The sequence below is a fragment of the Pan paniscus genome, chromosome 1, assembly GCF_029289425.2.
Source record: "Pan paniscus chromosome 1, NHGRI_mPanPan1-v2.0_pri, whole genome shotgun sequence".
Classification (NCBI taxonomy): domain Eukaryota; kingdom Metazoa; phylum Chordata; class Mammalia; order Primates; family Hominidae; genus Pan; species Pan paniscus.
The window spans coordinates 57,412,852-57,484,940 of NC_073249.2; the positions used below are offsets into that span (position 1 = coordinate 57,412,852).

The 72,089-nt window shown below is 32.9% G+C and overlaps 1 protein-coding gene across 1 annotated transcript; it reads right to left on the reverse strand.

Moving 5' to 3' along the window:
- Nucleotides 1-4,210: 4,210 nt before the first annotated feature.
- RGS21 (regulator of G protein signaling 21) lies at nucleotides 4,211-54,396 on the reverse strand. Its single transcript, XM_057301869.2, has 5 exons — nucleotides 54,283-54,396; nucleotides 28,442-28,512; nucleotides 24,089-24,165; nucleotides 19,292-19,458; nucleotides 4,211-5,577 (listed from the first exon to the last, which is right to left on the reverse strand). Exons 2-5 carry the CDS (start codon nucleotides 28,450-28,452, stop codon nucleotides 5,374-5,376), a joined length of 459 nt encoding a protein of 152 aa, XP_057157852.1. The 5' UTR covers nucleotides 28,453-28,512; nucleotides 54,283-54,396; the 3' UTR covers nucleotides 4,211-5,373.
- Between the last annotated feature and the right edge of the window lie 17,693 nt (nucleotides 54,397-72,089).

Here is a 72,089-nt window from a genome sequence, read left to right on the forward strand (position 1 = left end):
GCTGTTATCCAAATACTGTCTTTTCAGCTTACTGTACACTTTTGAAAGACTTATAAAAATCTTTTTTTGTCTTTCCACATTGCCTACCTCAGAAGTGTTAATTCAATGAGAAATTCTTACAACTCAACTAGTCAGGCAGTAGTTATTAAATGCTTAGGCATTTATAGTCATAGTCCTTCAAACTTGAGTTAAGAAATGTCCATTCACATGTCAGGGCTAATGACTGCATTTTAATCGTGGAATAAGAGGTATGTTTTACTTATATTTAGCCTATTTTTTAAAGTTATTGATTTAGAAAATAGATCTTCTGATTTGATTAACACTGATTTCATTTTATGTTTTTCTGAGGCTTTAATCCTTTTTGAAATGGAGATATTATGAAATGTAACTTATATAGACTTAAAAATAGCCAGGTGATATATGCCATTAACACTTTCAAAAAACAGAAATTTAAATAGAAACAGAGTCCATTAAGTAAATATATGTGTATATTCATATATGCATGTAACCTTAGATTTTTCAACAAAGTTCTAAATTTACTTTAAGCTAGTATGTAATAATACTACTTAATTTCCACTGGCTTCTACCACTTAAAAGCCATTTTCCCAGATGTAGTTTCTATATTATTTAGTTTAAAACACAGTTAAGACTCATGGATTGAAATTTCAATCAATCTTTAACCTTCTAGTGTTAGGGTTTATTTACTCTTTTAAAAGACTGCTTCTAGGTTAAAAACAAACAAACGTGCAAAGGAATCTAGAGAATCACTGGACAGCAAACAATACTTTAAAAGAAAATTTTTAGCAGGTCAGTCATAACTCCAACAGTTTAAATCTCCCTCACAGTGTTCTTGGTCTTTCACATTGGATTATGGTATGTTGTCCTAAAAGATTCATATTCAGATATTAAACGTTACTTTGAGTGATTAATAATACATTTATTTTTTTTCTACCAAGTAATAGGCATTTTCTTTGTCTTTTCCTCATAATATGTAAGAAAAAACTGTTATAACTTTGAATTCATGATTATATCTTTGGGGTAAACATGATATATTTGGAAAGTGCAATAAAAACAACAATTTAAAGGTATCATGACCAAAATATTTACTTCTTTAAAGCTAAAACTGACACTATAAAAATAAGATATTTTAACTAAAATCTGTAAGAAGTAAACACAATAGTATTTAATATAATTTTAAAAATTTAACTTTTTTCTTATTAGTTTTTAAAAAGAGCCAGCTATTTATTATATTTTATCTCTAAGCCATCATCATTTATAACATTAATGATCTAAATATTACAGCTTATTTTCCTAAATGCACATAAGAAATAAAAGTATTAAAACAAATAACTCAAATCATATTCATAAGGAATTAATTGCTTTAAAATCCTTATTTGTGAAAACAAATAAATGAAATTATGTTTTAAGTGAAACTTCCAGGAATAATTAAACAATCATCACCTAAGAAAACAATGTGCATTGAATAAAGCAATTTTTTTCTTAGAAATACTCATAGCTGACTTTATTCTAGATATAACAAAAATCATAAATACTCAATGGCTACCTAATAATCTGATTAAACTTCATTGGACATATATATATATATAAATATTTTTTTTTCTTTTCCACATATCTAGCTCTGTTTTTGCTTCTTAAAAGAAAAAGAAAGGCTAATGTGATTTCTTAAAAAAAATGCATTTTTAAGTAAATGTTATTTTCCCCACTTTCTGTTATACTTGGAAACACACTAATATATGTTCATTTATTATTAGAATTAATCATACATATTTCAACACACTCTATAAGTAGTATTTATACAGAACATATAAAAATTTCTCCAAAATAGCATAGCCTAGGTAAATAAGTTATCACTTAATATTCATTCCTGTTCGTTGCCCATTAAAATGCAGTGGCAAATCTGACAAAACAATAAGAGGAAGCTAGCCTGTGTGACTCTTTATTCATATAATAATTGATTACTGCTGTGACAACATCCCACCTTTTTCACAGTTGTGAAATGAATTCACTTTAAATTAATTGGCATCACCATGAAATAAATTACCTGGCCATGTGGTTGGGAAGCAAATCAGACCCACATTTGATATAATTGGGGTGAAACTGTTATATAGGGATTGTGTGAGTGAAAACTAAAGATATAATTTTTACATAGGAAATAAATGTGCAGAGACTAGCGATACTGAGACCAACTTGTCTGGTTTTGTTTTTAAGGAGAATTTTCTGTTTTTAGAATAAATTTCTTAAGTTTTCCAATAATTATTTATTTATGTTAGGCATAGCCTACATGATTGGGAATATTGGCTAATTATCTTCCATATAGACAAAGAAAAGAAAGTTCAATCTAAATTTCAAGTCTAGGATAATGAACCTAAACTTTTCTTGAAATTGAAAACCTAGACCATTTTCCAAAATTATGGCCCAGAATGCTACTATGGTATAAAAGGCCAGGTTGATACTAAGCTTCGTTAGAAGGGATATTGGAAAAGAAACTGAAAACACTTTTTTTCTCTCCTTTTATTATATCAATATGTGCTTTCATCAACAATATCCTGAGTACACATAGTTGCTACACCACACAGAATTTTAAAAACTGTAGAGCAAAGTAACCAAAACAATGAAAGTGGGTAGAATGAGTTCTACATATAGACAGACTGAAGAAAAACCCAAGAAATAAAAGCAAATTTGGGAAGGTAAAGTTGGAGACGAGATTATGTTTGTAATGCCCTAAAGATTTTAGATTTTTACAATATAGTATTAGAAAAAAGTTTGATTATATCTTGAGGCAGAAATAGATCCTTTCTGGGCAAATATAAGAAACTACATATAAACTTAAAAGAATCATTATGGATGGAATTATTAATACTTGAAATACAAATAAATTCAAAAGGATTTTAGATAAATTCGTGGATTATAGCTCCATAATTCATTGTTAAAAAGGTAAGATTAACTTAGAAATATATCATTTTACTTCTTTAGGTCTGACTAGTGGAGGGCAAGCAGAAATTTCATTAAAACACATTCTGTGGAAACTATCAGAAAGCAGAAAGCACTGTGCTTGGAAAAATCTTACAATATGAAGGTCATTTCAATTTAAATATCTTGTAATTGTATTAATGTTTTACTGCTTACCTTAGTTTTTAATGTTAGCACCTCATTTCTTAAAGTTGATAGAAACATTTTTAGGAAATGGCATTAAACAATCATTGAATATTTAAACACATTTTCAGGAATGTTAATGTTGTTATTCATTTCTTGCAAATTAATTTTTTTTACTTAAAATTTCATCCATAAAATTACTCATCGATAACTGATGAAATAAAATAACATATGGCATGAAAGAGACCACGTGTGTAAGATGTACATCTGATATTTTATTAAAAATCCTGACTGGTAAGTGTTCAAAAACCTGCAATTGTTTTCTTTTCTTTTATTTAATCAGAATACCTAGAATTGTCACTTAGGGCGGGAGTGAGTTGAGGAGGTAGGTATTGTTATTGAGGGTCTTTGGCTGGGATCCTATTAGAGGTCATTTAACATCCAATTTTCAACAAGCCATTTTGACACCAGCCGTATTTTTTTAGGTACTATCAAGCACCTACTGTTTCTAGGTAGTGAAAGTTTAATTTGTGTCTTCTTTCACATCATTAGAGAAAACTTGAGAGGCAATCATTAAATATAAAGTCTTGCTCTATAGTAACGAGAAAGAAGTTGCAAACTGACTGTAAAGAGAAAATTGAAATACCTGATGAAAGGGATTGTGTCTGGGTATTTGAGGATTAGTTGGAATTTAGATTCCAGACCTCAGAACAGTTCTTAATTGGAGAGAGGACTACACTGTTCTGTCAGAGTAGGGAGCCCACGTGGGAAAAGCACTGCTCTGACCAGCTTGGTCACTTACTAGCCTTGTGATCTGAGGAAATAACTGAGATTTTTTTCTTTTCATATCTAAAAGTGGGAAGTGATTTTAATTTCTAAGATTCCTTTTATCTTTAAAAGTCTATTTCTTCTCCGAGAATAATTTGAAGTTTCCCATTTAAATAGAGACTAAATTAAGGTTGGAATCTCTACAATATATGTTAAAAAGTGTAGCTATTTTCCACTAAGTGCACCTTAAGGCACATTGAATGCTTCACAACCAATTTCTATTTATGCCTTCTTTTAAAGAATTTGCAAATGTACAGGGAATATTCCATTTGCATATGTTTAAATGTTTATTTTTCATGATGAAGGGAAGACAAAATTTTGTCTATCAAATGAGTAGTTTGTGAAAACATAAAATAAGCCATGCTATTTTTCCTCCATTTTTTAATGTTCAAACAATCTAAAAGTAGAAATATCAATGCAGATAAATAAATCTGTGCAAAGAAAATGGAAACGTGGGAGATCTGTTGAATCTTTACAGCTTCTCATATTGAAATGAAATTGTTCGTATTTATCACAGGATATTTACATATAGAATGAAACAATTTTAGGAACATCTCAAAATAAATGCATTTAAAAATTGTTTGGGTTTTATAAACAAGTATCAGTGCTGAAGGAGTGAATAGATACTTCCCCACAATTGAGTAGATAATGTTGCAAATTCTTAAATTTTATGACTTGCTATATACTTCATCTTATAAGGATTTATCCATGCTCCTTAGTCTTCCACTTTCTTTTATATTTCTGTTAACATAAGAAAATCAGTATTCCCCACCCTTGAGGCCTTTTCATACATAACTCATCACATTTTATATGTGATGCCATTGAATTGAGCCAAGTGATACATTTTGAAAAACTTTGGTCCATGGTGCATTCAAGACATACATATAAATGCGTATACATTCCTGTGATTTAAAAAAAATAATTTGAGAGGCGTAGCCGTTTTCATAACCACATTATTAGAAATAGTTGGAAAGAAATGGCAGAAAAATCAGTTAAATATATTAAATGAAGGCTTGTATTTTGGTTCAGAAATTCTCTTTTTACAAAAGTGAGATTTTTTTGAATAAAGCAATGGTATTTAAAATTGTGTATATGATGCTCAAAAGTGTTTCATTCTGCCACGTGAAGATATGTATAATTCCTTACATTATAATATAATAAGAATATTCAGTTTTGGTTTAAGACTATATTGTATCTCTATAAACTTTCTTTGTACTCCCCCAGTAGGAGATTAAATAGCTGGTAAAGCAAATACATTCTAAACAACTGAGTTAGAAATTCAGGCTTGATGTATAAAACGTTATTCATCTGTTTGGGTAAAAAATGTTTTCTAAATCCTAAAAACAAAACAAAAGACAATGCATCATGCTTGTATATTTAAAATTTTGTAGCCCTGAAGTATAGTGATTAATTAGTTAACTTTTACCTTCCTCACAAAAAAGGGAGCCATTTTTTATGATTTGGAACCTGTTGGCTATTTACCAGTTTTTTATAAATCTCTGACTTCAGAAATCGAGGGAAAGAATCCTTGGCCATGAGACAATAGATTAATTTCTGAGCCTCATCAAAGCATTTGAGTGTTGGTTCAGCAATATTCTTTGAGATGAGGTCTCTGGTACTGAAGTCAATGTTAATCTGTGGAAAATAAGGTTGCATATCATTGAATTAGTTTAATCAAAGAATGTATAGTTTATACATATATATTATTTAAAATTCTTTCTAAACACAAAGCAAATCTGATGCAAAACAGCAGAAAGTTCATGTATTCATTTTCTAGAATGAGAATACATGCTTGGTTTAATTATTTTTCTTCCATGCTTGAGAGGGGTAGCATTGACAGGAAACAGTGGTAAAACCTTATTTTGAGATTTATTTTAAAGAAGGCAAAGTGAAAAAGCAAGCAAGATATTTTATGACTTTACATTTTTTTCACCTACCTTTTCTTTTCTAACACTTTGAACTGAGTACATAAAATGTAATTTTCCTAGGCAGAACTGTTTCTAGAATTTATTAGGTTTGAATATACCAACTCATTCCCATTCTCCATATTTTCCTTTGTTCCTCACAACACTGCTTTTCTTTCTAATTTGTGTTTCTTTTTATTTGATAAATGGATCAAATAACATCCCCTCTTTAGTGATTCTCATCTCTCCCACAGAACATATATCTACATATAATCTCCCTGTTTCTTTATCATTACCACACATAGGCATTTCCAGCGAGTTCTAATGGAGATCTATTATATTGAAACACACCATTCACCTGCAAATATGTAAAATGCTCCAAACCTTCTTGTGGAGATACTAAGATCCTCACATATTCCAGGATGTATTTTGAGAAGCAGAAAAGTTTATATCCAAATTATCTAACTTAAACTGAAAATAGTTATGAAGTTCAAAGAGCTTTTTTTTTTTTTTTTTTTTTTTTTTGAGATGCACTTTTGCTCTTGTCGCCCAGGCTGGAGTGCAATGGCACAATCTAGGCTCACTGCAACCTTTGCCTTCCAAATTCAAGCGATTCTCCTGCCTTAGCCTCCCTAGTAGCTGGGATTACAGGTGTGCTCCACCATGCCTGGCTAATTTTTGTATTATTAGTAGTAGAGACGGGGTTTCACCATGTTGGCCAGGCTGGTCTTGAACTCCTGACCTCAGATGACCTGCCTGCCTCGGCCTCCCACAGTGCTGGGATTATAGGGATGAGCCACCGTACCTGGCCTCAAAAGAGATTTTAATCTTAAAATTAAAAGCTCACCATAGGCGGGTTCTGTATCTGTCTTATTCATCATTCTATTTTCTAGCACTTAGCAGAATACCTACCACATAATAGTCAATCAATAAATATTTGTTAAATGGAATTTAAATGTCCCTTGGAAAAATGCAGGAGATGGTAAAAATGTTAGAATTTTGGAGTCTGGAACTATAAATGACAATTTATGGTGCACTAAATTGAGGTTAAACAATAGGCACAGACACCTGCAATCAAATTCCTCCTCAGCTACTTACTTGCTGTTTGCATGAGTGAAGCAGTTTCTATAATTTCCTTTAATTTTCAATTTCCATAGTGTAAAAGAGAATAGTAGTAGCACCTATCTTAAAATGTTTTCAGGATTAAATGACACAAGAATACCAAACTATTTTAATATTATTATTCTAGGAAGAAAATAATAAAAAAAGTAATTTGAAAAGAATCATCAAAAGGCCACTACTTGCTCATAGATCTTTCCTTTCCTTTGGGACTTCAGCTACTCATGATCCCAGAATATACTTCCACTTTTCTTCCTTTGATTACCTTCTTGAGTCCCTCATCAAAGTTCCAGAACAAGTGCCAAAATAATCTTAAAGGCCTGAAAATCTGGAATCAGTTGTCCATTTATTATACCAGAAGATGGTGCAGGGCAGTGGAAACACTTGGGGATCCTTTTCAAGTCTGTCCTCTAACACTTACGGCTTTGGTGACCTTGGGTGAGTTAGCTTAATATTTCTGAGTTTCTGCTTCTTCAGTGTTAAGCTGCTGATAGTTTTTGACCCAGTGATATAAGAATTAAAGCAGGATGATCCATATATTTATTATTTCACAAAAAAATTTGAGTGTCTGTTATGTACAAGATGCTGCTGTATTTGGGGAAACAAAACCAACAACTAAATAAATGTTTTAGATTTAAAGTTGAAAGATAAGAAGAAGATGGTGCTCTAAGAATCTGGGGAAAAACACTTAGGGCAGAAAAAATAAACAAATAAACACAGAGTCCCTAATGCAAGAAAAAAATTATTAGATTCTAAAGAGCCACTACACCTTGAGAGCCAGAGTGTAGGGTGTAAGCAAGGAATTTTTGTTATAATATTGTAAAAGGAGATCCAGGCCAGGTCTTGTAGAGCTTATGTGCTGTGTTCAGGACTTATTTTCCTGCTAGAAGCAATAGAAAGATACTGAAAGGTTTTGTGCAGTTAAGTGGCACGATAACTTATATAATGAACATATACAGTGTCTGCCTCATAGTGGGAATCAATAGTGGCTATTATCAAGATCTTGTAGTGGTTTTTAAACATCTACTATAGTCTGTTTCATAAACTTATCTGGTGTTGTGGGAATATGAGAATATATGTAGCCTGTTTCTTCAATTAACTATATTGTTAAGTCTTTAACAGCATCATCTGTGATTTGTTTAACTTTATATTTCCCCTAGTGGTTAAGCAGAGGAACCTAACCTGTTTAGACACTCATCAAGGGAGTTTTTTGCTGACAGCATGGCCAAAGTGTGCCTGCCAAACAGTGCTAGCTTATTATTATTATTGTTGTTGTTGTAACTGAACACCTATAATAATTCCTCTTTTCCTACTTAAAAAGTCCAAAGCCATGATTTTGGCATTCATGGCCTTCACAATGTAATACCTACTTACACATTTCTTCTCTTTTATGTGTGCCCTGTATTCCCATCAAGCTAGACAATTCCACTTACATTTCTTGTATATTTTTAGTTTTAAACATTTCTCACAATATCTCAATCAAACTGAAAGTCACTCCTTTTATCCTAAGTCTTTCACAAGTCTTTTTGTCTTTAAATTTAACTAACACCTAGCATTGAAGTTTATGTGTGGATTTTTTTTTCTTTCTGATCTGTTAAGGGATTTTGCATTGCTAAGATGATATTTACATTTTGAACATCCTTTAGTATGCCTTGCACACTGTAAGAACTCAATAAATACATGTATAAGCAGTGAAAAAATGGTTCTATACTTGTTCAAAATCATGTTTAAATTTTAGAGAGAACTCTTCAATTTCAACATAATAATGCTGATTAATATTATTACTGAAATATATTAACCTTGTACTTCTGACTTATGCTCGTCATTTTTCTGATTTGCCTATTTTCCTACCAAGGAACTGCCAGCATCAGCAATTGGTAGCTAAGTGATGAGCAGGTTTACTGTTCTCAGGAGATCATCAGTAGTCTTTTAAAGCTGTGTCTTGGCAATTCAGCTTAATGTCAGTGACAAAACATCACACCTCCATGTTCGTGTAAATGTAATTATATTTCTTAAAGTTGTTCAAGCTAGAAACATAGGAATTGTCTCTGACACCTGTTTTTTCTCTGATCACTTATGTTGTGTGTTTGTGCGTGTGCACATGCACATATGCGTGTAAATTCTCTTTTTTATTTTCTAATTTCACAATGGTCTTTTTCATTCTCACTCTTATTTTTCCAGCTTAGGGCTTTATAACCAACATTTTCCCTAAGTTATGGAATTTATCATTTATCTGATACCTCTTTTTACAGTATCTTTCCCTTCTGAACACAATAAATAATATTACTAAATCAGTTTTACCACAATATAACTTTTATCATATAAAAATTCAGCTGAAAACCCATTATTTTCTAAAACATAAAAGTTAAACATCTCACTGTGGCATTTGAGATTCTTCACACCCTGACTTTAATATGTTATTTTGAAATCAACTTCTACTTTTTCCTATTGATATACATAAACTGGACTACTCTCTGTTCCCAAAGTGAATATTTTACCTAAAACTTTTGTTTACACTGTTCCACCACCTAAAATTCCTTTTGCCCTCATAATTATATCCTGTACAGATTGTCTTCCACCTTTATCATTTACCTTAAGTTGAATATCCTCTGAGAAGCCTTCCTTGTTCACAGAAAGAAAGTCACTATAATTTCCTTTTTATTATATTCAATTTTGGTTTAAAAATCTCCAGAAAATTGGCCGGGCATGGTGGCTCATGCCTGTAATCCCAGCTCTTTGGGAGGCTAAGGTGGGCGGATCACCTGAAGCCAGGAGTTAAAGACCAGCCAGATCCAACATGGTGGAACCCCATCTATACTAAAAATACAAAAATTAGCCAGGCGTGGTGGTGGGTATCTGTAATCCCAGCTACTCAGGAGGCTGAGGCAGGAGAATTGCTTGAACCCAGGAGTTGGAGGTTGCAGTCAGCCGTGATCATGTCACTGCACTCCAGCCTAGGCGACAGAGCGAGACTCCATCAAAAAAAAGGAAAATAAAATTCCGGAATTGATTTTTTAAACAGATTTGAATGCAAAAGCTTCTGATAATGTTAAATATTCAATGTGATTATCAGAGAAAGATTTGTCACTACAGATGGATTCAATAGTTCATGAAGTGGAATTAAGCTGTCTTTAATTTACTATCTTCTCTCTATTTCTTTTACTAATTTTTTATTCTCCACAGGTCTTTGAAAAATATAAGCAGAGCATATATATATTCTCCAAGTTCTGCCTCAAGTCTTTTCTTTCTAGACTTTTTCCTTAGTGATTTTGTCTTCTCCCATGGCAAAGTATTTTGAACAATAACATCAACTCTAAAATAATCATAAGGATATTTCAAGATGATTATTTTAACTGTAAATAATATGTTATTTTAATTAAACATTAGTACTGATGTGCTAAGTCTTCATATGTCTACTTTATGCTAAATATCACACACCCATATAAGATGGATAATATTATCCTCTTTTGGTGGCGGAGGGGAGAATCTTAACATATTTTGGAAAGCTATCTACTTTATTTTTAGTAATTTTTTCAATTTATTTATTTGGAGTATTTATGGAGTAGGTGCTTAGGAACTGTGCTAGGATTTGAAGATAAAAGATGATTAAGGTAAAAAGTCAATCAAGAAATCAGATTTTGAAAAAGTAACCCAAAAGAAAAAAATTGCTTCCCTAAGGAAAAGCTTTCTGAAGGAAATGAAATTTTAAGCTGGTTTTTCAAGTAGTATTATGACTATGAAATATTAAAAAGGAGACTTGCACATGCAATGGTAAACTGGAAGAAGCCCTGTGGGTTTTGAGAAGAAAGATAAATCACAAAAGGCATAAAGGTGCCAAACCATGTAGGACATTATAGATCTTGTTAAGGACTTCTTTACTTATTCTGAGGCCAATGAGGAGAATTTTAAGTCAGGGACTAATGTAACCACATGTTTGAAAAAGCATCGCTGGCTCCCATGTGGTGTAATAGCTGGCTGTGGGTGAAGGAAAGAAAAATTAGGATACCACACCAGGAGATCAGGAGGACAATTGATGGTGAATTAGGTTTGGCAACATCACAGAGAATAAAGGGAAGTGCATAGATTTCAAAGCTATTCAGAAAGTAGAATGAATGGGACTTGTGATTGAATAGTTATGAGCTAGGGCAAGGGAGAACATCTTTTTAAGAATAGCTGGATATTAGAAATAGTCTAAAGAAAGAGATGACAGAAAATGCTGATGGATTGAATATAGGGTATATGAGAAAGAGAAGAACCAAGGGATGACTACAAATTATTTAGCCAGAATAGTGGAAGAACAGAGTAGTTATTAACAGAGATAGAGAGAACTTGGGTTGGAGAAAGCTTTGGGCAGGAAATCAGAACTCAGATTTAAATTTGTTAAGTTTGAGATTCCCTTTAAAAGCCATAGAACTAGAAGAGATCATCAGGAGAGTGAGTGGAAGCAGAAAATAGATGAGGAGTGTCTCTTCTCATTATAATACATTTTGGATTATGAGTAGGAACAGGAAAAGAAATGGTGAAAGGGCAATCAGTAGGGGAGAAAGAAATCCAGTCCTAGAAGTCAATTTAAGATATTTCCATTAAGAGGGAGTCATATGTTTTGTTAAATGCCCCTAGAAGTCAATTCTGGTGATGTATGGAACTATGCTATCAAGAGTGCCTTATCTTTCCTTTTCAACTCCCTTGAAATTTTAGTAAGATAGATATATATATCTTACTAAATAATATATATAACTTACTATGTGTATATATATATATATAGAGAGAGAGAGTTACATATAGAGTTATATATAACTGTCTCTCTATATATAACTCTGAAATATTAAAGAGGAGACTTGCACATGGACTGGTAAACAGGAATATATATATATATACACACACACACATATAAACATATATATACATACACATAGATACATATTTCTTCCTTTAATAGAGTCACTCCTTGGGACATGTCTGTGAACTGCACTCCCAACTTGGCACTCCTCTCAAATGTGATTTTTGTTTGTATTCTACCAGAAGATACTTGGATACAGTTCTATCTCTAAAAGTAAGACAGATGAAATATTGAGTTCAAAGTATACTGAAGGTGGGACTCCATCAGGAGGTGACACTCTAGAAACTCATACTTGCCATTTGCATGTTGAAGGCACTCCTGAGTTGCTTGGAAGCTACAGAGAAGCTTAGACTTCGCTGAGCATCTCAAACTATGAACTGCAGAGTGTGGGCTGAACATTATATCAATTAACCAAAAAAAAACAGTGCCACATGTATTTTATTTACTGACATAAATAGCTACTTGTATTGTTTGTATGGATACCCTTTGGTTTCAATGACTTTCAATATTATGTTTGTGAAACATAATATTTTATTTGCTTATTTTTCAAAAGGTCATAAATTATCTTAGATTTCTGAAACCACTACACTGCCAATCTTGGAAAACAAGACACAGGATTGTGGTTCTTAGAAAATGACAGCTGAGATGTCATCACAACCATTTAGAGGCTTTTAAATCCTGTCAGTTTTGAAAAGGTCTTGACACAACTGACATTGACAACAATCCATTGCATTAAAATGACTGCTTTGTGAATGATGTTTCAGGTAGTTGTGTAAAACAATTTTATTATGAAGACCCAGGATATTTTAATACGCATGTGATTTTTGTTAACTGAAAGCAATGCAAACCAAATTTATTTTCTCTACACCAGCAGTCTTAAATTCTTTTGGCTTTCAATAAATTACTTTAGCAGAAAGAATACATTTTAAAGTGTACCTGTTGGCTCTCTTGTGACCGTAATCTGTGCTTTATGTATTTTTACATAATTTGAATGAAAAGTTTTCAACTGTGCTCTCACATTCAAATTAGATAGCCTTTCCTCATTTAGAATGTATAGTGTAGCAGGAGACTGTCATTATGCAAAGGGTGTGTGCATGCATAAGTAAAACGCCTTACAAAAATGGAGCCGGCAGCATCTTAGACCTCATTCACAGCCGAGCTTAAAAATTACTATTCAAATTAAGGCCATCTATAATCATATTTTTGGTTACCTAATTCTTTTAATCACCACTAACACCTCAAGTATTACTTCATTTTGGCATCATTAAAAGCAAATGAATATCCTAAAATATATTCTCAAAGGTGGCTATTAAAGTTGAATACAACAAAGTTTGTAACATCTAGAAGGAATTCATCCCTGCATAGACTGTATCCTTTTGTTGTCATTGGCTTTGGAGGCAGAAATAGATGATACAAGGTGGGAGGTAAGATTAACACCTTAAATTGGGAAAGAGAAATGAGAGAAATATAATTCAAAACCATCCTGATTAATTAGACAAGTAGTCAAAGCAAAGATAGAACTGAATAGAAACCAGATGCTTCTCCGATTTCTGTGGTGATAAAGGAGATGACACATATGAAATCATAACGTGTACGGATGGCTAAAAATAGATATACAAAAGCTACAGCTACACTGGAGCAGCTGAAATGGAATCAGATTGACCTGTTTCCATCACCAATCCCAACATGCTAAACTAAGATCATTTTAAGTGGCACAGAGACACAGAAGTGTAAAGAACACCTGAGCCTTTTGTTTTTGAGTTGAAATGCAGAAATTATTTTTTGAAGCACAGAATGATTCTGCAGATTATTAGAAGAAATACTTCTGACACTTTTTTCCTTCTAATGTCATATTTGAATCTAGGCTTCATAGTCTAAGAAATTACACAAATTAGAGAGAATATGAGAAGAGAAATAAAACTGTTGATAGGAAGATATATTGTATGTGACTAGATAATTTTATGCTTCTGCTTTTATCATAAACATCAAGTATCCCAGGCTATGTCATAAACACTTCAAATTAGTGGTAGATCTAGGGGAAGAAATTTGAAACTTAAAAGTATGGGCTGAAGACCTCCCTCTCCATGGATCTTAATGACTGCAGGGCTCATCATTTTATCTCTAAGCCTCAGTTTTTCACCTTAAAATGTGAATGAATGTAATACTTCCCTAAGAGAGTGAACGTGATGACCAAATGAGATAATCCATGTAAAATCTCTGTACAGATATTATAGTTTCTTTAGCTCTCCTTTTCTCTTTCTCTCTCCCTGCCTCTTTCTGTGTCTCCCTTTCTTCTTTTGAAGGAGAGCTCTTTAAGAAGGAATGAATAAAAATGTGGAAATCATTGGGATCCAGAAGGTGCAGTTAACCTCAATTTATACTTGAACACACACAATACTAGGCTTCTTTCACTGCTGGACCAGTCTTCTAGGCACTGGCTAGTCCTTTGCTTGGCTCTTCTTCCTCTTCCTCTCCTATCCTTCTCTCTTCCCATCTTGTCTTGTTTCCCTCTATAGTCAAATTTCTGGTCAAAGCTTACCAGTTACTTCTTCGAAATACATTCCCTGATCCTCTAGACTTGGATTTTCCTGTTGCAAACTACCATCTCACCTTATATTTCCTTGTTAGGACACTCATGGAAGTTTATTATAATTATTATTTTTTATGTGGTGTCTTTCTACCAGAGTATGGGGAAGGATCTACTCAGGGACCATGACTGTCTTTTTCTTAGTTGCACCAGCATAATGCTTAGCAGATAGTAAGTATTCAAGTATTGATTAATGAACAAAAACCTAGAAAATTAACAAATAAGCAAGCACATTATATCCAGAGATGATTCTGTAGTTGGGGGAGCACTGTTGGCTAACAGTCACTAGTAGGGCAGAAATAAGCTACTCAAAATAACATCAACATATAGAGGAAGTGGCATTTAAAAATGCAAAGAAAAAATACGAATATAAAATGCAGATTACAAATTGGCATCACAGTAATAGGATAAAATGCTTCTAGATGCCTATTTTCATGGGCTTTTCTCTGTCAACAACTCATATATCTGTTTCTTCCCCCAAGACTCAGTTTAAAACTATCCTTATTTATAATGAAGGTCTTATCTCAATATGCTGCTGTCTTACTGGTATTTAATCATCATATCCTTCCAGGTAGCATAAAAATAATTTCATCTTTGTTTTGCACTTAATCATTTGTTGCTTTGCCATTTTCTCTAGTTCTATACACTTTATTTTTTAACCCAACTATATTGAAAAGTTCTTTAGAGTCAAACTAAAGTTTCTATTTATTTTCTTACATTTCGTTATCGAGAGCTGCCTAACACAGCAACACATTGTGTTATACTTACGTGTTTATTATCTGTTTTCCTGCCTAAACTGAGCTGCTCTTCCATGGAAGGATTTTATCTTATAAGGATGTGACTAGGCACAGAATAAAAAACATTTATTGATGTGAAAGATAATGTGACTCAATAAGCAACATTGTGCTGCATCACAAATAAAAGTAAGAAGCCAAACACAAATATTAAAAAATGTCCTGCACAGACCCGTGAAGATGTACTCTCGTTTATGACTATAATTTCTTCTTTGTTTTATGAGATACAGTGTCCTCACATTTGGTAGATACATTAAAGAATTAAACATTTTCTGCTGTTTTTTGACTTAAAAAACTACCAATGTGTTTTTTCCTGGATTGTTGACAGTGTGAAATTGAATTTATATAATTTTTAAATGTTACACCATGATATGATTTGATACTATAATTCTAATTTCATAGAATGACAATCAACATTAAAAATTTCTCTTTAATGACATATTTTTCATCCTCTATGACTTTCTTTTCAATATAGAGGAATGATGACATAAATATAATATATATTTTAAATATGTTAATTTCTTAGCTGAATATGAAAATATTATTAATATTTTTCAAATATTATTTTCTCAAAGTTAAGTAATATTTTCTTGAAAATTCAATAATCTGAAATTAGCAATCCAAGCTGAAGCAAAAATAAGTACAAGTTTAAGAATTTTTTTCTTTGCCACTCCCACATTATTAGTATGTACAAAGTAGAGATACTTTAAAAATATCTATTTCTCTAATAATTTTCTTATTTTCAAGTCACTTAGTCAAAATACTTGGGTCATTTTTTTTTTCTGCTATATTTTCTCCTGAAGCCATCTAGGTAAAATTTACTCAATGAGCAACTGTTTTTATTTGGACCTGGCAATTTGCAAACCCATTTTTATAATAAGTGTTCACATTTCCACTTCTCTCAAGTCTTAACATTGTTTATCTACATATGTTCTTAGAAATAAGCTAAGGGTTGTTTCAATAGTTAGTTTCAATAGCACTTATCGTGACTTGTTTAAAGAAAGAAAGGAATTAACATTCCTTAAAAACCATTCTGCATGATGTAAACCCTAGACACACTATCTCATGTATCATTCTCGTTTTTCGTATGTAAATGTATCATTATACTTTTTCAGATGAGGAAACTGAGGCAGAGAGATAAATAGCTTATGACAGAATTACACAAGTGAGGGATCAGGATTTGAACCCAGGTCTAGATAGCTCCAAACTTTAGTTTTTCTGCTACATCATACTAACACCCTGTTAATTTGGGAACCAGAGAGAATGTAACACTTTAAAGGAGAGGACATAAAATCCAGCTGAAATTATCATCTCTCATAGAGACCTGAAAGTTCAATATATAGTCTTTCCTATTAGAGTAGGAAACTGATACCCATTAGTAATGTCAATTTATAGTCAGGGATAATTTAGTAAGTTTCATATAGTTTAATTGTAAATTGCCCAATTGCATCAGTAAATAATTATTAAGTCATGTTAGCAATGAAATAGGTGAAATAAAGATATAAAACTTTGAAAAGAAAGTAAATGGGATATAATAGGCATATGAGTAACATGACCTTGTTGTTCTTTATTTTACCAAGGAAACTGGTTATAATTTAGATTCTTTATAAGAGTCTGTTATATAACTACAGAGTAATATAGAATATAGAAAAACTGAGAATATCCTCATATACATCTCATTCTTGATTTAATTTTCCACTTGTGCAAATCATATTTTCCAACCATCTCAAATATGTCACCGAGTCTTGTCAAGTCTGCCTACTGAGTATATCTAGAATACATTCCATCATTTCTTTATCTCCACTGCTGCCTACCTATCCAACCTCATCCCCAAGTCCTCTACTCACATTAGCAATATCAATATGCCTGCAATTTCTGGAAAATGCTAGGGAGCTTTATGCAATGGTGCTCTCAGTGCTGGAATAGTGTTTCTTCATTCGTTCTTTTCATAAAATATGACTCATTTTTCATGTGTGAACCACACCGCAAATCTAACTTTAACTCTCCAGGTAGATTAAATCACTCTTTCCTACCGTGCTAATAGTGAACTTTAAATGAAGCTTTATTATTATATCACCTATTGTGTATTTGACTAGTTTTATTATGTGTCAGTCTCTTCTTTCACTCGGTAACTTCACTGTGGGAACAGATACTCAAAAAATCAGTTTAATGAATAAACATACTAATAGTATCACTATAACACATAACTGATGAACTATAGAGAAATACCTTGAAGATTGCAATTGGTGTAATATATAACAAGCAAACTTCCTTTAGTAATTTGAATAGGAAACAACTAATAGAAAATGATAGGAAACAGAATAAGTATTTCATATATATATGTATATATAAACATAGGGTATATATATTTATACTTGCATATTTTCAGTTAATTTGGTAATATCTAATAGCATTTTTAGAGACACTTCAAGGAAATACTATAATTTATTACTTGGAATGCAGCCATCAATTTAATTATATTTTGTTTTATCAAAATTAATTAGATGTACAATCTATAAAAAGCTGTGAAGTTTTATATCCCAAAATAATAGCTACACTATTTAGTTAAATTATTACAGTATAAATTAATTTTGGAAGAAAAGGTTAGGAAAATAAATAAAACTATTTTATCAAAATTGATGGTTTATTATGTATTATAACCTTAAATTCAGCTATAATTAAAAGATGACATTTTGTGTTACAAGATTTTTCACACACAATGTTTCAAAATATTATCCTAAAGCAACTACTATTAATTAGATGAATTCATAAAGGAGGAAAAATATGACTTTCAGACCAATATAACAATGAGTAGGATATCTTTAGGGTTAATTTCAAAGCAAAATGACACATCAATCAACCTTACAAATCTTACATGCAACATTTTCAATTTTCCAGAATTATTTATTGATTCTTAGATGATGACTTGGAAATAAATGTTGAAATAGCTCTACAGGAGTTAAAGTGCTTTTTCCATCCCCATGAATTCCAGGCCATGCTTCAGTGGTTCACGTGACTATTAATGTTATACTAGACTAATATATGCTGCAGTAATTAATGTCTATCTAAAACTTGAACTATTAGTAATATGGTAACTAACTTTATGTCTCATATTTTCTGAAAGTGTTTGCATTTCATCTAGTCTATCTTTTTTTCCTATAAGTACAACCATCCTCTCATACCATGAATCCTCGTTTTGGATCAGAATACATAGTAACTGTCACTTATAAAGATGTCAGCATTTCACCTCTGTATGAAAGATGATTGGTAATAGTAGTTGGTTTGGTACTAGTAGTTTAATGGAGCTTCCTGTTTGTAGGTTACTTATACATTAACGCTCTTTGTTTATGTAATATATTCAGCAAGAAATCCAAAGCAGTTTACAAATGTAAATTGCTTAAACTTTACAGTTAAAATTTTAAAATGATTTGAAGATGATTATGGTTTTGGCTCTGGAAATTAAATCAACTACAAATGAGATATTCCACATATAAAACACGTTTGGGGGGCTATTATCAGAGTCATTGCAGGTTTCTCCCCAAGGCTCTTTCTAGTTTCCTGATCTTTAAGCAGCACAGGTGAGTCCTGATCACTTGATACAGAGCCCCACATCTTTGGCTCAATTTTACCATCAAAGAAATAAAGGCAAGCAACATATTAATTTGTTTCAATTAATCCCCACACATTACTTTGTTTTTAAATATTCAAGAATGCTATCCATATTGACTTTGTCTAATTCCTAGTTTAGCAAAATAAAAACAAGAAACTACACTGGAAATTCAACAGCATTTTGAAGTAGGATTTATATTGGGTTGATTTTAGCGCCGTTTGAGATATTAGACGTTATTTTTCAAGGGCCTGAGTATTGTTCCAAAGAGACAGAAATATTAGTCATACCTAGCCCATAATAAGTGTTGAAAAATACTTACTGAATCATTGAAAAAAAAGAGAGTCATCTTAAGGAATTTCTCTTGGAATCTACTGACATTTTCTATTTAAACACATACTGAGAATTTGATTATCTTTTAGATGGATTTAAGGTCTTCTAATTGGGAGCAGATCTGCTACAGGATGACTCTTCACTGTTCTGAGGTAGTTCACTCACCTCTTTAGGTGCATCAGCTTCAATGAATTCAGAATAAATCATCTTGGCTTTGGAAGCAATTTTGTCTGCATTTTTCGTTTTCTTAAAGTCTTCACAGGCAAGCCAGAACTCAACATTTTCTTCACTAAACTCTGATTTTAGAAATATTCGAAAAGCATCTAGACCAGCTATGAAATATATGAGAAAAAGTTTTGTATAATAGCATACAGAGTAGTAATATGACCAAAATGAGTACATTGTATATTATGAGCATTTACTGGATATTCAGTGGCAAATATTGATCATTGCATCCAAATGTAATGTATGTTTTAGTTGCTAACTCTAGAAAACTTTATTTTCAATCAGTAATTGTTAACATATATATAGAGCATATATATAACACATATATAGCACATATATGTTATATATGCTATATATGTGTTATGTATATTATATATGTTATATATGTGTTATATATGCTATATAGCATATATATTATATGCATTATATATGCTATATATAGCATATATATTATATGTGTTATATATATGTTATATATATAGCATATATATTTCTACAATTAGCTTCATTAACAAAGAAAACCTGTACTTTTTTCTTTCTGTATTTGAGAAATCTAGAAATTATGTTTAGGAGATCTTGATGGTAGTTACTTCACAGGAAGCCCCACGGATTTTGCTTTTAAGATTTATTGCACTACGCTCAGGTCAAATTAATTATGTTATACTCAATTCAGGGTAAGAATATCTTTGTTGCTGTAAGTTGGTGCAGAAACAAAGTCTGATGCTAAAGTGTTAAATTGTATTGGTTTGGGCTTAAAGCAAAGAAGGAAGAGCTAGCATTTATTAGTTTTGGATAAATATATAGGCCAACTCGATCTCAAAACCAAGAAAGTAACTGGCAACATATTTGATGTGAATGCTTCTCCCCTTTATGTGGCGATAAGCAACTTTAATTCCATAAGGTAAATACAAATACATAGGGTTTTTCTCCGATGTTGCCTTAAGGAAAACATTGATGCTTCCCATTCTCCCTTGTAGTACCTGTTTACAGTGTTTTCCTCCTCCTCCCAGGTATTATCCTTAGCATGTACTTCTCCAGAAACTTTAGATCCGAAACTGCAATGGACTCACTTATTCACAGGCATGTTTACTTTCACTTCATCATGATATGCTCTTTTAAATGTAATAACAACACACAGGGCTTGCAGTCGGTGATTTCCATGAGTCTCACTTCTTTCCCTTATCTTACTTTCAGTCAAATTTACAGTTATATCCCTTGCTCCTAAAGATATTTGATATTGTGACCACTTGTTTAGACCTTTCCTTCTCTATTTTCCTCATCAAAATGGGCCAGGAAACATTTTTCTTTGGCATACCCAGAGCTTATGTGAGAAGGTAAGTGCCTCTAGTTAGACAACAGGTCAGAAAGATCATTATCACATTCCCACTGTGGACAAAACTAAACCAATACATTTAGGTCATGTTATTCAGTGTCACAGTTTGCACCCTTTTGCTGGCTGTCTCTATTTTTGAGAATGTATATCTCTGAGGAGTAAAACATGCCAGCACTTTTTCCACTCAGAGAAATTTGCCTTCCAAAACGTTGGTGGTTTTCTCCTCCACCTGCCAGGGAGGCCCCCTTTGCATGTGCTCCAAGCAGCTGCTCCTTTCCTGCAGGCGGAGAGAGTTAATCCTTCAAGTTCCAAAGTACAGGAGGAATAAGTTTATGGAAAAGCAGGGGATAGGCAAAATTGGCTACAGAAATAGAAAACAATAAGAGAAAAGTGAATGAAAAGAGGTTTAAGTCTGTTGTTTATGGGTTGCTGCCTGCAGAATGCAAAAGTGAAGTTTATAGAAATAAAATAGAAAAGGACTTCCTGGAGCAGAATTAAAGTGTCTAAAAACACTGGATTAAAATAGATTTAACAGATTTTTTTTAAAGTTATTTGAAATAAGTTTGCAATAACAAGTCATTGCAAAAGGTTATCAGGTACCAATTAAAATTCTTGGTTGAAATACTGGAGAGTGTGGATGCAGTTAATATATGAGCACTATATAAAAATTCAATTAACTTCACGTTCCTTGCATTTAAAAATACATTCAAGAAGTTTCTGTAACACCAATTTAGGTTATAAAAATCCCCTTAGTAACACTCAATTAAAATTTTTCTTGAATTCAGTTCAAACAATGATGAAATTTCAGAGATCTAAACAGAGTTTATGCTAAGATGTATTTTTATAGAGAGAATAAAGTGTTCTTTAATAATACAGAAAGAATATTGTAGATTCATGCCTGGCAATATTTTATAGTGTATCATCAAGGCATATGGAGCTTCTCCCTAGGAGGATTTTCTAAATGCATCCCAGAGAGATGGGAAGTTAGAGATCAAGATACAATCATTATTTTCCCTTGCTCTCCACTTTTAATGATGGGCTACTCTCAACTAAAAATTAGTATCTTTCCTCCTCCTGTAGGTTGGTTTAGAACCCAATGGAACAAAATAAACAGCTTAAAAAACTAAACCTGGGGCTACTTATCTATATCTTGAACATGATATTTTGTTGATTTACTCTCCTATACATACAATTTGAATGTTCAAAAGATGCCAAATGATTTTAAAGTAATATGCTACATAAAATTAAACTTATTATCTGAGGGCACTCTCCATAGAATGGAATGCTTACTGGTTAGCATCAACAAAGGGCGTTAAGTGGAATATGTCAGCATTATGGGGTGAAAACTAGGCTAATGCCTATGCTTAGTACATGCAAAGTATGTCTGCAAATCAACAAAAACAACTAGGTAATTTGGCAAGTCCTTTAGCTGTTTAAAGCATTAAAAAGCATTCATACTATTGCCATTTCTCTGGTATTATGAAAAGCAAACCAAACAACTGTTCGGATGTATATGACTTTTCTATTTCATGTGGGCATGAAATATAAAATCCCAGAGGGTATGCAGAGGAATGAGTTTGCCTTCATCTCACCCTTCCTGCCTCTCCTCTATAGTACTGTTGTATGGACTTCCACCACTCTGGAGCCTTCTGAGTCACAACACACAGAGAGATAATTCAGTAAGCCTTTTAGCAAACTTGATCTGTCCCATTGCTTATACACTTAAGGAGAAAGGAAATACACCATTTAACACTTAATAAATAGCAATTCCATATTCATATCTCTTTAATGTATGCCCTTAGGTGGATTCTGGAAGTTATGTGGATCCTTTGATGTTTATACTTTAAAAATTAGTCATTTAGAAATAATATGTTTATAGTATCTAAATTCATCTAAGTCATTCTAACTTTATACATAAATAAGCAGCTGTGAATTCAGCTCTATTGTGTTTTATATTTTTCTAATATTCTAATTTTTATTCTTTATGCATTTAAAATAAAATGCCATTTGATTTATACAAATAATATTATATTGTAAACATTTTCTCTCTGTGTTTCAAAGTGTCATTTTTCCTCTTTCAGATGAGATAGAATTGCAGATTATTTATAACACAAACAGAAGTTATACCTTTGTAAATGATTATTTTGTATGTAAGTTGTGTTGACTAAGATATTTTATTAAAGACTAGGATGTTTTATTTATAATTGGCCAAAATTGCCTTACTGAACCATTCTATCAATTATAAATACATATTCACACATATACATATTAATACACACATATACATTTAAATATGTTTTCATATTCACTGAAAGTGAGAATAACACAGTTGATATAAAGTACTTTAAAATATTTTTTATTTTGACCAACAGTACATGTGAAACAAGTGATTTATTTAAATTTTCAAAATTTTCAACAGTTTGTATGTTTCTTTCAACTTGTACCAAAGGCAGTCGTGATCAAATTATAGTGGGCCAGCTGGGCGCAGTGGCTCATGCCTGTAATCCTAGCACTTTGGGAGGTCAAGGCAGGCAGATCATCTGGGGTCAGAAGTTCGAGACCAGCCTGGCCAACGTGGCGAACACCTGTCTCTACTAAAAATACACATATTAGCTTGGTGTCGTGGCATGCTCCCGTAGTCCCAGCTCCTCGGGAGGCTGAGGCAGGAGAATCCCTTGAACCCGGGAGGCAGAGGTTGCAGTGAGCAGAGATCACACCACTACACTCTACACTCCAGTCTGGGTGGTAAAGCAAGACTCCGTCTCAAAAAAAAAAAATGTATATATATATGTATGTGTATGTGTGTATACACACACACACACACACACACAGCGAGCCTAGGGCTGGCGCAGTGGCTCACACCTGAATTGAATCCCAGCACTTTGGGATGCTGAGGTGGGTGGATCACCTGAGGTCAGGAGTTTGATACCAGCCTGGCCAACATGGTGAAACCCTGTCTCTACTAAAAATACAAAAATTAGCCGGGTATGGTGGTGCATGTCTGTAATCTCAGCTACTCAGGAGGCTGAGTCAGGAAAATTGCTTGAACCCAGAAGGTGGAGTTTGCAGTGAGCTGAGATCATGCCACTGCACTCCAGCCTGATAGAGAGAGAGACTGTATTAAAATAAAAAATAATAAAAAATGTTAAAGTGAGTCTAAGGCAATGGAAAATTTCACTTGCTAGATTGAATTTTCCTTTTGTTTTAATGTACAGAGTTCCTATAAACTTATTTTAGCCCCAACCTGATTCTATTTAGATTTTGGATTTTTATGAATTTATGATTATTAATAATTTTATACTTCGTTGATTAAACTCATACTTTATGATACATTACCAACTTTCAGAATTTAATAATTTATATTTAATTATTGTATTTTAAGCCTATTATTAGTTAGATCTTACCTTGGTTGGCTAAAAGTGTGTCCATATTTTCAGACCATGTCATTGTTTCCGCAGTTGGTGACCTGTAGAAACAGCATCTAACCTTGACAATAGCATTGTGATCTTTTTCTTCTTTAACCAATAGTAATATTCGAGTTACATGTATTTTGAGTTACATCATTCAAATGAACTTCATGCTGTTAATCAAACAGCCAAATGTCAAAAAATTATACAATGCTATTTACAGTAGTTAGCTATAGTGACATAAAGTGGGATGTAATTTGACATCAGCAAATTATTTATTAATCTAGCTGACAGTCTTAAGAATATTTGAGGCTTCTTAAATTCTAATAAAGGCATAAAAGATATCGGTTCTGTGGATCAATGGTGAATTTCTTTTCAACTATGAGTATATTATTTGTTAATTTATGTGACATTACTCTAGCCAAAAAGTTATGATAGCAATGGTGATGAATAAGCTATTTTCTAAATTTTTATAGTGTAAAGATTATGTCATAATTATGCATCTCAAAAGAGTTCAAAAAAGTTTTAAGAATTTCTAGCATGTGATGAACTTGAAAACATTTCGTTCGTAATATTTCAAAACGTCTTTACCTACTCTGAGGCAGCCTTTATTTCTCTTTAGACTGGTATACTTCTAGTTCTGAGCTGATTTATTTAAATCTAGGAATCTGTCAAGACAGAGTGATATCTTTTCCAAAGCAGTCAAAAATTTATAGACTTAAGTCTTCTGAAGAAGGTTACTTTTGGGGATGTGATGTAGAAATCATAAATCAGGTTTAAGATATAAACTTTCTGAGATGCAAATATATCATACATTACTCCTCTTAATAAACAAAGATCCTGATGAAATAAGCCCCTATTCATAGAAAGCATCTGCTGCTCAGAAATAAAACCACGTTGGATTATGTAGCTGTGATGTGCAAATGACTTAGTTATGGAAAGAGAGGGTCCAATTTAAAGTTTGTATTGAAATTACCAATAATAAAATAGAGAAAAACTCATATATCGCAATTCTTATAAAACTTTTGTATTTGCACGGCAAGATAACTAATCTTAAACATACTAGTGTGAAGTGATTCCTATGCTTTTGTATTACTTCCTGTAATTTGCTGCAGTTTTTATAGTTTTTGCTAGGATTGATTGTACTTCCTCTACTGATGCAGTTGTAGTTGCATCTTCAGTTAATAATGGTCATCCTCATTAAGGACACATAGAGAGGACACTGTAGCTAAGAATTCATTTTACTATTTTCCATTACTCACATTTCCAATCTAAAATTTCCTTCTCCTGTTGTAGGCAGCTGACTTTCCTTTCTTCCTTGACTTACTAAATCTTGGGGACACAGATTACCTGTGAAACCATTTGGAAATGGTGTTTTTTTTTCATTCAAATAGACACAAAAATTGGGTTGTTCAGTTTCTGTCTTTCATAAATGGAGGTTGAGACACAATGCTAGATTTAATTTTACATTGAAGAGATTTCGTGTACTCTATAACCTGTTACTCAAATAAGCTTATGTTATATTTCATATAACTCAAATATTAGAACTTGTAGGAATTCTAAAGTTATACGATCATTTAAAATACACATGCTTAAAAATATTCCTGTTTGTATACTAAAATTTGGTTGCTAGCAGGGTATTCAAACTAAAGCTACTTAGACCTGTGGAACATATGCTAATGAATAGGATAGAGAGGAACCTGGCCATGCAGAATGCCCATTTTGAATGAGGAACAGGCAGCCAGGAAAAACTGAAAAATAAAATCTAGACAAATTCATTCAAAGATGAACATTTATATTCCCATTAGTATGTAAGTCATCTGATGACAGGACTAAATGTTATTTTCTAGCACCAAGAACAGTGTGCCTGGTCTATGAAATATTGAACATATTAACAAATAAATAATGGATGACCAAACCCCAAATATTGACACATATTAAAGCCTTCAATGGAAGAGGGTAAATGGCCTTCAAGATGCTGATAAATTACAGTGATAAAAAGTATTGAAAAGTGTAGCTAAATTGTATTAGCTTCAAAGACATAGAGTGTTCTGGGCAAGAGAAGATGAAAAATAATGTGAAAACGTCCCTGAATCATCATGGACCTCATTCTCAACTCTGAGGTATGTGAGGTTGGAGAGAATAGCTGACATCCATTCTAGAAGGCAGTGTCCTTTAAGGACAGACAGGTTTTACTTAATCCAAAAGCAAAAAGGCATATTTCATGAAGATCTTTTTGGATATAAAGGAGTATTTATAGAATGAAGGTGTTTACATAAATAATAGCTATTTGTATCATCTTCATTAATGTAGAGAAACAGTAAAAGAAAGAAAGCAAAGTGTGGGAGATGGTGTAGAACCAAGGATAAAAGAAAAATTCCTAATGTTTTGAATTACAGAGGGATGCTAAAATGTTACAGATATTTTATAGATATAGACATGGAATACTATGGATAATAGAATTAGTTATATGGGTATATCCTAGTATTAATCAAGGTCCACAAAATGCTGACATTGTTTTAAGGAGAAAAAAATTGCCCATCGGCTCTGAAGGAGTACCTCTGCTGGTGTGTAGCAATGCCTGGAATACCCTCAGCTCATTCCTTTATAGCCTATTTCTTATCCAGAAGGTTAAATTTTGACTATCTGAGATGTTGAAAGAGTTGGAGGTAACATAGCATTTACTTTTCAGAAATTAGGTGAAGTGTAGCTATTTTAAGGAGTAATGCTTGTTTGTTGCCAGTTAAATTTGTAAATTTTGGAGTTTCTTGTAATTCTGTGAAAGAGCAAATTGATGGTATCTATGAATAAACTGAAATACAATATTTATAATAGCACTAAAATGCACAACTATGTATTGGATGTTTACAATGCATACCACATTGTGCTACGCATATCATAGACTTCATTTAATCTTGAAAATAACAGTCTGTTTTATTCCAATATTACCAATGAGTAAAGAGGCTCAGAGATACAAATAAGTAGTGCAATATTCCACAGACAGTAATGGCAGAGTTAGAATTGAAACACAAGTGTGTCTGCTTTAACCCAAGTTATTTCATACTTCTTAAATGGATGAGTTAATACATATATATTTGTACTTTATTCATGTTTTGGAACATTTATAATAACTACCTAAAAAGTGTTTTTTTCCTGCAATAGAGATTTATCATATTTCATAGAAATACTATATTTCCTCTAAATAATAGTTAAAATTGTGGTAACTGGCTGCTCAACTGAAAGTTTACACGAAACAGAATTTAAGAATTCATGAACAATATTATTCATGAATTCTTAAAGCTTGTACACTATCAAATAAAAATAGGGCATTTCTTATGGTAGATGGGAGTAAGAAATATCATCTTCTGTTTTTAAAAAAATGTAACTACATAAATGTTAAGAAAGAAATCTATTGAATAAAAGGTGGAGAAAAAAGAGGGTGGTTGATTTTAAACTCTACTGACTTGGTTGACTTTTACTTGTTATGTGCTATCTGAAAAAATGGACAATGGCCACTCCCTCATTTCTTTTTCTCTTCCTTTTATTGAATTTTAACAGAAGTTTTGTCTGGCTCTTTTCATTTCTGTGTTTATTTCCTGTAAAATTGTGATGCATAATCAGAGTAAGTTTTTGTTTGTGTATGATTTGCCATGAAAAGTCACTGTGTATCTGAAGCCAAAATTACACTTAGTATTTCATGCGGTTTTGGCTGATTTCCTTTCTATTTTCTTCATTAAGCAAGTGCCATCAAGGCCAGCAGTACCCGTATTATATGTCCAGAGAAGAGCCAGGCCAGATGGGAACTGCGTGAAAGCAACCAGTTATCTTGCTAATTATGCCAGCTAGAACCAGTTGTATTGCATTAAAAAATGTGGAATCCAACAACTTAGCTGTTCACACTCAATTAGCAGTGTGCTGGAGAATGGAAAACTCAAGCAAGGAGTCCATGTGCTCCAGGAAGTGACAGCTGCTTCCTTACCCAGCATTTAATATCCATGTAAAATTTTTTCAATAAACGTTGTGATAATTTTTGCAAGAATCATGTATATGTTATGTCTCTAATTCATCTCATAATTTAAAAAAAAACATAAAGAAAGTTCAGTGTTCTATCTCCACTTTATAACTTTTATTTAGCCCACATAAAGAATAAAGTGCAAAAGTAAGCCACAAATTCTTGACATGTTTTCAAAAAGAAGAAATCAGTAGAGAAAGGAGAAAAAATCAGGAAGAAAGACAACAATTAGCGTATTTATCATAAATGAAGGAAATAAAACATCGAGACTAAAAGAAGACTCAAGTGTTTCATTTGTACATCTTCTGAGATAAAAATAGCTGGAAATGGCAACTCACTTCACTGGCATTTTTCGTTCCACTGTCTGTCACAGATGATGCCGAGTTTCTCTTTCTGACTGATCTTCAAGCTGAAGGTAATGTGACAGCAGGAACATTACAATTAGTATGCAAATACCTATCCCCTGGGTTACAAATTGGCATTCTTTAAATTCTGCTATTCTCAGCTTTTTTCTTTTTGTTATTAACTTTTCATTGGTCAAAACACTTAAACTTCTAAGTAATAAATAACTCTTTGAATAAATGTGACATTTCTCTGAGTCTGTGGCATAATTGAAATAAATTCCATCTGAAAGTTTTTTCTGAAGTTCGTATTCATCTGTTTGCAAGACAACTATTGTTCACAGGAGGTTAAATCAATATATAATGATATACATATTATAAATATACATATTTATAATTAATATTCAGCTTTAAGTCTTTAATCTGCCTAAGAGATCATTTTGTTTTCCTTTGTTCTTTGATTTTCAGAGAATCTGAGGAGGGCTCTACCTTTAGTATACTTATCTTAAAGAACTATATATGTTTAACTATTTAAGCAATTTTATTCATGAACTAAAATGTTCTAATATAAGACATTGCAGTTTTCTTTGAAATTTATGCAGTTTTTATTGCTTAATAACATACATTTCTCTCTTTTAACCATGGATCTCAAGTCATTTTATGCCAATATTTCTTTATGCAATATGATGTTTAATGTAATAAGGCTAATATATTTATCAAAACAAAGACCATATATTGGCAATTTTAATTATAGTTAAAGTTTTATAACTTCATGCTTTGTCAAGCTTTTATCTCAATGTAATACAGTTCTTTGGTAGTAAAATTCAACTGGTATGTGTTTATGACCCTCAATGTCAATTAAAAGCTCTTGAAAGATTGACAATTTTTCAGGTGGGAGAAAGAAAGCAGTCAAAAGAAGGTAAAAAATGTTCTTCTCCTTGACTTACCGTGGAAATGCCCTAGTTGATCTATAGAAATGGTTAGTATCGGTGGCCCTGGACTAATGAAACTGAGAGAAGTAGAAGAAATGACCTAAAAAGTCGGTGTATCATTAAGAAGGGAAATCATCAATCAGCTCAATCCCTTTTGTTAATTCAAGCACCATTAAGTAATGTTCTTAGGATAAGCAAAAACTGAATCATTAAACATATTTTCACTTTTTGTTTTGCTCAGGGGGGATAATGAAGTATTAATTTTATAATATATGCTTGAAAATAGTACAGTTTGGAAAATACACTGTCAAAATTTAAAGACCCTCTTGGTTAAAAAAAAAAAAAGAACCATGCAAAGTCTTTAAGAAATAGGAGCCAGGAATAGGCTTATTTTACATTAAAATGTTAAAACAAAAATTTAAATTTCTATTTTGAGTTTAGTGCAATTGCAAGCATGCTTTTTCTCATAAATCCTTCCACAAACCACAATTATTGTTTAATGTGCACTTTCCATTCCTTTCAATCTTCATTGTTTAGAAAAAACTAATAATTGGATTTTATTTATCAAAATGAAGCCTCATAATACAATGAGCAGGTGAGGAAATAAGCTTTCTTATTAGGCTGAATGATGCTTTATAGCATTCAATGTATCTTGACAAAAGATTGCCATATAGATACTGTTGGGACATCTAAATACCGCCAGCTTTTGGTCCAATGGGTTTAGGCTGCATTATCAGAACTTATGCCCAGTGTAATAAGCTAAGTATACAACCCTCCCTGAAAAGATGTCTGTGTCCTAATGCCTGGAACATGTAAATATATTACTTTATGTGACAAAAGAGAAGCTGATTATCCTAGATTATCCTGGTGGATGGGGTGTAATTATAAGGGACCTTTTAAGAGGGGAGAAGGGAGGGTTAACATCTAGTAGTAGGATATTTCAGGATGAAAACAAGATGTTGGAGTGATGTGAGAAAGGGGTTAAGAGCCAAGGAACGTAGGTGGCCTCTAGAAGCTGAAAAGGGCAGGGAAAGAGATAGTCTCCTCAAAGACTCCAGAAGCATGCAGCCCTGCCAATATCTTGATTTTGACCCAGTGAGACTGATTTTGGACTTCTGGTCCTGATATGGTTTGCCTGTGTCCCTACCCAAATCTCATCTTGAATTGTAGCTCCCATAATTCTCACGTATTGTAGGAGGTACCTGGAGGGAGATAATTGAGTCATGCGGGCGGTTTCCCCCATACTGTTCTTGTGGTAGTGAATAAGTCTCATGAGATCTAATAATTTCATACGGAGTTTCCCCTTTTGGTTGCCTCTTTCTCTTGTCTGCCGCCATGTAAGATGTGCCTTTCAACAGCTGTGATTGTGAGGCCTTCCCAGCCACGTGGAACTGTGAGTCCATTAAACCTCTTTTTCTTTATAAATTACCTAGTCTCAGGTATGTCTTTATAAGCAGCATGAGAACAGAGTAATACATGTCCCCTGGACTCTGAGATAATAAATGTATATTGTTTAAGCAAGTAAGTTGGTGGCAGTTTTTTACAACAGCAATAGAAAATGAGTACATCTAGGGAACTCCTCTCTTTAAAACCCTCCTTAAGAGAAGGAAGGTAAGTAATAAAATAGGCATAAATTTTGAGACAAGAGTAACAAGTTCATATGCAAATGTGGATTCTTCATCCTGGACAATAACCTTGACCTTTCTGAGTCTCTTTGCTACTGATAGTATTGATAATACCTATCTCACAAAGTTATTTTGTGAAATTGAAAGAAAATATAGCAAGCCAACACATCTTACATAGGTTTATTTATATATGCTTATTTATTTTGTTTCCTTTCTCCTCATTTGACATTCACAGAACCATGGTGAAGATAATAATATGGGAGATCTTATGGACAATACTGTCATGCAATCAATGGGAATTTCTGTGGAAAGATATGAGATTTATTCTGCAATATTTTTAAATACTTGTACAAGAAATCATAGGTGCTGGAGGAATATAAAACTTTAATCAGACAGTATAAAATTGGTCATTCTGGAGAATTAACATGATGAGAGTATGTGTGGAATAATTGGAAGACTGAGAGGCAGATGGGAAAATTAAAGATCATGTTTAACTCCATAATATATAACAATTATGTACATACATATATAATATAAATATATAAGTTTTATTTGTCAATTACAAAATTAATTAACTAATTTAAAAAGTAAAGGGGATTTAGCAGAATCATAGAAGGTATTTCTTTTCAGTTTATGGGTTAATGACACAAATTATACTCATAAACCACTTTAGAGCTGGACTCTGCAGTCAACTTTCTAGTTTAAAAAGTAACATAGTTTTTTCTCCTTGAAATTGCAAAACAAAGTTTAAGAAAATTTTTTTAAAAAGTATAGTATGCTGGTCCAAACATGAGAGAACAAGGGTGGCTACAGATGGATGGAACAGTAAACATCATTGGTATTACGTCTGTGCAGAGGAGATGGGATTAAGAGGGTCAAAGGAACAGATTTCAAATCTGGTAGCTTGAAAGAATGGTGATTCCACTCATGATCATGGCAATCCATTAAAAAAACAGGGTTAGGAAAATCAATACATAAAATAAAGGTTTAGAGATATGTAGAACATTTAGATATGGTTTCCTTAACTTTGCTGTCATAGTAATTTCATAGGCATATTCAAAGACAATATAGAGCATTTAAATCTACATGAGACCCCACTATTAACCTAAGAAACTACTGCTGTTTATACTTCATCATTAAAGGTAGGATAAAAAAATTAATAAGAACTTAATTCTGGTACTTGCATAATTTAATTTAAGCAAAAGTATCATATTTTATCTTGATACAAGTGCTAAACAATGTTCTTTTTTTTTTAAAAAAAATGCCGATTTGATTGTATGACATCCAAGTAAGAATGTCATAAAAGATTTGTGGGAAAAACACCATAACAGTTAAAATAATTGAGGATTTTAACCAATAATAGTTAAAATACTTCAGACATACGTGTCAGAAACTTTCTGAGCATTATCTCCTTGGTTATTATTCTACGAGATAGTCAATATTTTTATTCATATTTTAAATATGAGGAAACTAAGACTCAAAGAGGCTAAATATCTTGCTTAGGGTTGCATAACTAGAAAGGGGAAGGGCTAAAGCAAGATTGAGTGGGGGCAACTTGGTATTTAGGTGGTAGTGATAGTTAAATCTGTTAGATTTAGTTTAACAGGTGAAATGACAGAGAAAAATGGAGCTGAGAACTGAGGGCTTAAATGTTCATTTATTCAATAAGTATTTAAATACTTTAGTGACTGCTGAATGTAGAGTAACACTTATATTTTAGGAACAGAAAAGGGAAATGAGCTAGGGAAGATTTAATGCAATAAGCCAGAGAAAAGTTAAGGCTACAGTGTGGCATGGAATTTCCTTTAAAAACACTGTTCACAGCCTTTTGGAAAGAAGAAAGAATGATCAAAAGGTCAGGTGACAAAGAGAGGTTAAGGAGAATGAGGAGCAATCAAATACTGTGAAATTTGTTAAGATGGTCTCTTGCACAGGTCACAGCAAAGGAGATCAACAAGAATCAGATTAGATGAGCAGGACAGTTCACCACAAAATCGCACTGATCGTTATTTGCCCATATTATGTTTCTATTCAAATTATAATAGGAAAGGAAAGATTACTTATTTTTTTACAATTGTCTTCTTAGATTTATATAATAGGGTTATATAAGTGGTTTATTTTAGGACTAAATAATTTGAAAGTTAATTTTCTTTTCATAAACAAATGGGAAGAGAAAATTATATTTTCTTGATTCTGCTTTGCCTCAAGTTACTGCTATATGAGGTTCAATTTATAAAGCAATGAGCCTGAGTTGTGTATGGTTCATCAATTATTTCTGAGAGCGGTTCTAATGGAGAAGTTAGAAATGTTGTGAGCAATGGCAATACCACTGAAATGTGTCTGATCTCCCAAAGTGGCTGCTTGGAAATATAACGCTCATTTGGATGTATAGTTCTTAGTATGCTTGTTGACAAATTTGTTGCATTACTTGCTAGTCACACTTCATGATTGTTATGTCCTAAATGTATTTTCTTTGTGTTTTCTTAGAACATGTACTATCATTGATAGTCAAAGAAATATCTGCCTTAGTAAAATAAAATATTTAGAAGTTCAAGATTTCTGATGTAAGTAAAAATGTCTTTTCTTATGTTTTAAAAGTAAATAACATTTTTTCACTTTAGTGAATTCATATACCTCAATGAATTAATTAAAATGGTATGATAGATATAAAAGTATTGTATAAATTTAAAAGTCAGCTTTTGGGAGGTAGAGAATGTTTAAATCCACATTGTAATCTCATAGTCATAATCATATTTGTTATCATTTGATCTGTTGCAATTTTCTTTTACTGTAGCTGAATATTTTTAGAACACAAAGATAAATAATCATTTAATTGACCCCTCCCCCTGTGTTTTACATTTCTGTGTTGCCATCGTGTATACACAGCATCCGTTAAACTATTCTCCTGAGCTAACCTTTCTTGTCTTTGCTGTCTGGTGAAGACCTCAGTATTCAATGCAAAAATATGCAAGGCAGAGAAGCAGTCATGGGAGATATTAATAAAGCTAAGTAATATAATTTTAAAAAGAGTATTTTAACTGAAATCTATGTACACAGTATTTTTATTTAATAAAAAATAAAAAGTTATTTTTTTATTAACTTTTTAATAAAAAATTTGATAAGAAATTAGCTCAATGGAATACCACAGTCTGGGTAGTAAAATTCTATTAGGTAATATCACAGTCTGGGTAGTGGAATGTTGACATACTGAGAGGAATGATTCCTTGTAAATTCTAGCATTTCAAAAACGTACAATATTTAAGATGGTACTAAGATTCTCTTAATATTTTGGGTCACTGATGCCTAATAAAAAATGGAAGTAACACAAATTTAAGCTATATGTGTCTATTACATCCAAATACATTTTAAGTATAGCATACAAGATCGTTGACTATTTTATAAGGGAATGGCTCAACATCTTTTATAATATATTACTAGAATAAATTATCAAAGCCATGATATAAATTAATTTAATTATGTTATTGCAACTATATCCACATTTCAACTATGAATAACTTCTACCATCCTATTTATAAACTATTCTGAATAGAAAAGGAAAAAGACAAATAAAATTCTCACCCAGCCAATCACTATTTTTTCCCTCAACTCATAACAAGATTATTTTTATTTATTTTCTTCATGACCAGGTATCTCCCCTGGCATGGTCAGTTTGCTTTCATATCATTTTTTTTAACCCTTAACTTGTAAACTTCATTTTTTTTTAATGGAGAAGGAAAAATGGCAATTAAAAACTATCCACTCTTTCTTGCAAGTATTATAAAATACCTGGCTTGATTCTTAGGGATATTCAACCATTCATTTTTTTGACAGGTTAAATGGGTTTCTCTTAATATGTAGATTATTGCTGAAATAACTCTCTTTTTAACAGTATAAAGAAGGCAGGAAGTCATCTAATATGTGCACTGCCAGGCATCAGACAGTAACCAGGTCTTGCATTGAATTTATCATTCTTTGACTACTTGAGCCTTTTATTTTATTTTATTTATTTATTTTTTAGATGGGGTTTCAGTCTTGTTGCCCATGCTGAGTGCAATAGCATGATCTCAGCTCACTGCAACCTCCGCCTCCTTGGTTCAAGCGATTCTCCGGCCTCAGCCTTCCAACTAGCTGAGATTACAGGCATCCGCCAGAGTGCTCAGCTAATTTTTGTATTTTTATTAGAGATGGGGTTTCACCATGTTGGCTAGGCTGGTCTCGATCTCCTGACCTCAGGTGATCCACCCTCCTCGGTCTCTCAAAGAGCTGGGATTGCAGGCGTGAGCCACTGTGCCCGGCCTGAGCCTTTTGATCTTCTGATTAGTGGTGCTTTAGGCTTGACTTATAGACTGGCTACAGGAAATTCAGAAATGTCATACATATATTAATTTTCAATTAACTCATTTTTAGATAATATGCTTTACACGGAAGAGCATTACACAAGTTGTTAATCTGGATGCTATTACAACAAATATACTTTGTTCAACAGCAACTAAAAAATTTTTCTGTTGTTGATTTCCCAATGATTACCTAGAAGTCCAAAACGCTAGCATGGTAGTATATAAACTGTTTTTCTAAAACACAGGTGTTTGTGTTTTTGTTTTCCCTCTCAGACACACTGACTGCCTGGTATTCCCTGAAAGTCCCACTGTTTCATAACTACTTCTGTTCATGAAATTTCTTCTACTTGGAATTCTCTACCCAGTTTTTGTCTTCTGTAATTTCTCAAGGCATAGCTTAAAAATTATACCCTCTTAGAAGCCTTTGGTGTTCTCCAAAGAACCAACCTATCAATAACCTTCAGTTGGTAGCATTGCGATGCTGCTGATTACATATTTTCTACTGCAATATCCAATGTTCCAGTCTTTTTTCTTATCTAAGGTAGAGACACAGTCTTGTACATCTCACAACATATGGTATAGTGCCTAGCACTATATGAATGTCCAGTGAGTATTTGCAAAAAGAATAAATGAAATGGATAGGTAGAAAAACAATATGTAAAACTAAGGAACACACTCAAAAAATGAGTAACCAAAAATGAGGAAGAGGTTCTTAAGTAAATTATTAGTGACAATGATCTCTATTAGTAAGCTGCTATCATGTGCAACACACTGCATACTAGCTTTAAAGAGAGTATCTAATTTCATTCTTATAAAAATTCTAATATATGTGAGAAAATAAGCTCAGAGAATCATTTCCTTCTTCCCAAAAGTTACTTAGTTTAAGTGGTGGAGAAAGGATTCAAACAGGTTTAACTGATTCCAAAATCCATGTTCTTTCACGATTTAAAATTTCAAATTATGTTCATCCTTTGCTGCAACAAAAGAATAAAAGTAGCAAGCTTCATCCTGATGACCCATGAAATGATTTTTTTTAGGGAAGCTAAGCTCTGTGAGAATAATACAATGAACAGGTTTATTCGGGATCATACCTTAATACTGTTATTTGTAGGTCCAGATATGGTGATAAATATTTAATTAGAAGAGTATATGAAATACATGTTAAAAAGAGGATTTGTGCAAACTCATTAGGCAGGCTTTCAAGCTTTGTAATGACATAAGTGACAAGTGGATTATGGTTTATTTTAAAAGACATGTCAACCCAATCTTGTTGGGGGAAGGGAAAGAAAGTGGAGAAAGAGAAAAAGAGAGATGGAACACATATTCTTTTGCAAATTTAACAAATGATTTCACATGCTTCATGCTGTTTATTCTGTGGGATTGTTCTCTTAGTAGTTAAATATACATACTCATAAATACCACATATTTCCTACTGTCTGTTTAAACTTTTGCAACTCATTCTTTATTTCCAATAGCTCTTTTCTCTTCAGCATCTGTGTTTTTCTGTGTTTTTTGTGTCCCAAGTTTCTTACATATATTACAACACAATTCAGAGGCCTCTTTTTTATTTTATCAAGTTTTTAAGCTAGAAATAGAAACAATGTCCAGTGACCTTCCATGATATAACTTTAAAAGTATATTGTACTCATTGTCCTATGAAAAGATCTAATTCTTCCTGAAATAGAATTCAGTATAGAATCCCAATATAGAATATAATTCAATTCTAAAACAAAAATGGAAGAATGTTAGTAGAAAATACTTCATAAACTGTATTTGATCTTGACTGTAATAGCATATAACTATTTATTATCTCTTCTTTAAAGGTGATAACCTAAAGTGAGCATTAAGATTTTTTACTCATGGTTACATGACAAGTACGCTTTTTAAATTAATAACTGCTGGATGGGGAATTGAAGCTCAGGTCTCTTTAAGTCCGAATATACTTTCTACTACACTTATGTTGAAAAGTTCACTGTCTAGAAATGTAGCCTAGATTAGCAAAGGCATGCAGATCCAAAGACAATGCTATATATACATCTTTTTATAATTATGATGTTTTTAGAGAGCCATATGTTAAAGTAAACTTTTTCCAAAGGATTAATAATTTTGAATTATATTTTAAGTCATAAACATGTTTTTACTTTTTTCAGCTTTTTATTTTGACATAATTATATATTCACAGGCAGATATAAAGACAGAACAGACAGGTTTCAGATCCTTTGCACAGTCTATCCCAGTGGTTGGCATGGTTTGCATCTTATATAATTATAGTGCAGTAACAAACCAGTAGTTGACACTGGGGTATATGTGTTTGCCCTTTGTCATTTTGTCACATTTGTAGATTTACATAACCACCAATGAAGTCAAGACACAGAACTATTCCATTACATCAAAGATCTCCCTTATGTTATGCCCTTATAGTACCTTCTCTGCATCATCCCTAACCCCTGGAAACCACTCATCTCTTTTTTTTTTTTTTTGTCATTTTGAGAATATTATAAAAATACGATCATACCTTACATGACCTTTTGAGATGGGCTCTTTCCAATGAGCATAGTGTTCTTGTGATTAATCCACATCATTTCCCATGTGACTAGCCCTTGCCTTTTTATTGCTGAGTAGTATGTCATAGTATGTGTGTATCACTGTTAATTTAATCATTCACTACTTAAGAACACTTCTTGTTTAGGGGTTTTGATCTGTGACACATAGAGCTGCTATGAATAGTGTAGGTATTTGTACAGACATACATTTTATTTATCTGGATTAAATGTGTAGGATTACAATTGATGGGTCCTATGGTAAGTGTGTGTGTGTGTGTGTGTGTGTGTGTGTGTATTTAAGAAACTGCCAAATTATTTTCAGAGAGACAATCACTTTATATGCTACCTGCAGTGTATGAGAGGTGCACTGTTTCTGCATCCTAATGAGATTTTTGTTTTGTCATTAAAGACATTTTTATCTGTTCTATTACCTAGATTGGCAGTGATAACTCATCTTGGTCTTAATTTTAATTCCCTAACAGCTCGTGATGTTGACCCTTTTTTTCATGTGATATTTGCCATCTATATGTTCTCTTCAATGAAATGCCTCTTGTATTTTACCTTTTTTCTAATTGAATTGTTAGTTGTTATTATTTTTTTTTAACAGTTGAGGGTTTTTTTTATTTAAAAAAATTTTTTTGAGACATTTGGATAGGAGGAGAGTATCTTGCTCTGTCACCCAGGCTGGAATGCAGTGGCATGACTGTAGCTCACTGACTGCAGCCTTGAACTGCTGGGCTCAATCCATCTTCCTGCCTCAGCCGCCGGAGTAGCTAGGACTACAGGTGTGAGGCACAGGCGCCATGTCTGGCTAAACTGTTGAGTTTTGAGAATTCTTTATGTATAGTAGATATGAACTCCTTATTAGATATGCAGCTTGCAAATATTACTTCCTAGTATGTGGTTTGCCTTTTCATTCTCTTAGCAGGCTTTTTCACAGAACAAAGGTTTTTAATTTTGGTAAAGTTCAATTTATTGTTGTTTCTTTTATGAATTGTGCTCTTGATGTCATGTCTAATGACTCTTCTCCAGGTCCTAGATCCCAAATACTTTCTCCTGTTATATTCTAACCATTTTAGAGTTACATTTAAATCTATGATTCCTTTAAAACTAATTTTTTAAGTATAAGGTGTGAAGTTTCGAACAAGGTTGACTTTTTTGCCTATTGATATTCAATTGACAGTTTGGCAGGGATTAAATTTTAGGCTGAAAAACATTTCCCTTTATAAATTTGATGGTATTGCTCCATTGTCTTTTTCTATCCAATCTTACTGATTACTGATCCCATATAATTCTCATTTCTTTGCATTTTTATTACTGGTTTTATGAGATATTTTGATTCTGTTCCTTTGCATGGTTCTTTTTTCATTTACTGAGTTGATTTATCTTTTAAATATGGAGCTTTATGTTCAGCTCTTGGAATTCTTCTTTCATTATTTTAAAAATAATTTTCTCTTTTCAAGTCTGTTTTCTTTTTCTGTACATTAAGCTTATCAGTTAGATTATGAACATCCTGAATTTTACTTCTTTATTAGTAATTTTTACCATGGTAAGCCCTCAGTCTAAGATTCTACTTCATTTTCCCTGTTGTATTTTTTTTGCATCAAATAATTTCCCCAAAATTAAAAAGGATTTCTTTTTATTTAAGACCGTTCTCTAAATATCTTCATTGTTGTGGATATATGCAATGTTCATTCATTTAATATTACTTTTAAATGGTCTCAAAGGAAAAGAGATAAATACATTTTCAATCTTTTAACAAAAGTAGAGACCCTTGTGTCTAAATTTTTAAAAAATATTTAAAGTAGTAAATGTTTCAAAATGTTTTATTATTTTTCTAACTCATGATTTTCATAATCTTCTAGTATTTTATCAAATACCTGTACCTTAATTTTTAAGTTACTCTCATTGTGCCACTCAATAGGTTTTTAAATATGTCAAATTTTTTGAATAATATGTTTTAAAGTCAATTTAAATTATACATAGTCTTATTTATTTATTTATTTATTTGTTTATTTATTTATTTATTTATTTATTTAGAGACGGAGTCTTGCTCTGTCACCAGGCTGGAGTGCAGTGGCACGATCTGGGCTCACTGCAACCTCCGCCTCCCATGTTCAATCGATTCCCCTGCCTCAGCCTCCCAAGTAGCTGGGACTACAGGCACCTGCCACCACGCTAATTTTTTGTCTTTTACTAGAGACGGGGTTTCACCATGTTGGCCAGGTTGGTCTCGATCTCCTGACCTCATGATCTGCCTGCCTAGGCCTCCCAAAGTGCTGGGATTATAGGTGTGAGCCACCACACCCAGCCACAGTCATATTTATTTAAAATAGATTTTTTTAAAAAAAATCAGATCACTTACAACTTTTTGATCCAGAAACGAGGGAGAAAATAAATTCCACAAAATTTGCGTGGCTGCATACAGCCGACATTAACAAGAATGTAGAGCTATTATTTATTCAGGGATTCATATGTTCCATTATAGTCTTTCTTAAAGTAGTCTAGTTGAGTAGAGTCACAACATATACATCAACCATAGGTTTCAGTTACTACCACATACACAAGCACTGATACAATCTACTACATCATAATCACCTAATTAATTACAAAATACATCTCAGTGCCTCATTCCCAACTATTGCACAGATACACATGGTTACCCCTCAGCTCATCAAATTCAAAGTGTTTAAAACTGAATTCATTTTCAATTGTCTATCATTCAATCCTTATTTTTTGTTTTGACTTAACTATACTTGTAGTCACTGAAATTAAAAGCTTCAGAGTTATCATTAACATAACTTCACATGAAGATAATGACTTGTCAGGTCTCATTTAGATATTGCTCACATTTATCTATAACTCTCCAACTCCAGCAACATTCCGTTTGTCCATGCCCTCACTTCTTAGTGATTAATGCGTCTCTTAACTAATTGTACTGTCTCCAGATTGTTCTCCTTCCAATCCATCCTACATATCTTAAAAGAGTCTTACTGAAAAACATAAGATCTCATTTTTTTTTGCCCTAGAATCTTACATGCCTCCATCATTTGCCAAATTTTGTGTAAACCTTTTAAGATGACTTTCAATGTCTGCCAAAATCTGGTTTCAACCTGATTTTCTAGATTTTATTTCGAAGTTTATTGGATCAAAGTAGCTTCTACTTTAGGAAAATTCTTTCCCCACCCCACACTTTTCTTGAATTCTGAACCATTTCATACATCTGTCCATATTTCAAACTCCCTCTGGAATTGATTTAACCTCACCGTCTTTAGTTGTCTAAATTCTACCCATGGATTTCAAAGCTTTGCTTGCATGACTTCCCATCTCTGATCCACAGAACTGGAAATGATCTGTTGCTCCTCTGAACTTTCATAACACCTATTATATGCTTTATCACTTTCTATCTTGTGTACTTCTAGTGTGTGACCATGTCTTATCTCTCCTTTTAGACTTCTTATTCCATAAGGATAAGTTAAATATTTATTCAGCTTTAAATTCTTCTCAACACCTATTACCTCATATATAACAATACCAGTTGATATATAATATTAATAACAATGTTGGACATAGAAATATAAAATGTTTAAAAATTTATATTTTTCTTCTTCCCTCAACCTTTAGGGAGCTCTTCACCACATGATTTTAGCTTACTATAAACAAGTATAAAAGATGAAATTTATCACTGAATTAGAATACTTCTGTTTAAATCAATAAGCTCATATACCTAATCCTACTTATAATATGGAAAAGGCAAAGAATATCTATTCTGTGTGTGTAGGTTTTTGGGGTTTGGAGCATGATTCAATTTTTTTTTTTTTACTTTTCCCTGCCTATGCTGACCTCCTTTTCTCATCTGTACTATTGCCTGAGGCAGTAAGATTATAGCACAAAGATTTGACTACAGTTTTATATTAATTGCATGACACACCTCATTTGAGAAACATCTCTCTTCTTCATAGAATCTATGAAACTGCCTTAGTACTTTAATTCCTTTGTTACAGATATTCTTTTAAGTTAGAGTAATAGGTTGTTATATGTTTTTATTTTTCTTATGTAAGTCACAATTTACATAGATGCCCCTTTTCTCGTAATAATAAGCAGAGAAATTAAAAGACACTTGCATATTCTTTTCAAAATAGAATCAGAAATAGAAAAAAATGTAGCTTTGGTAGGCAGAAGTCCTGGTTAATCTCAGAGAAATGGCCTAGGGAAGCAAAATTAACAATGAAATGAAGTATACCTCTGCTCATAATGAAGCTGACATATATCCAAGGAAAAAATGAATAGGTAGTTGAATTTTATGCTCATACTAGTGGGATCAGTTCTGTATATTTTAGATACTCAATATCACGGAATTCACTGCGGTGTTATCAATTTATTTCCAGTTAAACCTGACAATATTGGCCACTAAAATCTATGTAATATCTGTTAATATTAAATTTGTGATTTATTGTATCGAAAAACTTGTAACCCACATCATTATGAGTGATATTAACTTCCCTGATTGTCTTCTTGTCATTTAAAAAGAAAAAAAATTCTCATGGGATTGTAATGTTGATCTATGAGAAATAATTTTAAATTGTATAACATTTTAAAGGAGTAAGTTAATTGAATTTAATCATATTTACCATATGAATGTATGAGACTTCAGTATCAAGCTTTAATATTTCTATATCAATAAATATGATTCTTGTACATAACAGCTATCACCTGCAAATTATTTGTTGATTTCTTTAACCAATCCTCTATTAAACTTAAGGGTTATTTCTCCTTATCCACTATTGTATTACTGTGACAAACATCCTAGTGTACACATATTTTATACATATATAGTTATATCAATGTAAATTCTTAGAAATGAGATTGCTAGATCAAATTTTAAGCAGAATGTGTATTTTGATAATTATTTCCAATCTTCCCATTAGACACACTTTACCAATTTGCTTTTGCAAGTCCTATTTCTCTAAACTTTTTCAACAATGATTTTTTATCATTAAAAATAAAAGTCTTTGCCATTTTGATTAAAGAAAGTAATATAATGGCCTAGCATAGTTGATGGCCTGTTTTATTAAGATTCTTACCTGAAGCTTGGAAACATTTAACTTAGAAAAACATAATGAACCATAGAGACAAATTATTAATTCAATTACTAAATTATTAATTCAACTACTAAGCGCTTACTCTATAAATAATAAAATCAACTAATTTTAGGTAACCATCTGTGTTTAATTTTTATTTCTAATTCTTATACCTCCTATCCTGTAAATTGAGGTAATATATTTTACATATGAAATTAGTATTAATTCTAATAGTCTTGTATCATACGTCTGTCCCTGGCCGCCCTCGGAGCCATGCCCAGCCTGGCATGCATATGCGGTGATTAAGAATACAGTTAAAGGATCAATCACGTGTGTCCATGACAGAGATGCATGCGGCCCTGTATGCCTTCTTTTTTAAAGTTGAGAATATGGTATTCATTTTGCCTATGGGATATTGTTCACATTGCCAATTACATGGATTTTACTCCTCAAAGTAAAGACAACCTTATTGGTTTCCACTTTGATCAGACAATATGACTTAAATATCAGCATTTCATGAGAAATTATAAATCTTCAGTTGCTATATGTCAGAGTCTTTATTTTTTGCCATGTTAATTCATTCCTCATGTCATCATTTCATGCATATAACAGGGGATATAACAGGCTTTCTATATTTACTAAATGCTCAGTTTATTACTTAATAGAACTTTGCTTTCCAGATGGCAAATTCTTGTAAGACTGTTTTTTGTGGCCTCCAGTGGTGGCTCACACCTGTAATCCCAGCACTTTGGAAGGCTGAGGTGGGTGGATCACGTGAGGTCAGGAGTTCGAGATCAGCCTGGCCAACATGGTGAAACCTTGTCTCTACTAAAAATACAAAAATTAGCCGGGTGTGGTGGCCCATGCCTGTAATCCCAGCTACTCAGGAGGCTGAGGCAGAAGAATCGCTTGAATTTAGGAGGTGAAGGTTGCAGTGAGCTGAGATCATGACATTGCACTCCAGCCTGGGCAACAAGAGTGAACCTCCGTCTCAAAAATAAATAAATAAAAAAATTAAAAAAAAATAAGAATGTTTTAAAATGCAATAATTTTAAATCTCATAGACTTTTGAGATTTAGCATTATTACTAGATTTTTACTTTCTGGATTTCTTGTATTTATATGATCTGTGTATTTTATAATCTACTCGTTGCTAGAATATTTTGTTGTCACTTCTTTTTTCTGATGCTTTTTCGGAGGCTACTGTCATTTTCCTGAACTCTGCACATTTTATACTGCACTTATTTTCTTTTTTTTCATTGCTCTTTGCCACTTGGTAATACCCATATCCACCTCTTTATTAAAGTCACATGCTGTTTGGGTGACTTGTATAGCTTCTTAGGTCAGTTAAATGTTTAACAATTTCTCTATTATTCGATGCACATTGAAAGAGTTTATGTGCTTCTACACATTCTATTATTATTTTTGAAGGAAATGGCTGACTTCTCTAGGACTCATCGAAAAACCATTTTATTAGAACATAAAGTGGATTTTTCTACCATCCTTGACAATACTCTAAAACAGGATAAAAGAGCCCTAGAACTTTGTGTGTGTTAGAACTTTTTGGAGAGCTCTTTTGACTCTACTATCTATAATATTAGAATTATGCAGATCTGTACATTAATTTATTGGCATTCTTCACCTGCTGTGAACAAGTGGTTAGTACAATTTATGTCCTTCTTGACTTAAATGATAGGCACATAAAGATGCTACTTTCAAAGTTTGGGAAGAATATTGTGTTTGAAAACAGTTGTGTATATTATAAATACAAACTGAGTTAATACATATTGCATGTAAAATACTTTTGTTTCAACAGGACTCTATCATTTGTGCATTTCCATATTATAAAACTGAGAAAATTGTATTTCACTTTGCCTATTCAATTTCTTGAATTTTATTCATCAAAATAAAGACAACTTGCTTGGCTTTCATGTTGATTAAGCAATATGACAAACATAATGAGTACACACATAAGTACTTTTCAATTTATAGAATTATTTCCTTATGTCATTCCAAGTTGTTAAAAATAATTTTGAGGTAAATATTTTTAACCGTATTTTTTAGGTGTGGAATTTATCTTACTTAAGTCATAAAATTAGCAAGCTGTAGAGTTAAAATTTGAACACGTTTTGTTTAGCCGTTTTTAGAGAGTCTAATTTGGCTTCTTTCTTTCTCTATCCAGTTCAGTAACACTGGATACAACACTATTGTTTATATCATAATGGCTTAATGTATTTTAAAATAACTTTTATATCATTAAGTGGTATAACATAAAAAGAAACATCATTATTTTAAAGTCATGTCAAACCTTTTTACAAATCTAGTGCCACAAAGGCTACCTAGATTTGTTAGTCCATAGAGACAACAGTCATTCCATATTCCTTATATTTAAGTTGTAATATTTGCAGGATCCATAGCTTTCAAGTATCCATTATGAGTCGCAGAAGAGCCATATTTTATCTTAATAATGTAAATAATTAAAATCATTCCTATAGAATACAACTTCTGTTTTTCAAGTTAACATATAGAGATCCATATTCTTTCTGCAGGATCTGTCTCCAGTTAATCAAATAAAAATTTTATTAGTATCACAAGATGATTTAAAACTAGAAAAACTCACAAACTGCATCTGACAAAGGTCTAATGCCCAGAATCTATAAGGAACTTAAACAATTCAACAAGCAAAAAACAACCCAATTACAAATTGGGCAAAGGACATGAACAGAGACTGCTCAAAAGAGGACATACATACAGCAAACAAGCATATAAAAAGTGCTCAACATCACTAATCAGAGACATGCAAATCAAACCACTATGAGATGCCATCTCACACCAGTCAGAATGGCTATTATTAAAAGTCAAAAAATAACAGATGTTGGCAAAGTGGCAGAGAAAAGGGAACACTTATACACTGGTGGGAATGTAAATTAGTTCAGCCTCTGTGCCATGCAGTTTGGAGATTTCTCAAAGAACTTAAAACAGAACTACCATTTGACCCAATTTACCCAAAGGAGTATATATATTGTTCTACCAAAAAGACACATGCACTCATATATTCATCGCAGTACTATTCACATTAGTAAAGATGGGTACTCAACCAAGATGTCCATCAACTGAGTAAAGATAATATGCTACATATATACCATAGAAAACTCCACAGCTATAAAACAAAAACCAAATCATGTCCTTTGCAGCAATGTGGATGCAGCTGGAGGTCATTATCATAAGCAAATTAATTCAGAGACAGAAAGCCAAATACCTCCTGTTCTTAGTTATAAGTGGGAGCTAAACATTGTGTCCATGTGAACACAAAGATGGGAAAAATAGACACTACCTATTGGGTACTATGCTCACTACGTGAGTGATGAAATCACTTGTACACCAAACCCCAGCATAATGTAATAACCTAAAATAAAAGTTGAAAAACAAAACTAAAATAAGATATTCAAGCCAGATCATCCTTATTCCCAAGGATAGTGGAAATTAAAAATGGAGAGAAGAGGCCAAGATTTAACTCTGTTATCACCAAAAGGTTTTTTGTAGCTTATAGAGTCTCACCTTTCCAGCCTTCTCTTAGACTCATCAATTTCCTATTTTTCAATTAAGCTTCTGAATGATCACCATGTTACTAAGACATTTGTTGGCCTGGGATGGACTTTGTAGGCTTACCTTTGATGAGATTCAATATAAAATTTTTTAACATCGAAGTTAGGATAAGTAGTGTTTAATAAATATGAATAAAGCAAATGTAATTTTTTCTATGGATGGAGGTTTTTGAATGCCAAAATTTTATAATAATGTGTGTGTGTTTTATAATTATGTGTGTGTGTGAATGCCAAAATTTTATAATTATGTGTGTGTGTGTGCACACACATACACACATTCCTCTGTGAATATTTTTGGTGTTTTATGTGCAGATTTCCAAGTGCAACATAATCATTATTTCAGTTTTTTCCAATGTGAAATTCACATTGAAATGAAATACTCTTCTTAAGGGAACAAGAAGTCATATGCTTGATACTCAGTTCAATTCTACAACTACTGCTATATGAAATTTTTAAGTGCAACTGCTAATGCCTTATCTTGCTGTGAAGCAGATCTCTTTCAATAGAGAAATCTAAACAAGGAAAAATTATATGTTAATGTAGATCAGTAATCAAACTGAAGAGAAAACTTGCCTAATGAGAAAATTGTTTAAATATCTTGTAGAATTTGTCATTCTAGAGCTTTACTAACTTCGTTTCAACCAAAATATAACTAAAGATATTGTTAGTAAAAAGACCCATTGATCCTTTAATATTAAAGAAAACTCTTTATGCTGTTTTTATGAAGTTATGACTGTAGAGAAATAAACATGTGTCTGTGGAAACAGTTAATAATGATTACATGTGTATTATTTCTTTCTATATGTAGCTATATATTTGCTTTTCTCTATTAACTGTGGCATTTCTTAGGGATGAACAATGAAACATGATGTAAACATTTACATGAGGCAAAATTAGTTTTTTAACAATCAGTTTTTTTTTCCTTACAAACAACTTTTTTGAATACATTTCTTAGCATAATACTTGAATCTGTCTAAGGAATAGCCTGATTTATAATCTCTGGGCTGTGCATTTATATGATTTGGAACTTTAGTTTTTATTCATTTCTGAACCTATGCATTCTACTTGGATCATCTTAATAACTTTTTAAGTAATCTTCAGGAAATTTATCCACATCACTTTCAGGCTGATGGTTGTCCAGTCTTCACCTGAAGTTCAACCCTTCTTCTGAGCTTATTATCATTTCCATTGCCACTTAAAATCTCCATAAGCGTCTAAGCATCTATATGCTCATCATCTTTGCCCTCTATCCACATGTCTCCTTCTATAACTTTTTTTCCCAGTCAATTTTTCAATCATCTACTCAGTACAAGCAAATCTGGGAGTCATTTTTCATTCTTCCCTCACTCTTGCCATTATCTATTTTCTTCATGTTATATACTTTCTTCATATTTCCTGATTTATTCATTTCAGTTTCTCTTTACTTTCACTAGTCTATCACAACTTTTGCCTAACATTCCTGCAACAGAGCCTTAAGTGCTCACCTGGCAACTTCTCTTTCCTTTCTAAAGGCCATACTCCATAATGCAACAGGATTCATCTCTCTGAAAAGCAAATCTGAGATTATGTAGTTGCCTGAGCAGATGCCATGCAAATAAATGGAATTTCCTTCACAGCCAACCTTTATGCAAAGGCAGAAAGAGGCAACTGCGTTTGTGGGGTAAAACAAGGAGTGACTACACTTTCTTCATCTCAAACTTCTCTTGTTGCAAAACTAACACTGTATCTGCAATTTCCATCTTCCTCATCCTTTGTGTCAATACAATGAAGTCTCTTTTAAAAACACAACACTTATTTTTTAAATAAACTATTTTGGAATAGTTTTAGTCTTACAGACAAGTTGCAAAGATGATATAAAATCCAGATAGATGCTTCATCCATCCTCGCCCCCTTAATATTTTACATCATCATGACAGGTTTTCAAAAACAGAAGTCAACAGTGGTATATTACTGATATTTAAACTCTGAAATTTATTCAGATTTCATCTGGTTTCCCACTGATTTCCTCTTTCTACTTCAGAATCCAATCCAGAGTATCAGGGAATTTAAATAATGCTTATTTTGACAGAGTAAACTTTTTGCAGTTATTAGAATCTTAGTTTAAGACAGTTTAAGACACCCTTTTAGAAGGGTGAACAAATAGGACAATAGGCAGTGAAATTTGGGGAGATGGTGTTGAGTTGTTTGAGTGGTGTGCTCTAGCGTGGGATCCTGGCTGGAAGTGTCTGGCGTTAGTGGAAGAACTTGGGAAACCAGGTAATGTCATGAGGAGATTTGATTTAGAAGATACAAATTAAGGGGATTGTTAGAACACAAAATGGGTTATTAGAAACAAACATTTCAGTTGTATGTTTGAGAATGTTTATTGATTACATAGAAATGGATAAAATCGTGAGTCCAGTCTCAGAATGGGAAAATAATTGTGGAAGTAAATGAAAGCTTATGTGCCATTCATTAAAACTGTGAATTTGTAAATTTCTTTCTAAGAGAGCCTTCCTGTGGCATTTGATGGGCCTGTTGGTCTGGGAGTGTGAAAAAATATTCTGAGGTTTGGAACAATTAATTTGATTGATTAGATTGATCCTTTCCATGATAGGATTTTTTTTTTCTGCTGACACAAAATTTATAATGAACTTTAGATATTTGAATGTCATGCTTCTATATTCAAATGAATCTTCTCAGGTTCTAAAGGAACTGAATATACCTTTCTTGTGAAGTCATGTACATTCCTGAGGGGAAAGACTGGGTAGTTGTCAATTTCCCTGGAAGTTATCAGCTGCAGTCCCCTGCAAGGGGCAGGATATTAGATTAGCCTTTCCACTTGTAATTTCCTGGGAACATATTGTGTGTTTAAAAGACATTATAAGAAAAATCTGCATCAAATTACTTTTTAAAAATGAGACTTGCAGAAGATTTACTTGCTATAATCTCAGTGTGTGTGTGTTGGGGAAAATTGTGGGTGTGTGTTTGTGTTTTTAGCTGTTTTTTATTTTTTAGTCAAAGTTTTCAATTCTAATATAAGGACCTACTCAAAATGAAATATTTATTTCAAGTATTAAAAATAAAAACAGACTCAAATATCATATTCTCTTCAGATAAGGGCTCTTTTTAATACATCAAAGAGTGAGTATGTCAGATTCATGAGAAAATAATTTGATTTATACTAATTGTACATGCATATGGTACATCTTTTAACTTATGCTCATATTATAAATATACAAATGATTAATATAAGAGTAAAAATGGCATTAAAATAAAATCAATAAGAATTAGCTCCTTTTTATGAAGTGTCAATAACTTTTTATTTTATTTACTTTTGTAGTGTTTGGTACCTAAAGTTATAATCAGAAAACAGCAAGGATCAGGATGATTTTATATTAGAGTTAGATTTCATCAATATGCCTGGGGATTAGAAAATCCCTGAGTTATAAAACTTTCCACCAGTTCCAGTGAAAATTCAGCCCTAATGTCAAATCATTTTAAGTTTATTAGGCACTTGTCATAACACTAATTATAAATTAGATCATTTTATATTCTTGAGATTGAGAAAAGTAATTAAATTGGTGGTTTCATTAGTTGATGGACAGTTTTAAAGAGTATTTCTTCTCGAAAATCAAGGTGTATTATTCTTTCTGTTTCTAAAGAAGTGCTTACTAGAAAAAATGGGGTCAAATAGAAATCTAAATCTAACAGAAAAGGGTAATTTTGTCATGAATATTGACTTAGTTTTATTAATAGCTTTTAATATACATATTTTAGAGACATGAAGTCTTAGCTTTAGAATTTAAATATTAGGATATTTCTTCATTAAACTGAAAATTCAAATTCAAAATAGATATTCAATTAGATGAATTAAAAATATAGAGTTATGATAATATTACCTGTTATACAGTCAATCCTTTAAAAATATGCTAATTGCAAGGTTTATAAATGATATGGGGAGTCAAAGTTTTGTAAATCCTTAAGCATTATAATTAGTGTTTAGAATCTTTTTTTGTTGTTGCTGCCAGACATAAAAATGTACAAATGTTTAATTTAAGGTCAGCCAAGCTGAAAAAATATAAAAATATTTTTAGTCAATTAGCTAATTCTAAATTTGCTTTGTTTCTTCTCATGTTATTTCTTATTCTCTTTTTTTCTGAAACTGCTAATGTAGCAGTAGGAAGTTAAATTAATAATATAGTAAATCATAAAAGTCATGTTCAAGCAAGGTTTTAGCTTTATCACTGGTAGCCCTGCTTTAGATTGAATGTATTTTCTTACCAGGAAATTCTGGAGAGGTTATTACAACACATCCTCACACATACACATACACATACACATACACGTTCCTTTACATTTTACATGGTCTGTGCTAGAGGATTAGCATTTATTGAGTTTCTACTATATGAGGTGCTCTGATTCTCAACCTCCCATGCCACATTTGTGATGTTGAACATCTGTGTGCATGTATTCTTGCAAAATGTGTGTTGCAATTTTTATGCAAATATTTTAATTTAAACAAATGTCATTGATATATTTCATTTTGCTTCTTTTTAACTTTTAAGTTCAGGGGTACAAGTGCAGGTTTGTTAGATAGGTAAACTTATGTCATGGGGGTTTGTTGAACAGATTATTTCACCCAGATATTAAGCCTAGTACCCATTAGCTATTTTTCCTGACCCTCTTCCTCCTCCCACCCTCGATTCTCTGAAAGCCCCAGTGTGTATTGTTACCCTTCTGTTTCTTAATGTCTTTCATCTGGTATTGCGGTTTTAAAAAGATCTATCTATATTGCTGTGTGACCTTTGCTTCTAATTGCTATAATATACTTCACTGTGTGGATCCATCATCTTTTCCCTTTACCCAAAGGCTTCTGACTTCCAGCAACCACAGGTAAAACACAATTGAGTATCCTTCTTCAGCCCCCCTTTGTCACCATTTTTAGATGAAGAAACAGAGGCATGGAGAGTTGAATAATCTTATCAGAATTGCACAGCTGGGATTAGAACCAGTCTAATGGCAGGCACATAGAGGAAAGAGAACCATCAGTTATTAAACATCTACTATGTATCACACATTGTAGCAGAAGTTCTATGTCAAAAAATCAATTTTATCCACTTAGGTGCCTTATGTAGTAGTTAAAATGACTCAAAAAATCAGAAAAGTAGCCTGAATAATCACAATTGATAACTGGCAGATTCAGAAGTTTACTTAACACTGGTCATCCCTTAAAGCTCATCTTGTTTTTTTAATTAACCAGTGTCTCATTTCAATGAATGTATTATTTTTAAAAAAATATGGAGGTAAGGTTGCTTGATTACTCAGGTATTTCTCTCATTTTGGAAAATTGCATACATAGCCTTAGCAAAGAGCATGTAAAATTCTTTCCAAATATCAATTTTTATTTGCTTGTTTGTTTTCTTATTTTTGGATAACCTATAGCAGCAGAAGAAAATTATATAAATGTACACACATAGATTGGAGGATTAATTTTCCTAGAAAACAAACATTTTGAAACAACTGATATAAAAAAAAGTTGGAAGGGATTCTCATGTTATAAGCTTATTGGATTATTTTTTGGATTTTTAGAGAAAGGGTTCTGTTCTCTCACCCAGTCTGTAGCGCAGTGGTGCAATCATAGCTCACTGCAGCCTTGAACTCCTGAACTCAAGTGACACTTCCCTCCTTAGCCTCCCAAGTAGCTAGGATTACAAGTGTGGACCACCACACCACACCAGGCTAATTTTTAAATTATTTTTATAGAGATGGGGGTGCAGAGGGGACCTTGCTAATTTTCCCGGACTGGTCTTGAATTTCTAGCCTCAAGCAATCCTCCCATTCTGGCCTCCCCAAGTGCTAGAACTACAGGCATGAGCCACTCTACCCACTCTTGAACTCTTAAAATGGATTTTATTCTGCCCTTCTTTTTGTTTATTGATTTACAGATAGACACCGTGACTACATAAAATTATTCCCATCTTTCATTTATATCTAAGTAAAAATTACCAGCTGGTTTTTATGGTGACAATGACATGGATCAGCAGTAGTTCTTGCAAGTGTTATTTTTCAAAACATTGTTGAATAAAAAGGGTTTTTTATTCTTTCAACAAACATTTTTTTCCTCCAAGCTTGAGCAATGATGAGTATGAAGATTAATCAATATCATTTTAAGTACTAGAATGGCTCCTGAACGATAAAACCCATCAATAAAGACAGACTAAGCCAAAATTCAGAAGTAAATGATATCTGACCTAGGAATTTCTCCTTTAGATACGACATTCTCCCTGTTTTTCTGCTGGAAGATAAATCTTGGGCGAGGACAACATCGCATAAAGGCCTGAACAGAGAGTTTAGCTCAGTGTAAAACTTCTGGCAGATTTTGCTGTTCTGGGAGGGATAGAGTCCAGCCCCAAGGAGGGGGAATGTTAGAGGCAGTCTGATGGGGTGAGATCCTGTGATGTCCTTCAAATCAAACCAGAGGAGATTGCTTTACTTCTTTCCCAATTGCTCAGAGGCAATTAGCAGAAGTAATTAATAGTGTTACTTCGAGAATGCTGTGGCTGCTTGATTTATTTTCAAATCAAATAGAAAATTATAGTGTCCCCTTAACAAATTCACAGGTGTACTTGACATTTCTAAGTTTAATGACTAGGTTTTTTTTAGATAATGCAATATTTTGACATTGTCTAAAAATAACAGGATATTGATTTCTTAAAAAGGCAATTATACGATGAATATATTAATATTTACTAATATTTTAGACTATAATACATTTTAGAAAGCAGGAGAAAGAGTTGCCAGCATTTGGTGTCATAAGTTTTAGGGCATGGTACAAACCACTAATATGTTATACATATACTATAATACATGTACTAGTAAATGCCAAAACAAAGTAACAACCATTTCATCTTGAGTTGTGAATGCACATGTTGACTAAAAATCTTATGAAATTACAAACTAAAATTATATAAACTAATTTTAAAGAACTTAATATAAGTTATAAGTTAATAAGACTTTACTTAGAGTGATATGAAGATGCATTTTTCAAAATTATTTTAAAAATAAAATTTGAAGAATAGTGAAAGTACTAACTGAAATATATCTTTAAAACTGTAAACATTGTTGAAGTAGTGCTTTTATCCTATCAAGTTCTACTCAAGTCATTTAACCATATATAAGTAAAGACATAAAAATAGTAATATTATATTTAATGTGCTTTTCTATGCTGTATGTAACATCTTTCTCACATTTTCTTTATTTATATAATTCATTACTTTCAGGTATGGTAATTGGCCACCTGCTGTGTGTCCTTGAGAAAGATGTTATTATTACTTGTTCTAGTTGCTTTTCCAAAAGGATATAAGAAAAGTATGAGATAGATTTTTTTTTTTTTACATTTCTTCTAGCTTTAAAATTCTATGGGTTCTATAATCCTATGTCTTGTCTTTTTCTCTCCCCTCCCGTGGAGTCTGACATCCTTTGTTCATCTTTTTTACAAATTTGAAGCAGACTAGTTGGCAAAGTGTCAGTTCTTTGACAATCTGTGATAATATATTATTTTCTGCAAATGTTACCAAATGAATAGCTAGTAAAATTTTTTCTTTTTATGATTCCAAACTCGCTGAGTTTGATGAATAGGATCTAATAGTTGGCATTTTTATCTCTAAATGTCATCAGTTTAATCTTTGTAACAAGTTCGTTTATATAATAAACCTTAAATCTCTTTATACTCACACAAATGCAATGCAGGGGAAATCACTGTCCTTGCTCTCTTGATTCCTTCTTTGTTGACAGGATAGATGAGAAAATCTGTGCTTCTTTCAAATGAATTGTTTTCCAAGTGGTAACTTTTCTATATTAACATACTCTCTACCATATATTTTTCTTTTCTACACAATCTTCATATAACCACATTATTTTTGAGGTTAAGTTTAATATCTAAACACCATTGAATCCATTCCATAATCAAGATATTTAGATTGTAGTTAGTTTTAATTTGAAGAATTTTGGTGGTGTTTCTATCAAGTATATAATAAATGTAACATTAACTCCGACTATCTGAGTCTCTTTTTTTAATGACCTGGTACCTATTTGTGTCAGTGTCCTAAAATCTTCACATTGTGAAGTCACATACATGTGGTATGGAAATTATTTTTTCAGTCAAAAATATGTAAATCTTTACTTTGCAATTGTACTCTGATAAAGTAGCTCAGTTTGAGGGAAAAAAAATAAAACAAGCCTTTGTTTTTCTTCTGAAGGCAGTATTTGCATGGCTTTCATATGGTATACATGTTTGCATAGGAAATTTGTCTTTAGTTTCACATCTGCCCAGATTATAGCCTTTAGTTTCAATGATTCAAAGCTTATGTGGAAGACACTTAAAATACTTAAAAGCTACATACTATTATTTTATGATTTCAGCTAATCAAGGCATAACTTTTAATGTATGAACAACATCTTTATCAAGTCAAGCAGATAGTGAAGGGAAATTATCAAACTATGCTCTCTTTTTTAAAGTAATGGGCCTAAAATTGGACAGATATACTTGAAGTGGCGAAGGAGGAAAATATTATACAACCACTTCATCTGTCCAGATTATTTGAGCCTTTCCTGTATCAATGAAACATCAGCTGTTGCGGTGAGAGCATTTTAATGCTCATCCTATTTTACGATCTAGATGCATTAATGATTAATTTATTGAATATGTTTTGTTTTCTATGCTGTAACACTGGCATATCAAAAACTTCAATAGATTGTCACATTTTAACTCTGGACCTTTGGGTTTTAGTGCAAATAATTAACTCTTTACTACTCACATAGCCTCAAATGTGTTTAAGTATTATTACAGGAAGAAATATATTGCTTTACTAAGTAGTTTTACTTGATATTTTACTAAACTCCGTTAAATATATGCTATGTATGTAGTATTTGAAATGTGATACATCTATAAAGGAAAATATTTAGCATAATTGTTAGCTTTACCCGAACAATTTTGAAAGTTAGGTTATTTATTTTCTTTTTGTCTCAGTGTGTATACTTAATGTCCCTCTTGGGCTACACACAATGACTGAAGAAATGTAAGCTTCATGAGAAGAAACATTCACATAGAAATCTTGATCAATTTCTCAGAATTAATAAATCAAAGGGAAATGCTGATACTGTGTAATAAATTTGGCCATATGTAACAGACTAGCTTTCATTAATACAGATCTGTGCCTTCTAATGATGTTACAGTTAATAATGAACCACATAGATGATGATGATCCTGTAAGATTATAGTACTTTCCAATCTTACTATGCCTTTCCTATGTTTAGATATACAAGTACTTGCCTACAGTATTCAGGACAGTAGCATGGTGTACAGGCTTACAACCTAGGAGCAATAGGCTATGCCACTTAGGTTTGTAAGTTCATTCTATGATGTTCATACATTGAAATCACCTAATGACATATTTCTCAGAATGTATCCCTTTTGTTAATTGATACATGACTGTATAAGTATGCCATTTCATTAAGCAAAACAAAACAAAAACAAAATGGGGCACTAGATAGCTCAGGGAAAAAAATAGAAAACAAATCCTCTATAGAATAATAGCTCTTACCTCTTAAGTTCTCTGTAATGATTTTGATTTCATTTTGAAATGCATGTTGAACGTAATGAATTATTTTGATTCTGATTAGAGGTAATGACTTACTTTTAAGTCTGATTTATTTTTAACCTATGAGTAGTGGTAGTCTCATCCAAGTAAACATATTTTATACTACTTTTCTGAACCAGTTCAAATCTAAAACTAAGTTACCAAATACAGTGTTTTTATAGGCAACTGGTAAATTCTGAGAAAAAGTAATATTGCAGTTTTTTTTTAACTCTCAATTTACGGTAATTGTTTAGAGAAAATGTTTAGAGAAATGACAAATAGGGATGTGCTTTGGCTACTTTAGTCAAAGTCTGAGTTCAGCTACACACTATGTAAATTCTTGTGCAAGATAACCTTTAAAAACCTTTATTTTTCTACCAGTAATATATAGAACATAGGATTGAGTTCTTATACCTATTACAGTAAGAATTAAATGAGGTACCATCTAAGCATTTATCAAAGTGATCACTACATGGTAAACATTAACACATGTTAGCTATTACTGCTAAGGAAACTATTTTAATATTAAATTTCATATGACCATAAAAATAAAATTTAGAAGATGATTTTTAATCATTATTGAAAAAAGAAAATACATTTAAAATACACAATCACTTCTCAGCCTTTTGGCTAAGGTCAAGTTTAAAAGGGACACAAATGTAGTTTAGAGCAAATTTAAGTGACGTAGTTAAAAATAGGAGGTAATCACAGTATGATAATCAAGCCAGATTATTTCACTATTACGAAGAAAAAGTGAAGTTACAGAGAGAAGTAGTAAGACCTTAGTAACCTAAAGCCTACTAGCTGGCCTGTGGCAAAGTTTTGAAATAGAAATGGTGAATTCTGAGCACAGGGTTAGAAAGAAAGGTCACCTGAGTGATAGAATTATGCATATTTTCTACAGATGCACGATTCTAAAAATGTGATTTACAGAGTTTATAGGAAAGGCAGTCAAGGAAGAAAGAACTAAAGATACAGATTGAGGTTTCAACTGAAGCATAGTTTAAGCAGGGCTATGGGTGTTGTGAGAGAAATTTTAAGGATGAATGTGGTAATATATGTGAAACACTCTCTGTTCCCTGGAAGAAAGGTTCTATAAAAACGTAACATATTGCTGATTCTTAGAATGAATGGTGAAGGTTGAAAGATTTTCAGATGTAGGGAAAGGGCACATTCACAATCCAGTGAGAGGCAAAGGATATTGGAAATGGAAGGTCAGAAACAAGAAAGGAAAAATAAAATTTGAATGCTTCTTACAAGACTACACACACATGCACATATACACTACAGTTTTAAACAATTATTTTCATTGGAAATACTCTGTAAACTAAGTTTATTGATTTCTAAGATAGCTTCACTTAGAATTGAATAATTTAAGCACATAAAGTGAATATAGTGGTTGGGGTGAGGAAAGAATGAATTTGGATTGTCTAAGGAAACAATATAATAAAAGAAAAGGTATAATAAAAACAGTAAAGAGATAGATTTTTGAATAAAAATTATTTTGCCGAAAAGTTCAAGAAAATGTTTTGAAGGATAGAATTTAGAACTGTTCTAAGAAGTTCTGTATATGGTAGATAAAGCAATAGCTTGCCAGAAGATATATGGCCAATTTTAGATATATAAAAAGAGTTGGAGGAAATACAAGGAAATTAGAGTGTGCCACCCAGAGTGTCTCATGTGGAGCTGCTGATTGCATGTCCGGATTTCATAACTGATGCAGAGGTGGCTATCAGTTAACTTAGCCAACAGACACTTTTGAAATAAATCAAGCATCAAAATTACAAACAGTATTGAAATATGTTATTGAAGGTCTATACCTCCTTAGTGATTTAAATCTGGATATATTATTGATGCTCTAATTAGAATATCATATCGTATTTTTTCTAAGTAGTCTTATCAATTAGAATTTTATAGTTAAATGGGGATCTAATAATTAATGTCTTATGACTTGAGGAAGAGGCTTTGGAAAACATATTTATCAAATGCTCATGGGAAACAATTCAATACTATAGTGTTAACAATAAATTCAAATTGTGCGTTTTGTAATGTATCTGAAATATACTTGAAAAGATAATGGACTTTTCCATTTGTAACACCCATGGCCATAAAAATCTTATGAAAGAGTAATTCAGTGTCTTTGAGTTCGGAATGTTACAAGATTCTTTTATTATATTAACTTATCACATGTGTAAGTGCAAAAAAGTAAAGAATAATCTCGGGCTTTCCCATTATGGTTTATCTTTACTTGCAGAGAGGACATAATTTTGGCTTTGTTAACAGTCTTTTTCTTTTCCCCTTCTTTTTCTTTCATTTCCCCCTTCCATTCATTTACAAACCTATTTGATTCTACTTTCAAAATATAATCACGTCTTTACACACTCACCTCTATCTTCATTATATTGATTCAAGTCTAAACTGCCTCTTCCCTGGATTACTACAGTTGTCTCTGAGCTACCTCTGTGCTTTTTGGGTTTTAATCCTGTAGTGTATTCTCAGTGTGGCCAGTTGGGGGATACTTTTAAAATGCAAGTCAGATCACATCACTCCTCCTCTCACACCTTTCCCTGGCTTTATATCTTGCTCAGAGTTAAAGCCATGTCAGCTAGGCATGGGCTCACACCGGTAATCCCAGCATTTTGGGAGGCCGAGGTGGGTGGATCACTTGAGGTCAGGAGTTTGAGACCAGCCTGGCCAACATGGTGAAACCCTTTCTCTACTAAAAATGCAAAAAAATTAGCCGAGTGTAGTGGCAGGCACCTGTAATCCCAGCCACCAGCTACTGAGGCAGGAAAATTGCTTGAACCTGTGAGGTGGAGGTTGCAGTGACCCGAGATCATGCCACTGCACTCCAGCCTGGGCAGCAGAGTGAGACTCCATCTAAAAAAAAAAAAAACAACAACAAAAAAACAACAACATGTCCTGGAGTGGCCTGAGCATCCCTACAGAATATGTCCCCATCCACCTCTCTGATACGGTTTCCCATTACACAACTTTTTGCTTGCTCCACTCTTGTCACATTGGTTTACTTGCTGCCTTCCTACCTGTCCAAGCACCCTTATTCCTAAGCATCTTTACACTTGCTTTTCCTTCTTTCTGAGTATTCCTTCCCCAGTTAGCTATTCCCATGGCTTACTACTGCACCTGATTTACTTAAATGTCAAATGAAGGCTTCTCTGACCAGTACACTTAACATGGCTAACACACTGCAGCTTCTCCTTCCTAATTGTTTTTTCCCCCTTCCCCAGTTTATTTTATCCATAACATATAATAGCACTTATTACCAACTGGTATACTATACCATTTATTTTGTTTTTCTGTTTATTTTCTCTCTTACTACTTGACTACTTGAATGGAAAACTCCAGGTAAGCTTAGATTTTTGTTTGTATTGTTTACTTTTGTTTCATAGCACCTAAAACAGTTTACAGCATGTAGAGATTCTTAAAAATATTTATTAAATGTATAAATGAAATATGTTACCCCCAGAAGCTGGCTAATGTAATGGCACCTTGATAATGCATTATTGTCTAGAAGTATTAAAATACTGGAGAGAGGTCACTAGATAAAAAGTCAAGGAAGCAGTACTCAGTGGGAGAGGGAAGTTAGGGAGAAAGGATGGCATAGGGGAATGAAAAGCCTGTGGATATTCATGAAAAAAATGAAACTATGCCTGTATCAAAATATCTCATGTATTCCATAAATATATACATCCACTATGTTCCCACAAAAATAAATTAAAAAAAAACTTATCTGCTTTCATAAGTTAACCAAACCCTGCCTGCTTACTTTTGCCAATAGATGTCAGTGGTTGACCATATGAGTGAAATTATTGCAGATACACTTATTTTATGCCACTCTTAAAAGGCTAGTCTTTAAGGAGTGTCTCGTTTCTTAAATGATCCTTTTTATTATTTTACCTTGAGAAGTAACATATATTATGACATGATAGAGTTGACAAGACGAAATGTTAATGGATTCCCTAATATACTGAAACTATTGAAATTTAAGGGCTATAGGAAGTATTCAAATTAAAATGACTTTTTTAAATGGTTGCTGTGTTTATACAGATTTATGTATATTCCTCCAACCATGCAATTTTCAAAGTGCAAAAGAAATTGTTCGTACATACAGTGTTTTATTCACATTCATGCTTGCTATGGAGACTTTTATCCAGGTTTCAATCAATTTAATTTAATCCAGTACAATTCCCAGGCAGTTTGAAAAGAGTTTTATTTTTTAAATTATAAATGGTAATTAAGTAGTCATCATCTTATGTCTTTTAAGAATGATTGTGAACATTGATTTTAACGTAAATATTCTCGTTCCAAAGTCCTAAGTACCTCCAATGAAATACAATCGTTTTCCATTTTTTGTTCTACTACTTAATATTTTTTATCAATGTTTATTTCCTTAATTGTATATTTCAGAATTAAAATTAATGTTAAAAATAAACAATATATGTTATATTTACATGGATTTATAGTTTCAAAAATACCTGCCAACAGGTGTTTAAAAATTTCAAGAATGATATCATGTTTCTCTTCTTTGGTCAGTGGGAAATTCACAGGCCTCTGAGATATTTAAAAATTCTCCTAATCATGATTATTTTTTCTAGAAAATTGCTGTTACTATGTTGGACAAAATAATGAGGCAAAATATTTTGATAAGGGTTTTATTGAACAGAACTAAAAGGTGTGCCATCATTTATTGATTAATTCAACATATATTTATTGAGCTCCTACTAGAGATCATTAAGATGTCTTCTTTTATTTTTACTATGGCTATCTGTTGCCATGTAAAGAAGGTTTTTTTTTCTCTTTTTCTATGTATAAAATAATTGAAAAAAATAAATTCAACTGGGTGTGGTGATCCCAGCACTTTGGGAGGCCAAGGTGGGAGGATTGCATTGACCCAGGAGTTTGAGACTAGCCTGGGCAACAAAGTGAAATACCATCTCTACAACAATTTAAAAATTACCCCGGTGTAGTGGCAAGCACCTGTAGTCCCAGATACTCAGGAGGCTGTAGTGGAACTTTCACTCGAGCCTGAGAGACTGAGCTTGCAATGAGCCGAGGTCATGTCACTGCACTTCAGCCTGGGCAACAGAGAAAGACTCTGTCTCAAATAAATAAATAAATAAATAAATAAATAAAATAAAACTAACTGGGTGAAAGGACGTACAAGACACAGAGTTGGAGAAAATATTTGCAATACTTAATCTGACCAAAGTTGTGCATGCAGCATATATAGGGAATATATTAAATAGTCAGTAAACATGAGAAAATGCTCACCAATATTGGTCATTAGAGAAATAAAAATGAAATCACTATATACCCACCATAATGTCTAAAATTTAAAAACAAGACTGTGGAGCAACAGGAACCCTCACACAGATTTGATGGAATTGTGCATTGTTACAACCATCTTGCAAAACTGGTTGGAAGTATCTTTTAAAGCTGAACATCTGCAAACCTTATGACCTGGTAGTTTCTTTCCTAGGTATCTATCCAAAACAATTGCATATACACATGTACACAAAAAGATATGCATCAGAATTTCATCTACAGTGTTATTTGTAAAAACGCTATACTAGAAACAATCCAAATGTTCATTTATGAAAGAAAGAATGAATACATTTTAGAATATTCATACAAAGAATACAGCAATGAAAAAGAATGACCTCTTGCTACATGCAACAACATGAATGCATTACAGATTATATTGAGGCTGGGTGCGGTGGCTGATGCCTGTAAACCCAGCACCTTGGGATGCCAACGTGGGAGGATTGCTTGAGGCCAGGAGTTCGACACCAGTCTGGTCAGTATGATGAAACACTGTCTCTCCAAAAAAAAAAAGAAAGAAAGAAAATAAAAGCCGGGCCGTGGTTGTGCGCACCTGTAGTCCCAGGTACTCCAGAGGCTGAGGCAGGAGAATTGCTTGAACCCACGAGGTACAGGTTGCAATGAGTCATGATGGCACTTGTTGTGGGAAGTCAGGGACCCTGAAAGGAGGGACTGGCTGGAGCTGTGGCAGAGGAAGATAAACTGTGAAGATTTCATGGACATTTATCACTTCCCAAATAATACTCTTATAATTTCTTATGCCTATCTTATTTTTTTATTTTTTTATTTTTGAGATGGAGTCTCGCTCTTTCACCCAGGCCAGAGTGCAGTGGCACTATCTCAGCTCACAGCAAGCTCGGCCTCCTGGGTTCATGCCATTCTCCTGCCTCAGCCTCCCAAGTAGCTGGGACTACAGGCGCCCACCACTGTGCCTGGCTGATTTTTTTGTATTTTTAGTAGAGATGGGATTTCACTGTGTTAGCCAGGATGGTCTTGATCTCCTGACCTCGTGATCTGCCTGCCTTGGCCTCCCAAAGCACTGGGATTACAGGCGTGAGCCACTGCCCCTGGCCATGCCTGTCTTATTTTAATCTCTTTATCCTGTTATCTTCGTAAACTGAGGATGTAGGTCACCTCAGGACCACTGTGATAATTGTATCTAACTGTACAAATTGATTGTAAAACGTGTGTTTGAACAATATGAAATCAGCACACCTTGAAAAAGAACAGAATAACAGCGATTTTAGGGAACAAGGAAAGACAACCATAAGGTCTGACTGCCTGTGGGGTCGGGCAGAATAGAGCCATATTTTTCTCCTTGCAGAAAGCCTATAAATGGACTTGCAAGTAGGGAAGATATCAATAAATTCTTTTCCTAGCAAAGAATATTAATAATTAAGACCCTGGGAAAGGAATTGCATTCCTAGGGGGAGGTCTATAAACGGCTGCTCTGGGAGTGTCTGTCTTACATGGTTGAGATAAGGACTGAAATACAACCTGGTCTCCTGCAGTACCCTCAGGCTTATTAGGGTGAGGAAAAAACCACTCCCTGGTAAATTTGAGGTCAGACCGGTTCTCTGCTCTTGAACCCTGTTTTCTGTTGTTTAAGATGTTTATCAAGACAATACATGCACAGCTGAACATAGACCCTTATCAGGAGTTTTTGATTTTGCCCTTTACCTGGTGATCTTTGCTTTGCCCTTTGCCTTGTGATATTTATTGGCCTCAGAAGCATGTGATCTTTGTTCTCCTTTTTGCCCTTTGAAGCATGTGATCTTTGTGACCTACTCCCTGGTTCATACACCCCCTCCCCTTTTGAAGTCCTTAATAAATCCTGCTGGTTTTGTGGCTTAGGTGGGCATCACTGTCCTACCGATATGTGATGTCACCCCTGGCGGCCCAGCTGTAAAATTCCTCTCTTTGTACTCTTTCTTTTTATTTCATGGACCAGCCAACACTTAGGGAAAATAGAAAGAACCTATGTTGAAATATTGGGGGCAGGTTTCCCTGATAGGCACCACTTCACTGCAGCCTGAGCGACAGCAACACACTGTGTCAAAATATATATACAAAAAGAAACTAAACAAGTAAATATTATAATTTAATTTTATTTATATAAAGTTCAAAAGCAGTCAAAACTAGTCTATGGAGGCAGAAACAGCAATACCTTTAGGAGAGGTATTGACTGAAGGAGGTCATGAGGGAGGCTTCTAGAAAGATGGTAATTTTCTCTTCCTTGATCTGGATGGTTTTACACAGGAATGTGTACTTTATAAAATTATTGCAATTTTCCTGCCTTTCTATATATGTGCTATACTTCAGTAAATATTTAGTTGGAAATCGAACTGATTACTCTTTTCATAATTGTTAACAGAATAACACTAATACATTTTCTATCACTTCATAAACACTTGACTATTCCAAGTAAAAGATTCCTTGAGACTCTTTGCAAGGTAGGCAGAAGGCTTTCCTCATTCACTCATTTACATTTTTAACCAGTGTCTATATCATATTATGTGGGTGAAAGAACAGGACTGTGGTGATGAAGGCAGAAGTGAGATTATTCTATTCGAGATGCTGCACTAAACACAGCCATTTAAAGCACAAAACTAAGCTCTAAAATTTTTGAAAGAACATTATGAGAGAAACACAATGGAATACAGGTTTGTTTGGTTTTTTTTGTTTATTTTGTTTTTTCCCTGATCTAATAAGGCATATTAGAATATGGATCAAACTTTTTAGTAGCTCTTAATTCTGAGAGAATCTTACTCTATTTTTTTCTCTTTTTCAAAAATGTAAGGGTCATTAAAACAATATAATGCCTGTGTTTGTACGATATACATTTACATGTACCCTGTACCATATACATATACAACCAAACAAATCAAATCAAGAATCATATTACCTATGTGTTTAAATGCTTTCTGGTGATAATTCTTTATATTCAGTTTCTTGTAGATATCTGAATCCTATCATGAAAAACAACTGAAATAGCCAAATTCCCTGGAAAGTAATATTTCTCTAGTTGAAAATATATCACTCCCTCTCTCGTCAACAATATTTTGTAAAAAAGTATTACTTAATACCACAGATACTTACTGATTGCTTATATTTTGTGTAATAAGTGCACAACGTAGCATTAAATAATAATAGAAACTTCCTTATGAGGAAAACACTTTAAAGTGAGATTCTTATTGTCCTTTTTTCCTTGTTTATTTTGCTCTAATATGACATTCACTTAATGACACACACGGCTACATGGACTACATTCAGTTCATCTTCTCCCAGTTTTTATTTTTTTAATATATCATTTGTTTAAGTTATGTGGCTAAAATAATGGGAGGAAAATAAGTACACAATTTAAGCTTAGCCAAAAATCACATCTTCTCTTTTTCATTTGTTTTTCAAACTTGAATGAATGTAAATCATTTCCTTCACCTGTAGTCTGCAGACCTTCAGGAAATGAGCTTCAGGCTGTTCCTTCTCAGCTATGATCACCTGGGAGGAGCTTGAATATTTCTGATAAGGCTTTCTCATCATTGTTGATAACACCATAGCTAAATATATGTAGAATTTATGTGTTATAGATACTGAAAAATTTAAGTGCTCCTTTCAAAATTTTCAATATTATAGTCTGGAAACATTATATTATCTAGAGGAATATCCTGGGTTGATGACTACACAGAAGAAAAAAGGTGAATACAGAAAAATCTTTTCAGACTTGAAGTTGTTATTGGGATTGGGATCTGAGGGACTGAACTTATATACATTCTCTTAGTTTTCTGCACTTGAAAGCTGAAAATACAATTATAATGGTGTTAGATTTTGTTCATGATGAAGTATAATGACATAAGTGCAAGAAACATGATTATATATATAGTACATATACATATATGTGTATATACAAATTGTACACATAAAGTTTATGTGCAATTGTGTATGTATAGTATACATACATTTTACATATACAAACTAGATAAATAGATATACATTTGATACTTGAACAATGCAGGTGTTAGGAGTGCTGATCAATTGTTTAGTCAAAAATTCATATATAACTCTGACTCCCCAAAACTTTAACTACTAATACCCTACTGTTGACTGAAAGCCTTACCGATAACATAAACAGTTGATTCACACACATTTTCTATGTTACATGTACTATATAATGTATTATTATAATAAATAAAAGAAAATGTTATTAAGAAAATCATAGGGAAGAGAAATTATATTTTAAGAAGAGAAAATATATATTAAGTGGAAGTGAATAGTCATAAAAGTCTTCATCCTCGTGGTTGTCATGTTGAGTAGGCTGAGTAGGAGGAAAAAGAGAACAGGTTGCTTTTGCTGTCTCAGGGGTGGCAGAGATGGAACAGGTAGAGAAGGTAGGAAGGTAGGAGAAGCAGGCACATTCAGTGTAACTTTTATTGAAAAAAATCTAAGTATAAGTGGATCCATGCAGTTCAAACTCATTTTACTCAAGAATTAACTGCATATATATCACGTATGTATACTATACATACATAAGCTTCTTGTCTACTATACACATTTGTGAATATTTATATAGAAATAGAAGTAAAAATTGTTAGGAAAACTAATATTTTACTTGAAAATTTTATTTTCTTTTTCTCTGGGTTTGTGTGATGTTTCTCTTGAGGTTTCTTACAACATAAAGGAAAAAAATAACTGTTTAAAGCAGAAATATTTCCCTTATATTTAGCCAAGGGCAACCTCCTGAAAATTGATAAACTTGAATTTTGACAGAAGGAAAGTGAAGATAATTTAAAGGTCAAGAACCTGTCTTAGAAAATATTTCTGGAGCTCTCTGAAATTTGAGTTGATGAGTTTCTCATAGGCAAAGGCAATTGAAAGACCAAATTTAAACATCACTCTTTCAAAAAAATAAAATTTAGAGACAGGATCTCTCTTTGTCACCTAGGCTGGAGTGCAGTGGTAAAAACATAGCTCACTGCAACCTCAGACTCTTAGGCTCAAGCAATCCTCCCACCTCATCTCCTGAGTAGCTAGGACTACAGGTTCATGCCACCGTGCTTGGATAATTTTAATTTTTTTTTATAGAGACAGAGTCTCGCTATGTTGCCCAGGCTGGTCTTGAATTTTTGGCCTCAAGTGATCATACCACCTTGGCCTCCCAATGAGAAAAGATACTCTTAAAGCTAGTGAAGGCAGAAGTTATAAAATAATAAGTAGGTTAAAAGTATTACTCTTCAGTTTTGAAAACTGAAGATTTCTCAAAGAACGTAAAACAACTACTCTTGGACCCAGCAATCCCATTAGTGGGCATATACCCAAAGGAAAATAAGTTCTTCTACCAAAAAGACACACGCCCTCTTATGTTCATTGCAGTACCATTCACAATAGCAAAGACATGGAATCAACCTACATAACCATAAATAGTGAACTGGATGAAGAAAATATGGTACATACACACCATGGAATATTACACAGGCAAATAAGGAACAAAACCACGTCCTTTGCAGCAACATGGATGTAGCAGAAAGCCGTTATCCCAAGCAAATTAATGTAGACACACAAAAAACTGCATGTTCTCAATTATAGGTGGTAACTAAACATTGGGTACACATGGGCATAAAGATGGGAACAATAGGCACCACAGACTTCTAGTAGGGGGACGAAGAGAGGAGAATAAAAGTTGAAAACTACCTATTGGGGTCTATGATCACTACCAGGGTGATGGGATCAATCATACTGCAAACTTCAGCATCACTTAATATACCCACGTAACAAACCTGCACATATACTCCCTGATTGTAAAACAAAAGCAGTATTTTTTGAAGTACTGCTTTTTTATCATAGGCTACCTTCTATAGGAAATTCCCACCACCTTCGGGGGGTGAGAATTTCACTAGAATTGGTATTAAAATACGTAAGTTCAAAATTTCATTCTGCTATTTATAACTGAATGATGTTGAAGACGACAATTATTTTTGGATCTCAGTTTATCCACTGAAATGGCTGAGTTAGGAAGAAAGATTTGGAACCTTCCTTATAGTTCCAAAGTAATGCTATACATTCCAACAAATGTGAATATCAGCAATTCAAAATAAACAAATGCTTTCTATAGAGTGTTCTAATTATCACTGCTAAAAAAACCAAAACACATGAAAAAGCAATATAAATCCCACACAAAACCACTCTACTCTGCTCATGAAGAACTCGCAGTCTAAAGGGGCAGACCATAAGAAATCTAGCAAGAATGCAAGTGAATTCAAAAATTAAGCTTGAATATATATAGTTACCTTTCATACTTTTCTCTCACTTGCAAAAACTTATATACGAAATACAGCTTTGTTCCCTCAATTGTTAAATGGGAAAAATAATTTAGCTAATTTGTCAAGATTTGGTGACATATGTGAAGCTCCTAAAATTGCGTGCAAAGCCTCTGTATCTGCACATTGTTCAAAATTGCTAGTTCCCTGCCTTATCTAACCTTACTATTTTAAATAAATTATAGTCTGTTTATTAAAAGAGGACAATAAAGAGGTCAAAGATAATAATGCAGGATCATGGGAGACATAAGAACAATAATATAGGATTCTTAATTTTGTCACAGAAAACTGTCCCGTACTTCTGGATTTTTGACTCAGTATCTCATAGCTATCTGGAAATGCATGCCACTGTTCACAAGGAATGATATTCAGGAATTTCTCAGAAGTAATTCTGAGATCCCAGGAAAATGAGTCAGAGCATAATACTAATGGACTGTGAGCCACATGTATTATAATTATTTCTAAAGAATGGTGACTTTATATTTTGTTTTAAAGAGGTTAAATATATATTAATGACAGCAACAACAAAAATATGACTTCGAGGTACAAAACTTTTGTCCTTGAACTTCACTGAGAACTTCAGTATTTCAAATAAAATGTGTGATCATGTATATATTTCCACTAAAGGATAGATTCTTAGACATTTCCAGATAATGTCAATTCAGTTGAGTTAATATCATTGCTTAACACTTATAGAAGTAGTATCTTTCTAATAGATCATTAAGAGATTATTAAATTAGATAAAGAGAAAATTAAAAAAAAGATTTGACTTTCCAATTACATTCTTTAGCTTACATCCATTTTTCCTGATTGTAACAGTATTAATGATACAGGCGATTACCCATAGGCACTGTGATTTACACACTTATAATCTTTAGCTGTAGCTTTAAAAAATAAAGTCTTGGTTCATTAAAATAAAGTCAGATTCTTGGTTCATTAAACCCAATGTTTATCTCTGACACTTGTACAAATGAAATAATTTTGAAAGTTAGTGTTCTTTCTAAGTCAGCCATAGCATCCTCAAAAAGCTGACTAAATTTCTCCCAAATATCTTAATGTTCCTCTAATACAGTCTGTTACAATCATGTTATCCATTATTGTGTAGAGATTATAATAGAAACTATTTTTTTCTCAGTTTGGAAATAAAATTTACCAACAATTTTCTCTCCTTCATGTAAAGCACTTCTTTTATCTTTTCAATTTTTCTCCCTTTTTAGATTTTAAGGTGCAGCTCTTTTTCTTGCACTTTAATTATTTAGTTTAAGATGTTTTATTTTGAGGGTAAAATTCTATTTCTCCTTGCTCATGGTATTATAATTTTTTTTAGCCATAAGACCACACTGCACTAATATATTCAGAGAGTATGTCACAGTGAGTTCTATTTCTTTTTACCTAGTAAAAATCAATAGCCTTGGAGTCCGTCATTATATTACTATTAATTGGATAGTTTTTCTCTCAAATTCCCAATGCATTTATTTTTACCATCTAAAGAGCTTTGCTCTGTATTCCTATAGATCAGTTTGTTTTTGAGATGTCAATTTGTGTAGCAGAATCTGCAAATTACGGCAACCACTATGCCATTCTTTCCTTTGCTAATGGAATCCCTGAGTTTTAGCTAAGCAGATTTCCCAGCTATTCTTGCAACTAGGTGCAGCCATATGACCAGGATTTTGCCAAGAATAACAAATTGAAGTGATGGTCATTAATTCTAGATTGTAATTTTATGACAAAATTGCTTGCCCTCCAGTTTCTCTCTTCTTATTGTCTGTACTGTGGATGGGACAAGGATGAGGAACAAGCAAAAGGCTAACTGGATTCTGTGATGACATGGCAAAGCAAAATACTGGACTGGTATGTGAGAGTAAGTGAACTTCTGAGTTGGCTGAGCCATTAAATTTTGGAATACCTTTGTAAGTGTAGCTTAGCCTAATAACTGATTAATACATCAAAATTCCATTGGAAACTCTTCTAGATAACGTGCAAGTGCCACAGGTACCCATATTCTTGATAATTTTCCTTTTTTAAAATTATACTTTAAGTTCTAGGGTACATGTGCACAACGAGCAGGTTTGTTACATATGTATACATGTGCCATGTTGGTGTGCTGCATCTTCACATTTATCTTTATTCTTTTCATCTCCCTCTAAAAGTAGTTAATAACCACTCACTGAAAGACAACAGAGGGCACACTACTGAAATATGTCTTATGGGATCACTTAATTCCATTTTGGAAGAAGGTATTTAAACAAATAAACCAAACCACTCTAATGTTTTAAGAAGATCTACATACCCCAAATTTTTAATTTTGCTGCTGTTCCATAGGGGTTCTTTAATCTAGATTATGAAAGAATAATGAAAATGAGATCAATTAACAAAATGCAAACAAGTAAAAAATGACATAATATTTTTACATATAAAATTTTGAAAGATGTAATAATGTTAGTCTGAGCAGGGAAGGACCTTGAAATAATTTTAACTTTTGTCTGGAAAGAAGAAACATTAATATTTTCAAATTAAACGTTGGAAGATGTGCAACAGTATCAAAAACTAAAGCACATGTGTGGAAACTGATATCCTTTGTCACAGTTTATTTTCACACATTTGAACACTAATTTCTTTCAATTCTGTGCCCTAGTATAACGTCACATCCTGCAGTTCTCTTTTTTGTACCCTAAGGTGTGGTCCTATGAAAGTATTTTAGTTCCAAATATACACTATCTTGCTTTCTCCCTTCAGATTTTTCAGATGCTGTGCCTTCAAACTGCAACAATTTTTTCTGCCATGGTTTTAATTACCAACTTTTCATTATCGTTCAGTCTAAATAAGCCTTCCTGACCATTTTTCATGTCTTTTCCTGTTTTCCTGTTCTCCTAAAGTCTGGAATTATGTTAATCTCACATGTGCCAAAGATTTAGCTAGAGTAACTGTTTATTTATTATGTTAGAATATTATGACAATTAGTTCTATTTAAAAAAGTTATGTATATTTATATTTAAATTATATCATAAATTAGATGTTATGTTGTATTTGTGAGCACAGTCTGGGTAGACGGATGCTTTTATTCCTAACATAATATGATTTTATTTCTGCCACAATCAAAATATAAACGATAACTTATTGGGATTACTTTCCTTCTTTTTTCCTTCCACTTTTTCTTCTAGACTGTGTCCCCCATGAAGCCAACATCTTCATTGTTCAGTACTCTATCTTCAAATATGTAGAATTAACAAAAGACTGAATGCAAAAAAATAACATATGTCATTTGCTGTAATGAAGATTTGCAAGGAAATCGCTTTGATTGTATTAATTCAATTATGATGTAATGGATGATTATTTAGGAAAGTTTAACCATGCTTTATTTGCTATCTATGTAGAACATGGTTCCATTTTGGGCACTGTGGAGGATTTAAAATTGAATCTGCAAAATTACTGTCCTCAGTTGTTTTCTAATTCCATGGAGGTTAAGAAGTGTAAAAGAACTACAGTAGGCTGGGCATAGTGGCTCTCATCTGTAGTACCAGCAACTTTGGGAGGCTGAGCTGGGAGGATTGCTTGAGGCCAGGAGTTCAAGATCAGGATGGGCAACATAGTGAGACCTTGTCTCTACAAGCAATTTAAAATAAAGCCAGGCACAGTGGCATGCCCCTGTAGTCCTAGTTACTTGGGAGGCTGCAGAGGGAGGATCACTTCAGCCCAGGAGTTTCAGGTTGCAATGAGCTCTAATCATGCCACCACACTTCAGCCTAGGTGTCATAGTGAGACCCTGTCTCAAAACAAAACAAACAACAGCAACAACAACAACAACAACACACACACACACACACACACTCCACAAAACTTAACTGCAAAAAGAAGGCTGAAAGTGGTATATTTCATAATCAAGTCACTGTGGGAGTTCAGAGGAAGAATTTGAGTTGGGTCTTAAAACACAGTAGTAAATTGGCTAAGAGAGGAAGGTCACAAGAATACGAACAGTGAATCCTATGAGCAAATATATGGAATTTTACACCTCTGGAGAAATTCTGAAAGTTAGGTTGTCCAATTGCTCCTTATATGTAAGCCTGCAATTGTACATTTTTCCTTGAGCAATGGAAAATTGATCAAGGTTTTGGAACAGAGATATGACTTGAGGATAGCTGTATTTCATAAAAATATGGCAGCTGTATATAAAATGGATCAGATATGATATAGACATGGCAGAAAGCAAGTGAAGATGCCTATCAAAGTAGCCTATGGGGAAATCTGAATT

What these genes read in the sequence shown, in the direction of transcription:
- RGS21 (XM_057301869.2), bottom strand. An exon ending in CACACTTTTAGCCAACCAAG is followed by an intron (nt 19,459 to 24,088) that starts GTAAGATCTAAC and finishes TATATTTCATAG; the next exon opens with CTGGTCTAGATGCTTTTCGA. An exon ending in AAGCTGATGCACCTAAAGAG is followed by an intron (nt 5,578 to 19,291) that starts GTGAGTGAACTA and finishes TATTTTCCACAG; the next exon opens with ATTAACATTGACTTCAGTAC.